Source organism: Helianthus annuus, chromosome 13, assembly GCF_002127325.2.
Source record: "Helianthus annuus cultivar XRQ/B chromosome 13, HanXRQr2.0-SUNRISE, whole genome shotgun sequence".
Classification (NCBI taxonomy): Eukaryota; Viridiplantae; Streptophyta; class Magnoliopsida; order Asterales; family Asteraceae; genus Helianthus; species Helianthus annuus.
In genome coordinates, this window is record NC_035445.2 from 86,430,529 (window position 1) to 86,502,617 (window position 72,089).

At 36.4% G+C, this 72,089-nt stretch overlaps 3 protein-coding genes and 1 pseudogene across 3 annotated transcripts; 1 reads left to right on the top strand and 3 right to left on the bottom strand.

Annotated features, from left to right (window-relative positions):
* Window positions 1-34,302: 34,302 nt before the first annotated feature.
* LOC110898470 lies at window positions 34,303-37,209 on the bottom strand. The gene is made up of 5 exons (XM_022145254.2): window positions 37,073-37,209; window positions 36,738-37,000; window positions 36,451-36,662; window positions 36,065-36,332; window positions 34,303-34,810 (listed from the first exon to the last, which is right to left on the bottom strand). Exons 1-5 carry the CDS (start codon window positions 37,155-37,157, stop codon window positions 34,499-34,501), a joined length of 1,140 nt encoding a protein of 379 aa, XP_022000946.1. The 5' UTR covers window positions 37,158-37,209; the 3' UTR covers window positions 34,303-34,498.
* Window positions 37,210-38,765: 1,556 nt separating this feature from the next.
* Window positions 38,766-41,359, bottom strand: LOC110898469 (probable purple acid phosphatase 20). Its single transcript, XM_022145253.2, has 4 exons — window positions 40,809-41,359; window positions 39,622-40,196; window positions 39,427-39,515; window positions 38,766-39,185 (listed from the first exon to the last, which is right to left on the bottom strand). Exons 1-4 carry the CDS (start codon window positions 41,251-41,253, stop codon window positions 39,011-39,013), a joined length of 1,284 nt encoding a protein of 427 aa, XP_022000945.1. The 5' UTR covers window positions 41,254-41,359; the 3' UTR covers window positions 38,766-39,010.
* Window positions 41,360-44,740: 3,381 nt separating this feature from the next.
* On the bottom strand, window positions 44,741-52,758 carry LOC110898468 (annotated as a pseudogene).
* Window positions 52,759-53,765: 1,007 nt separating this feature from the next.
* On the top strand, window positions 53,766-56,329 carry LOC110901198 (zinc finger MYM-type protein 1-like). The gene is made up of 4 exons (XM_022148041.1): window positions 53,766-54,208; window positions 54,302-54,576; window positions 54,645-55,543; window positions 55,607-56,329. The coding sequence occupies exons 1-4, from the start codon at window positions 53,766-53,768 to the stop codon at window positions 56,327-56,329; spliced, it is 2,340 nt and encodes a 779-aa protein (XP_022003733.1).
* The last annotated feature ends 15,760 nt before the right edge of the window (window positions 56,330-72,089 follow it).

Here is a 72,089-nt window from a genome sequence, read left to right on the forward strand (position 1 = left end):
TAATTTGTTGATCATGTACTTATGTATGTATGTGTCCTACACCATGATTATGAAATGTAAATGGTATCATTGGTATGGTCGACTAGGTTTAGATGAGTATATGATCATATGATAAAAGTATGTAAGTAAGATGGTTGACTTTCTGAAAGGCAACAATGTATGAATAGCATGACTAGGTCTTTGGATGCACTTACAAGGGTAGAGAGATCACGGGATACAAGTTAGATTATTTAATGTGCTATACATGATGGTGAATGAAATTAGCATGGATTAGAATAAGTAAAATTGCTAATGCGAGTCTTATGCATGCTAATAGTTATTTAACGAAAGTCAAGCAACCGTTTGGGTTGTAATTGAATGCTAGTGTTGATGAATATATGTAATAACAATGTTTTGAATATGATGGCATGAATGGGTAGGAGTTTTCACTAGCATGGACCAAAGAATGGAAGACTAACGGGTCAAGCAGAGGCGAGGAAGCAATCATGAACACTAACGCTTAAGGTAAGTGACTTCGACTCACTTCTTAGTATACATAAGAACCTTCTTGTTTATAAATGAGGGGAAGTCATGTATGGTATGAAATGATTGAAGGTATTAAGATAAGTATTGATCTAGATAGTCGAAGGTAGTTTATGGGACCAAACGGGTCGAATAAATAAGAATAAGTGAGGTAACGGTAATAAAATTGGTAATGATTAAGGACCTGGGGTAAGGATTCTAAGTCTAATATGTAAGGAATTGTTTTATGGATGTTTAGGAACAAGTTTCAAGTGAATCGGATGCAAAATGAGCAAGTTATGCGAATTTTAGTTTTAAAATGGGGCGGGCTGATTCTGGGCATCACCGTAGCTTACGGTGCCCACCGTAAGCTACGGTGGGAGCTGGGACCTTATTTCTGCCGTAAGGTAGTTAAAAGCTGTCGTAAGGGTTTTGGGGGCCACCGTAAGCTACGGTAGCCACCGTAGCTTACGGTGGGGGTCTGATGCAAATGTAAAGTTTATGAAATTCTTTGTTTTTCCTTCGATTTCGGACCCCGTGAACCCATTCCAAGCCTCGTTAAGTCTATATAATATTCCTCAACCCTTCCAAATGGCTTGGTGAGTAACGGGTGAGAATAGAACTCATTCTTAAGATCCGAAACATACCCGAAAGACATTCAAAAAGCGTTTAGGATGTGTGAGTAAGATCGGGAAGTGGGAGCGAGTATGCGGGGTAATGAACTAAGTATGTGGGTATGCATGTATAGACTTAACTTCATTCCAATACGCTTAAACTACTAAGTAATCATGAATAGGAGTGAGAATGCATATAAGTTGTTCGTGCATGTTTAATTACGCGAAGGGTTGTTATAACAACCCTCGGTAAAACCGACACCCTCATAATAATTTTGACACCCTAATATATCTTAAAATGTCTCAACATATCTTTATATGCATCCCATATATGAAAACCGAGCCCAAAATAGATTATAATATATAAAATAAATTAAAAACACTAAAAATTAAGCTGAGGCGGGCCGCTTAGGACCTCTCCTCAACTTAACGCGGGCCGCATTAAGGTGTAACCGGACTCCGCTGAAATCTTTAGTTCATGCGGGCCGCGTATGATTTCGTTTAAGTTGATGCGGGCCGCGAGTGCTTCAGAATGTGGCAAAGCCCGGTGCGGCCACGTGGCCCAATACCCGGCAAGCCTAATAGGTGACCCAGCCAAGCTACGCGTTGACCCAGCGTTGACGCGGGCCGCGTAAGCTTGGCCTGTACTTAACGCGGGCCGCGAAAAGGTGCGATTACAGCCCTATAAATAGAAGGCAACGGGCCTTCAGTCCGATCGTTCATTTCTTTCTTTCAATCTCAATTTCTATAGTGGCGTTATTATACCCGGGCATTATACCCCCTAATTAGCGAGGTTCTACTACGATGTAAGTATTATAACCCCTGGAGACGTATTAGATACGCTGCCCGATTGATCTAGGGTTCCGTAACGACTGTCGTGGTCCTGCCCGACGTAGTCGTTGGAATGCCGTCTCGGGGAGGGTATTACTAATGTTAAAATGAGTTATTATACTAACACACGTGCATTTGTGTAAATTATAGATATTGATGCGTGTGTAGTGTAATATATTTTTGATATATATTTAAGCCCTTTTTACACTTTTAGCCAAGTTTTAAATTTATAAAACACGATATTCACTAACACTAAACACACATATGGGCAAGTGCACCCATCGTGGACGTAGTATAGTGTTGGTAAGATACCGAGGTCGTCCAAGGACACAAGAGCTTTTAATACCGGTTTATCCTCAACGTCTAATCAAATCAAAAAGTTAGAAAAATGTTTTAAACTAAGAAAAATAAAAACTAACTAAATGCTGAAAATAAAAATAAAATAGATAGACAAGATGAATCACTTGGATCCGACATGTGTATTAGTATAACCTTTGATTATTTTTGCACTTTTGCACTTGTTTAAGAGATTATCTTAGTTATTGTAGTAGGCCCCTCTTTTGAAGGCGACGTTACCCTCAACCCAGTAGTTTGAGTCAGCAAGGATACAATCCTAAAGGGTTGGATTATTGAAAGATCATGAATTAAGTTATTAATGCAAATTGTGGTAGGCCCCGCTTTTGGCGGTGACGTTACCCTCGGCTAAGTAGTCTGAGTCAGCAGGGATACAGTCCTAAATAGCCGGGTTATAGTATTAATAGTAGTTAACTTATGAGGGGGTCAAAGAGTTTGGATCCCCGCCATCCAATACCTATGGGCATTGAAGGAGATCCTACTAAATTTGACCCAGGTCCCAAGCAGGACCTCTAAACGCTGAACAAGGGCAAGACCCTTACCAAACCGTTCCCTTAACCCCCGACCAGGTAGCCAACATACCTCCATATAGACCGTGGAGATATGAATGGTGAAAATCTTTTATTTTATATAGACAGTAAAATAATGCCAAGACACCACGGACAAACGATAAGGAAAGATCACGTTCAACATAAGTAACTAGTTATTAAAGTCATTAATACAAAACCAAATAAAAAGTGCAAAAGATTAAAAATAAAAAGTATTATACTAAACACTTGTCTTCACCAAGTGATGTAAGAGACTTAGGCAAACATGGCCTTGATTGTCAAGAACTCTTACGATCAATCTTGGATCCCGAGACGACTCACACACTCTACGATGGACAATGGATGATGGTGGTGGATGATGGTGTTATGGTGGTGGTGGGTGGTGGATGAGGTGTGAGAGAGGTGGTGTGCCAAGGGATGAGAGAGAATGAAGCCAAGCTCCTCTATTTATAGGCTGAACAGAAGGCTGGACACGGCCCCGTGTCTGCTGGACACGGCCCCGTGCCCGTCTGACACTCTCTCTCCTCATTAATTGTAATTGGGAATTACAATTAATGCGCCTGCTGTACTTTCACCAAGCCCCCGTGCCCGCTGGACACGGCCCCGTGGTGGGCAATGGAAGCTTCTACTGGTTTGTCTTTTCTGCTGCTTCCTGGGCACGCCCCCGTGTTCGCTGGACACGGGGCGTGTTCAGACTCTGTTTCTTCTCCTTTGCCTTGGGAGGTGCCGTTGAGGGTCCGGGCAGTCTACTTTTGTTCCTTTTCTTGTATTTATGCTAGAATTAGTTGTCTTTTTGCTTCTTTTGTGATTTTGAGCTCATTTAATCCTGAAAATGCAAAAGGAAGACAAAAACACTATTTTTCCAACATTAGTACTCAAAAAGGGTTAGTTTTATGCCTTAATTGATGTGATTTATATGTTGCATTTTACACACATCAAATACCCCCACACTTGAACTTTTGCTTGTCCTCAAGCAAAACTCTTTAAATGTGGCTTACACTCCCAAATGGAATAGGTAGAAGAGAAGTTTTTTAGCTTGTCCTAGAGTGTCGGGAATCCAAGGTCTTTGTAAGTTTTATTTTTATTTATTTACAATCCTATTCGTTATGATTTATTTTGAACGTTTCATAAGATAAATTACTTGTTTGGGCATAGCATGCCTTATTAAAATTCCATTTATATACAAGTTCACATACCTCACGGGAGATCACTCAACACTCGGCCGAAGGTGTATATTTTAGTGAATCACTCGAGAGCGGCATGGAACTTACGCCTTCCATAGGCTTGCCAAGCAATCAATCCTCCTCCTTTTTAACTTTTTACCTTTGTAAATATCAAGAGGACTTTTGGGGTGAAGGGTTAGGCTTGGGTTAAAGGTGGGTGGTTGGTTAGTGGTTAGTAAAAAAAGGGCGAAAATCGTAACAAGCGTCGGTTTTCGTGAAGTACCTTGTTTCTAGTGACTTTTTTATTTTGAAGTATTTCTCCAAACAAGCTTTTTTATAGCTTTTGTTTGTTTTTGACTTCATCATCATTTTTTTTTCATCGTCACATAAAAAGGTGAGTTTACGAAAAAGCGAGCTTGTTACTAAAATAAATGGTGAAAAAAAATAAAAAGGTTTTTGGTGGGTAAAAAGGGTTTTGGGGTAATGAAATGAAAGGTTTAGGCTCAAAGGGGCTATCTAGGGGGATTTTGGGTAGGTAAAAAAATGAAAAATAATGGTTTTGAAAGAAAAATGGTTAGTCCTAATGCCTCCATCATTTACTTACTTGGGTTTAAGTTGGTAAGGACCGGGAATGTATCGTCGTGGCAAGTTCTAGATTTGTAAGAACCGAGCGGCTATTCACACAAGAAACGAAAAATGAGCATTTAATCTAAATATGTGTATTTTTATGCTCAATAAAGGCTCAAAACTCACTTTTGTGGGAATGGGTTTTTAATGTGACCAAGTATATATAATCGAATTTTTAACTAGACTTGTTATACCGTTTCATAATTTTCTTATGTTGGTTCTTTTTATCACGACGCTATCGGTTGTAAACTTGTAAAAATATAACCTTTTTAGAACTTGTTATTCCCAACTTAAACTTAGACAAGTATATAAAAAAATGAAAAATTTTTTGAAAAAATTTGGGGTGTTTAGCGGTTCCAATAGAGTTTTGTGTAAGGCTTGTGTTTAGGATTTTGCAAAATTTCAAGGTTTTAGCATCCCCCCCACACTTAAATTACACATTGTCCTCAATGTGTCCAAAAATAAAGTTTTTGGTTGATTAGAATGTGTAAAAGTGGGTTAAAAAACAAAGATTTATGTTACTGGCATCCTGGACACGGCCCCGTGTTGACCGGGCACGGCCCGTGGTCAACTGCCAGTAACAAAAATTACAGAATTGAAACAGAAGCCTGGACACGGGGGCGTGTCCGCTGAACACGTCCCGTGTCCAGTTACCTGAACTGGGTGATTTTCTGCAGGGGGCTCAGCACGGGGCCGTGTTGGTTGGGCACGACCCGTGTTGAGCCTTCTGTGATGGAGATTTTTGTCGGGTTGCCCTGTTCTTCGTGCATGGTTCCATTTTTCTCGTTCCCTTTTTCATCCATTACCATCATGAGTGTGTTTTATTCTCAAAACAACCATCAATCTTAAAAACCATCATAACATTGCTAATAGAGAGACATTACATTAAGTTAGCTAAATAACTAAGGGATACATGAGGTTATCATAAGGGTTTTACTTATTTAGGAAAATTTCGGGAATAGCTTCCCGATGTAGTAACACTCTCTAGCCGATGACTCCTCAGTTGTTACTCAAAGCCATTCTTCTATCTCCCTTGGGAGGTAGAAGGTAGCTTCATTCTCTTCCGTGTCTCGAGGAGGAACGCTCACCGGGACTCCTTGCACCACCCTTGGTTGAGGTACTTGGTGCATGGCGTGCCATTCGGCTGGAATGATGACCTCGGGTACTACATTCCACGCCCTTTGGGTTATCACTGGAACCAAAGGCGGGGAAGCGAGAAGGTTTAACCTTTGGTGCAGGAGGTTTACTTCTCGCAGGCAGCCCTCCAAACCTACCGTCAGATGATTAATACGGTCCACCAATGCTTCTTCTACCCCCGTCATTTCGTCTATGGCTTCCCTCAAAGCGTAAACGTAGTTTACTAGGGAATCCTCCGCCGTGGACGATCTCCTTCCATTTCGGTTATTTCTTGAAGATGTTCCGCTGTTTCTGCTGGCCATTTTCTGCGAAATAAGCCGAAGATAACTAAACTTTTGCAAAACAGTACCTCGAACACGGCCCCGTGCTCAGTGAGCACGGCCACGTGTTCAGCTGTCTGCAGGATTTTTGTCTAACGATTCCAGGTTTTTAAATTATTTTAATACACTTTTATTGCGTTTTAAGCTCAAATAATTTAAAACAAAGTTATAGAACTAACTTTAGACAAGAATCCGTAGCAAAAACTCCTACAAACCTTTCATAGAAGGTTGGAATCATGGGTTTCCAAGCTTCCATGGAGGTAAGGTTTGAAAAAAATTTTGAAAGAAGGAGAAATGAACAAAAGTGGAAAAGACAAGATGGTCCTTAGGAACCTTCTTTTAGCACTTACCTAGGATGGTATATGTGAAGATCCCAGGAATCTCTGCTTGGTGAAGTGGTCAAAAATGAGCAGGATTCAGGCTGCATTTAAAGAAAACGACAGCACACTGGTCACGGCCCCGTGTCCGCTGGACACGGCCCCGTGTGCAGAGAAAATCCTGACACATTTTGTCCGTATTCTGACAGAATCAGCAGAGAATCTTCTGAGTGGACACGGGGGCGTGTTGACCGGGCACGACCCCGTGTTGGCAGGCTGTTTTATGGAGTTTTGTCTCTACTAAGGAGTTAATTTATATCGGGTGGCTCTTGACTTGTTGGAACAACCCCAAAGTGCCTAAGATACCTTAATTGTCCTATACTAAGGCGAGAACGCAAGAGGTTGTCGGTGAGGGTAATTCCTATTTTCATTCTAGGTGGACAAGTCCAACCCTTTCCCGGGCTCTCGTTAAAGAAGGTGTATGCCGAATCGCTCAGGTCTATGTATGCATCGAACGAAGTCGATGGGGAGTCCTTCACGGCACAATCGGCACAGGGACGACTATCGTCCGCGTCTTTTCTAGGTAAGAAGGTATTTTCGGGAGCAACGAGGTTGTTGGAATGCGGTTCCAACATTTCCTCATGGTCATCATCTTGGGATGGATCTAAAAAATCTTTCCTAAGTTCTTTTGACCAATTGAGAAGTAGTTCTTCTAGTTGAAATAACTCGTCAAGGAGCATTTCACCTAGAATATCTGGCTGGGCGCATTCGAGTGAGAAATAGTGCTTATTTTTACTTTCGCCCCTCTTAAGGTTACAAGGAATTGGTGGGTCTATATAGTGGGGCCTATAAGTGAGGAAAAAACATTTTAGTTCCTCATGTTCGCCTCCACATATTCGACACCACAAACCATAAGAGTGCCGAAAGTAAAAAGAATTACTATCACTCATGTTTGTGTCAGAAATTACCAACCGCCGGGATCTAACGGTTCTGTTTTCAGCAACTGAATCTTGGGCACGGGGGCGTGTTGAGTGGACACGGCCCCGTGTTCAGCCTACTGTCTGACTTAAAACAGGATTGCCAGTTCCAATGATTGAGCACGGGGCGTGTTCAGCGGGCACGGCCCCGTGTTGAGCTTTGCAGAAGCTAAAAAACTAAGAAAAAATCCTAAAAAATTAAAGAAAAATAAAAATATGATTAGGCCGCTGATTCCTAACTTTCTTAAAATCCTTGTGTCCCCGGCAGCGGCGCCAAAAACTTGATGCGTGTGTAGTGTAATATATTTTTGATATATATTTAAGCCATTTTTACACTTTTAGCCAAGTTTTAAATTTATAAAACACGATATTCACTAACACTAAACACACATATGGGCAAGTGCACCCATCGTGGACGTAGTATAGTGTTGGTAAGATACCGAGGTCGTCCAAGGACACAAGAGCTTTTAATACCGGTTTATCCTCAACGTCTAATCAAATAAAAAAGTTAGAAAAATGTTTTAAACTAAGAAAAATAAAAACTAACTAAATGCTGAAAATAAAAATAAAATAGATAGACAAGATGAATCACTTGGATCCGACATGTGTATTAGTATAACCTTTGATTATTTTTGCACTTTTGCACTTGTTTAAGAGATTATCTTAGTTATTGTAGTAGGCCCCTCTTTTGAAGGCGACGTTACCCTCAACCCAGTAGTTTGAGTCAGCAAGGATACAATCCTAAAGGGTCGGATTATTAAAAGATAATGAATTAAGTTATTAATGCAAATTGTGGTAGGCCCCGCTTTTGGCGGTGACGTTACCCTCGGCTAAGTAGTCTGAGTCAGCAGGGATACAGTCCTAAATAGCCGGGTTATAGTATTAATAGTAGTTAACTTATGAGGGGGTCAAAGAGTTTGGATCCCCGCCATCCAATACCTATGGGCATTGAAGGAGATCCTACTAAATTTGACCCAGGTCCCAAGCAGGACCTCTAAACGCTGAACAAGGGCAAGACCCTTACCAAACCGTTCCCTTAACCCCCGACCAGGTAGCCAACATACCTCCATATAGACCGTGGAGATATGAATGGTGAAAATCTTTTATTTTATATAGACAGTAAAATAATGCCAAGACACCACGGACAAACGATAAGGAAAGATCACGTTCAACATAAGTAACTAGTTATTAAAGTCATTAATACAAAACCAAATAAAAAGTGCAAAAGATTAAAAATAAAAAGTATTATACTAAACACTTGTCTTCACCAAGTGATGTAAGAGACTTAGGCAAACATGGCCTTGATTGTCAAGAACTCTTACGATCAATCTTGGATCCCGAGACGACTCACACACTCTACGATGGACAATGGAAGATGGTGGCGGATGATGGTGTTATGGTGGTGGTGGGTGGTGGATGAGGTGTGAGAGAGGTGGTGTGCCAAGGGATGAGAGAGAATGAAGCCAAGCTCCTCTATTTATAGGCTGAACAGAAGGCTGGACACGGCCCCGTGTCCGCTGGACACGGCCCCGTGCCCGTCTGAAACTCTCTCTCCTCATTAATTGTAATTGCGAATTACAATTAATGCGCCTGCTGTACTTTCACCACGCCCCCGTGCCCGCTGGACACGGCCCCGTGGTGGGCAATGGAAGCTTCTACTGGTTTGTCTTTTCTGCTGCTTCCTGGGCACGCCCCCGTGTTCGCTGGACACGGGGCGTGTTCAGACTCTGTTTCTTCTCCTTTGCCTTGGGAGGTGCCTTTGAGGGTCCGGGCAGTCTACTTTTGTTCCTTTTCTTGTATTTATGCTAGTATTAGTTGTCTTTTTGCTTCTTTTGTGATTTTGAGCTCATTTAATCCTGAAAATGCAAAAGGAAGACAAAAACACTATTTTTCCAACATTAGTACTCAAAAAGGGTTAGTTTTATGCCTTAATTGATGTGATTTATATGTTGCATTTTACACACATCAGATATTCACCAGGAAACCCGAAAGAATAACCTAAAACAGCAATGTGAGTTGATCCACTTTTTGTTAACTTTTTTTACAAAACCTTACATACTTTTCCATGAGAATAACAGTTATTGAGTATTTGTAAGAATACAATTATCGTGGGTATGTTGGGGTTTTGTATACAAAATTTGTTACCACCTGGTTAAGGAGTAACATTTCCACAAGTCAGGTCTGACAGTACCGACGGGTGATAATTGATATAACTTGGAAACAAATGTAATTGCGGGATCGCCCTCAATACTGTTCACTGTGAAATAATTTTAAAATTGATTAAACTGGGATTCACTCACCAGTATTTCCCACTGACAAAATGTTTTTAAAACGCGTTTCAGGTAACAAAATGTGAAAGCCAAATAGAAGCCAGCTGGACAGCACTGAAGGTTTGGAAAAGTGGCAATAAAGTTACTTAAGAATAAAATAGATGTTTTATTCAATAAATAGGATTTATTCCTATGAAATGTGTGTATTGAAAACTTGGGTTTTACCCATGTGTTTAATGGTATAAAACATGGTGGTTTACTCCGATTAAATATTTCCTAACTACGGTCCTGATGAAAATTTCCGCTGCTAAATTGGATAAATAACTATGATACCACCGAAACTGGCTCACGGCCGCCCGTTCCCGGGAACTAGGGATCGGGGGTTGTGACAGAAGGTGGTATTAGAGCCATGCCACTGATTCAGCCACAGGACTGTTCTGCTGACATCAAAATTCAAAGTGTTAGGAAATAAATTACAGAAATACGTGCATAATTGTATTTTCTTGCTATGTGTTATCTGACTATTTGTTAGTTTACAGTATGAGCGACCAAGGACCCTCTGACGCGTATCGTCAATTGTCTGGTTCGCCTAGAAGCGAAGGCACCTCCTCTTCTCAGCCTGCCCTCTCAGGGTACTCTGCTGATACGGAAGAAGGAATCTTTGTGTTTAAGGCTCAATCTGAAGAGCCAATTCCTCAGAAAAAGAGGGGATGGTTCAGTAGAGGAGCACACGAGCGTAGGAAACGAATGAAAAAGTTGCAGGAATAGCGAGTGTTAGCCGCAGCAAAAAGAGAGACTGATGCCTATAATCAGGATATGCTCAATAGGGGTATAGCGAATATCCATATTTTAGCAACCACTGCTGCTGACCCAAACCTGGAACACATGCTAGCACCCCAACCACAACCACAAAATCCTGACCAACCCATGGAAGTAGAAAACCCTGGAAATCAAATAGAAATGCCTGATTACAACCCGGAGGAGATACCTAGGGTACCTGCACCAAATCCCCTAGACCCAAACAACTACGACCCCTGGTGGGACGATGTTAGGGACTACGTGCAACAAAACCCAATACAGGAAAATGTGCCAATGCCCAACTTAGGAACCTACCTAGGGTTAGATCCTCAAGATCCCTACAACATTAGTGATGTATATGTTAGGGAGATTTTAGAGAATCCCTACCCATACCAGGCCCCTATGCCTCCATATCAGGAACCCGCACCCCAGATTCCAAACCCAGTCCTAGAACCTGCACCCCCAATGAATGCAGAAAATGTCCAAGAACTTAGGACCTTCGGTGAGGAAATTTTAGAAAGCAGTGAGAGAATGCGACAGGTGGGAGAACGCCTCGTATGGAAATACGACGAGCGTAATATGGATTTTTGGATGAATCCATATCAGTGAATGTGATGGCAGGAACGGTAGTAGTAATAATAATATAATATAATATAATAATATATGTGTGTATGTGTTAGAAAAAAAACACTACGGATGCCTACTATTAGTATTGTAGCTTTATATTTCAGTCGGTATTGTAATTTAAATTTCAGTACTGGTGTGTAATGATGCATACTATATAAATAGAGTAAAAGTCGCAATGCTCGACGCTTTTGACCAAAAAGTGTTTGTCATGTGATTGGCTATATTCAAATATTATTTGTGATATTAATATTTGGTAAATGTTTAAAATTCAGATGGCTGATGAGGGAAATCAAGATAATCTGAATAACGATAACCAGAGTAACATTAACGTGGTTAATGAGAATCCGGACAACAATAACAATGGAAACCAAATGGATAATAGTGTCATTCAACACATAGTGGCACAAGGAATTATAGATGCGATGCCATTTATTATTCAAACAGTTCAAGAAGCGAATAATAAAAGTAAGCATAGCAGTAAGCGACCAAGTGAACTGGAACACAGTGTAAACAATGGACCCGTACTTCAAGCGCCCATTCCCAAAAGAAGAAGAACCATGCCATATGGTTGTTCTTACAAAGAATTCTGGTCCTGTAAACCAATAGAATTCTCGGGCAATGAAGGACCCATTGCAGCCCTACGCTGGATAGAGAAAACTGAGGCTGTTCTGAAAATAAGCAAGTGTGCTGAAGAAGATAAGATAATGTTTGCTTCAAATCTGTTCAAAAACGCAGCCTTAGAATGGTGGAACACTATCCTCCAGTCAAGAGGAAGTGATAGAATTTATAGCATGGAATGGGAGGAGTTCAAAAATAAGGTAGAAAGGAAATTCTGTCCTCCCAATGAAAAGGAACAGATAGCAAATAAGTTTCTGAATCTTAGAATGGCCGGGGTAGACAGTAAGGGTTACACTACCACATTCTTTGAATATGCTAGGATAGTACCGACCCTTGCATCACCTGAACCAGTGTTAATCTCCCGTTATATCTGGGGATTAATTGGAGAAATTAAACATGTAGTCAAGGCAGCTAGACCCCAAACTATAGAAGAAGCTGTAGAACTAGCCAATACCTTGACTGATGAACTAGTGCGAACTAGAGAAGAAGACCAGAGGAGAAACCTAACCCAAAGGCTTACTCAAGAATTCCGTTCAGGGAATTTTAACCGTAGGAATATAGGTTCTACCTCTACACCATACTGCAGAAACTGCAAGAAGAAGCATTCTGGAAAATGCTCTATTTACTGCAATTACTGTAAGGCACCAGGACACAAGGAAGAAAATTGCAGGAGAAAAACCAGTAATGGAATGTGCTACAACTGTGGAGAAAAAGGTCATATTAAGACAAACTGTCCAAAATTGGCTCCATCTGCAAACAACAAGAATCCTAAAAATGCTAGAGCATTCGTTCTAACTGCAGACGAAGCTAGGATGATTCCGGAAGTTATTGCTGGTACGTTTTTAGTTAATGATATTTTTGCTAAAATATTATTTGACTCTGGTGCAAACCAAAGTTTTATTAATACTTCGTTTTGCAAACTCCTAAATCAATCATTAACTAAACTACCACAAGAATGTCTAGTAGAAACCGCAAATGGAGAAACCGTTAGGATTTCTGAAATCTTGCAAGGAGCAAGAATAGAAATTTTTAATCAAAAATTTATTACAAACCTTTACCCAATGAATCTGGTAGGATTCGATGTCGTGCTAGGAATGGATTGGTTAATAGCCAATAAAGCCAATATCTTATGTGATCAAAAGTCAACTCAGGTAAAATCACCAAGAGGTGAAAAGATCACAATTAAAGGAGATAGACCATCTAGATCCACTAAATTCATCTCTGTGATGAAAACTGCGAGTTATATAAGGAAAGGATCTATAGTGTATTTGATTTCTATAATCACTAACACTAAAGGAAAAGAATTAAAAGATATTCCAGTAGTGTCTCAGTTTTCAGATGTCTTTCCAGAAGAATTGCCAGGACTACCGCCAGACAGGGAAGTTGAATTCAGAATTCACCTGCTACCAGGGACAGCACTAATTGCCAAAGCACCTTACCGTTTGTCACCTGCGGAAATGCAAGAACTGAAGAAACAACTAGACGAATTATTGGAGAAAGGATTCATACAGCCAAGCTCATCGCCATGGGGAGCGCCGATTTTATTTGTTAAAAAGAAGGACGGATCAATGCGTATGTGCATTGACTACCGTGAATTAAACAAAGTCACGATTAAGAATCGGTATCCATTATCGAGGATCGATGATTTGTTTGATCAACTTCAAGGAGCTCGATTTTGCTCTAAAATTGATTTAAGATCAGGATATCATCAATTAAAGGTACAGGAAGAGGATATTCCTAAAACCGCATTCAGAACAAGGTATGGTCATTATGAATTTACTGTCATGCCATTTGGTTTAACCAATGCCCCAGCCGCATTCATGGACATGATGAACCGAATATGTAAACCATATTTGGATAAATTCATAATTGTCTTCATAGATGATATTCTAATTTACTCTAAAAGTAAAGAGGAGCATGCAAAGCACTTGCACTTACTTTTAAGTTTATTGAGAAAGGAAAAGCTTTATGCTAAATTTTCAAAGTGTGAATTTTGGTTAGAACAGGTACAATTTCTCGGACATTTAGTTAATCATGAAGGAATTCATGTAGATCCAACAAAAATCGAGGCAATTACCAGATGGAAAACCCCTGAGTCACCAACCGAGGTTAGAAGTTTCTTAGGATTGGCCGGTTATTATAGAAGATTTATTCGAGATTTTTCTAGAATAGCCATTCCTTTAACTAAGTTAACCTGTAAATCTGTTAAGTTTGAATGGGGACCAAAACAAGAAGAAGCTTTTAGAATCCTTAAGCAAAGATTAACCCATACGCCCATATTAGCGTTACCGGAAGGAACTGAAGACTTTGTAGTCTTTTGTGACGCTTCTAAGTTAGGTTATGGATGTGTATTAATGCAACGTCAAAAGGTTATAGCCTACGCCTCTAGACAGCTTAAAAGTCATGAAGAGAATTATTCAACCCATGATTTGGAATTAGGAGCTATAATTTTCGCCCTTAAGATTTGGAGACATTATCTTTATGGTAGTAAGTTTACCATATTCACAGATCATAAGAGCTTAAGGTATGTTTTTGGGCAAAAAGAGTTGAATACGAGACAAAGACGCTGGATGGAATTACTTAGTGATTATGATTGTGATATCCAGTATCACGCAGGAAAAGCAAATGTAGTGGCAGATGCTTTAAGTCGAAAGTATCATGAAAAGCCAAAAAGGGTACGTTCTCTTAAATTAAATCTACAAATAGATTTAAATGATCAGATTAGAAAAGCACAAGCATCAGTAATCAAGGAGGATACTGAAAAATTAAAAGGAATGATTAAGGAGTTAAAACAGGGAACAGATGGAATTTGGAGGTTCCATAAAAAGAGAATGTGGATACCTAAATTAGGAAATTTACGCCACCGTATATTAGAAGAAGCCCATAAATCTAAATATACGATGCATCCAGGAAATGATAAAATGTACCAGGATTTAAGGAAAAATTTCTGGTGGATAGGAATGAAAAAGGACATAGCAGCTTATGTTTCTAAATGTTTAACTTGCTCACAAGTTAAAGCTGAACATCAGAAACCCTCAGGTTTGTTACAATAATTAGAAATGCCAGTTTGGAAATGGGAATTGATAACAATGGATTTTGTTACCAAATTACCCAAAACGAGAAAAGGTAATGATACAATCTGGGTGATTGTAGATAGGCTAACCAAGTCAGCTCATTTCCTACCAATGAAGGAAACCTTTAGTATGGAACAATTAGCCAAATTATATGTAAATGAAATTGTTTCATTACATGGAATTCCTTTATCAATTGTTTCTGATAGGGATAGTCGTTTTACTTCTCATTTTTGGTCAAGTTTCCAAAAAGCAATGGGAACCAAGTTGAACTTAAGCACAGCTTATCATCCTCAAACAGACGGGCAAAGCGAAAGAACAATCCAGACGATGGAAGACATGCTTAGAGCTTGTGTAACTGATTTCGGAGGTAATTGGGACGAACACTTACCTTTAATAGAATTTTCTTATAATAACAGTTATCACACAAGTATCAATGCTGCACCATTCGAAGCACTTTATGGACGAAAGTGCAGAACCCCAGTCTGTTGGGCAGAAATTGGGGAAAAACAACTATCTGGACCCGAGATAGTACAAGAAACAACTGATAAAATCATTCAAGTCAAGGAACAACTGAAAGCAGCACGTGATCGACAAAAGAGCTACGCTGATAACAGACGCAAACCATTAGAATTTCAAGTAGGAGATAAAGTATTGTTAAAAGTCTCTCCTTGGAAAGGAGTGGTAAGATTCATCAAAAGAGGAAAGTTAAGTCCCAGGTATATTGGACCTTTTAAGATTATTAAAAGAATAGGACCTGTAGCCTATCAGCTACAACTGCCAGAGGAAATGGCAGGAATACATGATGTATTTAATGTATCTAATCTCAAAAAGTGTCTAGCCGATGAATCACTCTTAGTACCTCTTAAAGATATAGAAGTAAATGAACAACTCAATTTTGTAGAGAGACCTCTACAGATTGAAGATAGGAAAATTAAGAATCTCAAGCATAAGAGATTAGTTCTGGTCAAAGTGAAATGGGACTCCAAAAGAGGACCTGAGTACACATGGGAGCTTGAATCAGAAATGCAAAAGAAATATCCACACTTGTTCCAGTAGATCTCGAGGACGAGCTCTAAAACAAGGTGGGGAGGATATAACAACCCTCGGTAAAACCGACACCCTCATAATAATTTTGACACCCTAATATATCTTAAAATGTCTCAACATATCTTTATATGCATCCCATATAAGAAAACCGAGCCTAAAATAGATTATAATATATAAAATAAATTAAAAACACTAAAAATTAAGCTGAGGCGGGTCGCTTAGGACCTCACCTCAACTTAACGCGGGCCGCATTAAGGTGTAACCGGACTCCGCTGAAATCTTTAGTTCATGCCGGCCGCGTATGATTTCGTTTAAGTTGATGCGGGTCGCGAGTGTTTCAGAATGTGGCAAAGCCCGGTGCGGCCACGTGGCCCAACACCCGGCAAGCCTACTAGGTGACCCAGCCAAGCTACGCGTTGACCCAGCGTTGACGCGGGCCGCGTAAGCTTGGCCTGTACTTAACGCAGGCCACGAGAAGGTGCGATTACAGCCCTATAAATAGAAGGCAAAGGGCCTTCAGTCCGATCGTTCATTTCTTTCTTTCAATCTCAATTTCTGTAGTGGCGTTATTATACCCGGGCATTATACCCCCTAATTAGAGAGGTTCTGCTATGATGTAAGTATTATAACCCTTGGAGACGTATTAGATACGCTGCCCGATTGATCGAGGGTTCCGTAACGGCTGTCGTGGTCCTGCCCGACGTAGTCGTTGGAATGCCGTCTCGGGGAGGGTATTACTAATGTTAAAATAGGTTATTATACTAACACACGTGCATTTGTGTAAATTATAGATATTCACCATGAAACCCGAAAGAATAACCTAAAACAACAATGTGAGTTGATCCACTTTTTGTTAACTGTTTTTACAAAACCTTACATACTTTTCCATGCGAATAACAGTTATTGAGTATTTGTAAGAATACAATTATCGTGGGTATGTTGGGGTTTTGTATACAAAATTTGTTACCACCTGGTTAAGGAGTAACATTTCCACAAGTCAGGTCTAACAGTACCGACGGGTGATAATTGATATAACTTGGAAACAAATGTAATTGCGGGATCGCCCTCAATACTGTTCACTGTGAAATAATTTTAAACTTGATTAAACTGGGATTCACTCACCAGTATTTCCCACTGACAAAATGTTTTTAAAACGTGTTTCAGGTAACAAAATGTGAAAGCCAAATAGAAGCCAGCTGAACAGCACTGAAGGTTTGGAAAAGTGGCAATAAAGTTACTTAAGAATAAAATAGATGTTTTATTCAATAAATAGGATTTATTCCTATGAAATGTGTGTATTGAAAACTTGGGTTTTACCCATGTGTTTAATGGTATAAAACATGGTGGTTTACTCTGATTAAATATTTCCTAACTACGGTCCTGGTGAAAATTTCCGCTGCTAAATTGGATAAATAACTATGATACCACCGAAACTGGCTCACGGCCGCCCGTTCCCGGGAACTAGGGATCGGGGGTTGTGACAGTTGTAATGAAGATACGACTGTAACTCGTGGGGAATTAGGTAAGTGGTATGTACGAGATTGTATGTATGTATGAACGTATTTACGTATTATGTATGTATATGTACGTGTGAGTGAGGGTATGCACGTGTGTAGTTATGAATCGTTTTGTATAGGCATGTAAGTATGTGGTTATGTATGCAGGTAGGTATATATGTAGGTAGGGCTGTTTATAAAGCTCACGGCTCGGAGCTCGCTCGAAGCTCGCTCGGATTTAGCTCGGAAAAAGCTCGCTCGATTTGGCTCGGTTTAAAAGTGAGCCGAGCCGGCTCGGCTCGGTTAGAAAGTGAGCCTAGCTCGGCTTGGCTCGTAACGAGCCGAGCTGGCTCGGTTCGGCTCGCTTTGTAGCTCGGCTCGGTTTAGCTCGAATTATTTTACTTATAATAAGTTTTAATTTTTTATACATTATAATATATTACAAAAAAACTGATTATTATTTACATGTATATAGGTTTGTAATTTGATATTCATGGCATATTTGAAGATAGATTACCATACTAACGAACTAATATTGTATTTTATTGAAATTAAAACTTATTTTGCGTTGTTAAACTTGATTTTGGTTTGAATTGTATTAGGTTGAACTTATTTTGAATATATTCTTTTAAATTATTGAATAATATTTTAGCCTATTAAATTTTAAGATGTATATATTAGTTTTTTTTTATAAAATCGAGCCAAACCAAGCCGAGCCGAGCTAGCTCGGTTTAAAACCAAGCCGAGCCCGAGCATAGATTTTCAGCTCGGTTTCAAATCCGAGCCGAGCCGAGCCAGCTCGGTTTATAATCGAGCCGAGCCCGAGCTTGGCCTGGCTCGGCTCGGCTCGGCTCATGAACAGCCCTATATGTAGGTATCGGTGTATGTATATACGCAAGTAGCTATGTATGAGCGTAAGCATTATGTATTAAAGTATGAAGGTACATACGCGTGTAGGTAGGAACGTATATATGTGGGTGCAAGTATGTATGTGTAACTGCATGCCAGTAGGTAAGTACGTATGCTCGTATGTTTTCAATATGATTGAGTATTGATGCTAATAACAGTGTACCTTGAGAATGAGGAATAATGCAGGTACAATGTTGAAGTCTCACCAGGGAGTGGATACTCAGACAGAAATGCCTAAATGCAAAGGAATAACGGAATGGAATGTAAAAGTGTATGAATCTCGTTACGTTCATAATGTGTACTAACGTTTGAATTTATATGGTAAGTGTAGGTTGTACAAGTCACGGAGGATCATCGAGGAGTGGAGATCGAAGACCGAGTGACAAGTTCGATTGTACGGGAATGTTTGAATAACTAATTTAGTAAACATAGTTTATGTTTCTATTTCGTAAATGAGTTCGGTTGATGTATTCATTATAAATGTGTCACCTTAAAATGAACTTCAAGTAAGTTAAGACGTTCATAATGAAAGAAATTTTATGGTACGTATTTCCGCTGCGTCTTTTCGGTTAAAACGTGTTAGGGCGTTACAAGTTGGTATCAGAGCCCTGGTTTGAGCGAAATCAAGTGTGAGGAGGCAAATACTTGAACTCAAACATGTGCGCTCTTGTGACCAGAAACCCGTACAATCCAAGACTCGATCAAGATCTAAAGGTGGAAGCGAATGTAAGTGTGTACTTAATTATGTATTTGAAAACTAACTGTATGTCATGTGTACGGTAAGCATAGTTGCTTGGAGAGGATGATTCGTGAATGCGGTCTAGGACCGACACCAAGGCATGTAATAAGACAAATTGACCCAGGTACGTAAATTTAACACGTGAGTGCATGTAATGGTAAAAGCTATTAAGTGAACGAAATTTTAAATGCAGAATAATGATGGAACAGTAATGAAGTTTTGAAATGTTACACGTGCCGAAACCTAATTCTTCGGACATAAGGCGATGATTACATGAAGGCACGAAACTAGTATGTGGATTGCGTACCTGGCCAGTACGCAAGAAATATATGACGTTCGTGAGACCGTGATAATTATTGCAGGTATGTCCGAAAGGATTGAGTATTTGGCGGACGTGTGGGTGAGAATTATAAGACTCTTAAGAAAATTTAAGCAACTCATATAAATGGAACGAATGAATGATGTGTTTGAATCCGCGAGACGGATTCAAACATAGAAGTAATGGTATGTACGGATGATATGTTTGAATCTGCGAGACGGATTCGAAGCATAGAAGGAATGAGAAAGTATGAATGATATGTTTGAATCCGCAAGACGGATTCAAAACATAAAAGGAATGGAAGGTGGAATGTAAAGCCCGAATTCGTAAGTAAATACGGACCGAAGAGGTAAAAAATTCTTAAGGCAAATATTAACCAAAATATGTTTTTCTTATGAGAGCTTATAGCTCGGCTAGGAAGAGATGTGACAGAACTGGGTAATGGTTAAGTGCAGGTCAGAATGTAATTACGATTGAAATTTTGAAAAGTCAACCAAAGTAAATTGATAGATATTTAAACAAGTAATAGCAAGATAGCATAAGGTAGTTGACTTGTCAAGTAGATAAAACAGATAAAAGCTGATGCAGTAGCAAGAAACTTTAGGCGAAAGAAATAAGCTCTAAAATAAGTTATGCGCTAGACATATCATTAATTAGCTCTTGGGAGTCGGGATGAATGACATCTACAACTTAGACAAATGATTTAAGTAGGGGCGGAATCGGGTAAAAATCTTGCAAATTAATAATAACATGTGGAAATGAAGTCTTTGCAAGTATGCAAGAATGGAAAGGAAAGTTATGAATGAATACTCTAATACGTCTATGATTAGTAAGAAGTACCGGTTTGACTTTAAAGAGTCAAACTGCAAAAGTTGACTAATAAGTTAGAGATCTGAGAAAGAATGGTTATGTATTGAACCGTCATGAGTGGGTCAACCAACAGAAGAGACATGTTAGATAATGGTCATGTATTGACCTGTTTAAACAGGTTGAACGTACTAATGTTTTGAAAAAAGGAATCGAGAAAGAATTAATATATAAATAAGGAGATACAATAAACATTATCTCTGAACAAAGTTGAACGTAACTGTGGAAATTATGATAGATTATACAAGACAGTAAGTATCGTTGGAAATACTAACTTAATGCTAGGCTTGTTGGCCATGTTCATTTGAACAAGACATTGTTGAAAGAACGCATTTAAGTGGAAGCTTAACAAAGGAACAAATACAATCAACCCAGGTATCACATGACTCACAATGAGTATTGGGTCAATTCGGGTCGGGTCGTAGGCAGTTGGATTATGCAATGGAAATAAGGTTAGTGAAACGTTTAGCTTGTGATTATAAGTAAGAATTGGTATATCGAATGTTTATGGTATGCGTATGATGATACACCGACCTTTTTATGAATGTGAATGTAAGTAGAAGGAACGTTAGTAATGGGATGATAGGGTTTGCTCGTGGTGAACAGAATGAAGTAATGTATGTGATATAATAATAATAAAATGAAATAAATCATAAAAAGTGAAAGTGACACTAATAAGAGCTCTGGATAAGTTTCTGACCTTTCATGTGTTTGTGAAGGTAAAGTTTGCTTAATAGAAAGATAAGAGTAGGAACGAGAAAGGTTTCGGGGACGAAACCTTCTTTAAGGGGGGTAGACTTGTAACACCCCAAAATGGCTAAATTGCACTTTTCGTCCTTTATGTTTCAGGGTTTCTGCAGGCGCTGTCCTTTAAGTTTAAAAATTACACTCTATGTCATTTATGTTTGCAACCTATAACGGGCGGTGTCCTTTCTCATAAACTCAGTTAACTTTTTTAACGTTAAACCCCCAAACATGCAACTTTATAAAACTCCAAAATAGCAGGGACCATATGTGTAACATTGTAAATTAATAATACTCTCTCCCTCTTTTCTGCAACTCTCATCTACCACCAACAATCACCAACACCCACCCTCTGATCTAGCACTATATTCAACAGATCTAACACCTAAGAATGAAAGAGCAGATCATAACTTGGAATTAAGCGAATTAAGCCCAAACATCCCCCGATTTACAACCTTCAATTCAATGAAATCACTTGCTTTATAACCTTCTTATCACCACACAACTTCATCAACGTACAACAAATTCTCCAAATCTTCATCCGTATAATCACACTTACATTCATGGCGATCCGATTCAACCTTTCGTACTCCGACTACATCGCCGGAACCCTAGTTTCCGCCACCAGAAAATCCACTACCTTCACCACGCTCGCGCGTGACTTTTTCGGCGCTTCCGTTTCTGCAAGGTTTAAAGTGGCTTCCGTGTAATGAGATTAATAGTAGTAATCAGAGTGTTGGAGAGAGTTGTGGTGGTGTTAGTGGACGATCGGTTGTTGTTGAGAGGAACGGGTGGATTTCGAGAGTGTTGAGTGGTTTATCTGATGATGCTAAGGCAGCTGGTTTTTGTGGAAGTATGGGGAAGAGGAAGCTTGGAGAAGAAGAAGATAAAGAGAAGAATGGACAGGAATGGACAGAGGTTGCAGGTTAAAGAATTTTACAATGTTACACATATGGTCCCTCCTGTTTTGGAGTTTTACAAAGTTACACGTTTGGGGTTTTAACGTTAAAAAAGTTAACTGTGTTTATGAGAAAGGACACCGCCTGTTATAGGTTGCAAACATAAAGGACATAGAGTGTCATTTTTAAACTTAAAGGACAGCGCCTGCAGAAACCCTGAAAGATAAAGGACGAAAAGTGCAATTTAGCCCCCCAAAATCCGAATGTTTATAATCGTTAAATGTTCTCGTATGGTAAATCAAGAAATGAATGACTAGGTTATTTAACCAAGTTAACAAAATGGCAAAAACAATTAAAGGAATGAAAGTTATGCCCATTTATAATTAATGACAACTTGAGGGGCTAAAGTGGGTTAAATTGAAAGTTGAATTAATAAAAAAAAATGTCACTCACAAACACACACACGATCGTGTGTTCTAGAGTGAGCAAGAGCTCTCATGAAGCCAAAACCCTAACTTCATCTAATCCATCAAATTGGAAGGGTAAACGAAGCTCAAATTCATAACCGAACACGAATTTGTGATCACCTATATGAGGGGATCATAAGGTATGTCTTAAATTCTAGTTTGGTGATTATCCACGAAGTGGGATATGTTGTAAATTGGGAATTGGAATGAAATTGAGCATGAGGATATGTTAGAATCACAATATAGAACATGGGTTATGCATTATTTAGGTTAATTTGATGTTTAGAGGTGAAACCCATTAGTTATGGTGAGAATGATGAGTTGAATCATCATCCATGTCTAATTCTTGTTGCATGTTGATTGTACTATGTGGGTATGATGAATTCTTGTTAAATGAATTGAAAGAAATATGGTGTTGATATCCTTGATGTTATGTATGAATGATAAATACTAATTAGTAAGAGGATTGGATGAACTATGCATGAGATTAGAAGAATATGCATAAATTAGTTGTACATTGTGCATTAAAAGGTGTACGCACACCAAGTGTTTGATGAAATGCCTAGTATAAGCTAGCATGTGAAATTAAACGTTAAATAATGGATGAACATGTGTAGAGTTTGATAATAACATGATTGATGATAATTAAACATGAGAAGATATATTGAAGAAGGATTTAGTAAGATGGGATAGTTGATGGTATGATTTGGGTTGAATTATGCATTAGGAGTTGCACTCTATGCTTGAATGATGAGGTGCATATCATGTGTTGGACTGGTAACTAAATGGTGATTTTGGATATGGATATGCACTAAATGGTTAGTTTGTGGACTTACTAGTAAAGAACAATGTCGAGATTATGTCAAATTTCTAGCTTTGAATATGGTTATCAACTATAGAATCATGAATATGTTAGTATGTGTTGAATTGACGATACGTGTACATATATGTAATTTGTTGATCATGTACTTATGTATGTGTGTGTCCTACACCATGATTATGAAATGTAAATGGTATCATTGGTATGGTCGACTAGGTTTAGATGAGTATATGATCATATGATAAAAGTATGTAAGTAAGATGGTTGACTTTCTGAAAGTCAACAATGTATGAATAGCACGACTAGGTCTTTGGATGCACTTACAAGGGTAGAGAGATCACGGGATACAAGTTAGGTTATTTAATGTGCTATACATGATGGTGAATGAAATTAGCATGGATTAGAATAAGTAAAATTGCTAATGCGAGTCTTATGCATGCTAATAGTTATTTAACGAAAGTCAAGCAACCGTTTGGGTTGTAATTGAATGCTAGTGTTGATGAATATATGTAATAACAATGTTTTGAATATGATGGCATGAATGGGTAGGAGTTTTCACTAGCATGGACCAAAGAATGGAAGACTAACGGGTCAAGCAGAGGCGAGGAAGCAATCATGAACACTAACGCTTAAGGTAAGTGACTCCGACTCACTTCTTAGTATACATAAGAACATTCTTGTTTATAAATGAGGGGAAGTCATGTATGGTATGAAATGATTGAAGGTATTAAGATAAGTATTGATCTAGATAGTCGAAGGTAGTTTATGGGACCAAACGGGTCGAATAAATAAGAATAAGTGAGGTAACGGTAATAAAATTGGTAATGATTATGGACCCGGGGTAAGGATTCTAAGTCTAATATGTAAGGAATTGTTTTATGGATGTTTAGGAACAAGTTTCAAGTGAATCGGATGCAAAACGAGCAAGTTATGCGAATTTTAGTTTTAAAATGGGGGGGGGGCTGATTCTGGGCATCACTGTAGCTTACGGTGCCCACCGTAAGCTACGGTGGGAGCTGGGACCTTATTTCTGCCGTAAGGCAGTTAAAAGCTGCCGTAAGAGTTTTGGGGGCCACCGTAGCTTACGATGGGGGTCTGATGCAAATGTAAAGTTTATGAAATTCTTTGTTTTTCCTTCGATTTCGGACCCCGTGAACCCATTCCAAGCCTCGTTAAGTCTATATAATGTTCCTCAACCCTTCCAAATGGCTTGGTGAGTAACGGGTGAGAACGGAACTCATTCTTCAGATCCGAATCATACCCGAAAGACATTAAAAAAGCGTTTAGGATGTGTGAGTAAGATCGGGAAGTGGGAGCGAGTATGCGGGGTAATGAACTAAGTATGTGGGTATGCATGTATAGACTTAACTTCATTCCAATACGCTTAAACTACTAAGTAATCATGAATAGGAGTGAGAATGCATATAAGTTGTTCGTGCATGTTTAATTACGCGAAGGGTTGTAATGAAGATACGACTGTAACTCGTGGGGAATTAGGTAAGTGGTATGTACGAGATTGTATGTATGTATGAACGTATTTACGTATTATGTATGTATATGTACGTGTGAGTGAGGGTATGCACGTGTGTAGTTATGAATCGTTTTGTGTATGCATGTAAGTATGTGGTTATGTATGCAGGTAGGTATATATGTAGGTATCGGTGTATGTATATACGCCACGTAGCTATGTATGAGCGTAAGCATTATGTATTAAAGTATGAAGGTACATACGCGTGTAGGTAGGAACGTATATATGTGGGTGCAAGTATGTATGTGTAACTGCATGCCAGTAGGTAAGTACGTATGCTCGTATGTTTTCAATATGATTGAGTATTGATGCTAATAACAGTGTACCTTGAGAATGAGGAATAATGCAGGTACAATGTTGAAGTCTCACCAGGGAGTGGATACTCAGACAGAAATGCCTAAATGCAAAGAAATAACGGAATGGAATGTAAAAGTGTATGAATCTCGTTACGTTCATAATGTGTACTAACGTTTGAATTTGTATGGTAAGTGTAGGCTGTACAAGTCACGGAGGATCATCGAGGAGTGGAGATCGAAGACCGAGTCATAAGTTAGATTGTACGGGAATGTTTAAATAACTAATTTAGTAAACATAGTTATGTTTCTATTTCGTAAATGAGTTCGGTTGATGTATTCATTATAAATGTGTCACCTTAAAATGAACTTCAAGTAAGTTAAGACGTTCATAATGAAAGAAATTTTATGGTACGCATTTCCGCTGCGTCTTTTCGGTTAAAACGTGTTAGGGCGTTACAGATTTGCTTTAGAAACAAAGCCAACATTAGGAGTTTTAGAAACACTATTGGACTCCCTATGTGACTCTTCTCTTGAAATAATTGAAAAAGCAGTTTTCACAGTAGGCAAAGGATCTCTGGTTAACAAGTTGGTTCTAACAGGTTGATAAACATCATCCAAGCCCGTTAGGAATTGCATAAGTTTTATTAAGTGACTGAATTCATTAAACTTAGTAGCAGCATTGCAGGTACAAGAAGGTAACCGAAGCATGGCATCAAATTGTTTCCACATGGTATTAATTCTATGATAATAATCAGAAACACTGGATCCATTTTGCCTAACAGAATTGATCTTTTGATACAAACCAAATACCACAGAACCATCAACTTTATCATACGTTTCTTTCCATACTTCAGAAGCAAGTTGAGAATAAAATTGACCAACATATAATTCATCAAAAATAGAATTTAGAATCCAAGTTAGCACAATTGAATTACATCTATTCCACTGTCCAGCTAGAACATCATCAGTTTTTTATTTTTGACAAGTACCATCAACAAATCCTAATTTATTTTTTGCCATCAAAGCAAGTTTCATAGCATTTGACCAAACTATATAATTCTCAGTTCCTTTTAATTTGATATTAACAATGGTGAGACCACTAGAATCACTAGCATGTAAATACAGAGGGTCACTAGCATCCAACTTGCTTATCAAAGTAGAAGATTCAGTTTTATCACCCATATCAAACAAAAGTTAAAGACACAAAAAAACAGGATAACAAGAAGCAAGCAGAACTCACCACCAATTTAAACAAGAGCCAATACGAACAAGAAAAGGGGCGAAACTACACCAGTGTTCCAGATCGTTGGTTCGTCACTCAAATGGTGCCAACGCAGGTCTTAGTGTAGAAGCCAACTACCTTAAAAAAACAAAGATAATAATAAAGGACAGATCTCACCGAGAGGTTTTCCCAAGTTAGGGTTCTCCAAAATTAAACTCACAGTTGTAACCTTCACTTAGGGTTACAAACTATGAGGCAAAGAAACCAGCGAGATGCTCCAAGCTTTGAACGAAGACTTCCTTGATCTGGATCTGAATTTCGAACACCAGAAAACCCTAGACCAAAAGCTCAAGATGAATCGATTAACAAGGGTTGTTAATCAACCTTCAATAGCAGCGGAAGAACACCAAGAACACTCGATTCAACCTTTGAGCTCTGATACCATGTCAGAAACTCAAGATCGAACAAGGATTTTATGATACTTTCGATAAAATACGAACAGTGCCAATACACAAATGATTCAGTCAGCAAGATCGACTGAAATAAAACACAGAAGTATTATGAAGGAGATGATGTCAAACAAGAACTCTCGATCTCACAGAATACATATGAAATCAAAGAAAGTGCAGACGCCGATATGGGTAGTTGAGAAGGATCGAGACAGTCTGCTTCATCTACCAGACAAGCGAAAATATATATAAGTCAGGCTGCGCTTGATCTTTAACACCAGCCCAATTGCCAGCTACCACCAGCCCAATGCCAGCTAATTCCAGCCCAAAAGACAGCAACGGTCAACTTGAAAATACAGCCCAAACCTCGCATAAAAGGAAACAACAAACGAGAAAATAAGAATGAGGATTCATTAATAAAGGGAATGAATAAAGTATTAAAAATGAAGATACGTTAATATCTTTAACAATGTTATTATGTACAATGTCTTTATTATATCCTCATGATCTCTGATTTATGCATGTATACCAATAACTTTAAGTTTTTACCGTTCTGAAGCTCAGTTGTTCATTCGATCATGGTTTGGAACTGTAACAGTTGCTTATTAGATTCTGAGAACTTGATATTGTAGCAAATTGTTGTTCAATTTGGTATGGGTTTCTCTGGAAGTGGTGGTCTGCCGGTTATGACGGGGTGAAGTGGTGGCGGCAGTCTAATGACGGGGTGAGGTGGTGGCGGTAGTTGGGATTTGAGGGTGGTGGTGATTGAGATTTAGGTGTGGTGGTGGTGGTGCTTTGGTCTGAATATGGGTGCAGCCACAAACAAGAAAGAGAGAAAAGAGGTGGATTGGGGTGGGTAAAAGTGAGTCCCATTATTATTAGATAATTAATATTATTTTTATTAACATTTTATTAGTAAGGGCAATCTTGTCATTTCACACCCACTTAACACAAAAAACTAACCTCCATCCGCTTCAGAGACCATCCGGGAACGAAATTACAAAAGTTGGGGACTATAACTGTAATTTTAGAAAGTTATGGACTAAAAGTGAAAAAAGGGCAAACCACAGAGACTATCTGGGCATTTAACTCTTGTTTTAATTAATCCATTTTGGGCCAATCACGTATTTTAGTTTTTTTTTCTTTTTATTTCTTTTCAAAATGAACTAACTATATATCGTTGTTTAATAAATTAATTGGAAAAAAAATCGTTGTTTAATAAAATGTGTTATGTAAAACTACTGGTATTTTTACACGGGTTTTACATTGAGTATATTAAAAAGTGTGGTTTGATGTCTTTTGTCATTTAATGAACTTTCATTTAAGCCCTTATAATTTACTTAGTTTATTTTTTCTTTCACTAAGTTATGTTATGTCCCCATCACCAACACAAAGGCTTACCACATGTATGTCACTCCCTCTCTTCTTTACGAAAACGAATGTGTCACATCCTCCATGTAGCCTGCAGGAGCCTAGGTCGTAGATAGTCTTAAGTATATCTTTTGGGTGTGCCTATTAGCACACTAAAGTGCCTATTGGCACACCAAACCCTAGCAAAATTAGGGTTTATCTACGCAGCGTATTGGTCAATACGCAGCGTATAGGGTTAACCCTCTACGCTACGTATTGACCAATACGCTGCGTAGATAAACCATGGATCTCAGTGCCTGATAACCAATCATTGCACAGAAAACAAGGGTCATATACGCTGCGTATAGGTCTATACGCAGCGTATATAAACCATTAGATTTTTTTTTGGTCATTTTGGTAGGTTTGAGGGATCATTTTTTCACAAAGTTTAAATACGCTGCGTATTGACCTCTAAGCAGCGTATATAAAGGTCTGAAAATGTCTTTTATACCCTTGTGTTGAGGCTATACGAAGCCAAATACAAGGGTAGTTGTGTCATTTTTGTCTCATACGCTGCGTAGGGACCTCTAAGGAGCGTATATAAAGCTCCATTTTTGTATTTTTTTATTGTGTATTCCTTTGTTTATTTATAAAAAAAAAAGAAAAATATTTATAAAAAAACAATATTATTGGTAAATAAAACAAATATAAATTATAAAAATAAAAATAATATAAATATTATGAATTATAAAAATTAAAAAAGAAAATTATTTATAAAAAACAATATTATTGGTAAATAATACAAATATATTGTTTTGTTATCGTTTAAATTAAATTATCGTATTCCTTTGTTTATTTATAAAAAAAAGAAAATTATTTATAAAAAAACAATATTATTCGTAAATATACAAATATATTATATTGTTATCGTTTAAATTAAATTATCTTATCGTATTGCATCGTATCGTATCGTATCGTATTGCATCAAATCGTATCGTATAGTGTATAGTCTCGTATAGAGGCCTATACGGGCGTTATTGTATAGTATAGTATCGTATCGTATAGTGTAGTATAAGTCTCGTATAGGTTTCCTATAGGTCTTGTATATGCATATAGGATTAGACGGGACCTAAACCACACCTATACGATACGATATCACACTTATAGGCTTATACGAGGTTAATACGTGACCTAAACCACACCTATACGATACGATATCACACTTATAGGCTTATACGAGGTCAATACGTGACCTAAACTACACCTATACGATACGATATCACACTTATAGGCTTATACGAGGTCAATACGTGACCTTTACAACCCCTATACGATACGATATCACATTATAGGCTTATACGAGGTCAAAACGTGACCTATACGACGCTATACGATACGATACGATACGATATCATACTTATAGGCTTATACGAAGTCAATACGTGACCTATACTACGTTATACGATACGATATCACACTTATAGGCTTATAAGACGTCAATACGTGACCTATACTACACCTATACGACACGATATCTCACTTATAGGCTTATACGAGGTCAATACGTGACCTAAACCACACCTATACGATACGATATCACACTTATAGGCTTATACGAGGTGAATACGGGACCTAATATTTGTATTATTTTTAATTCATATAATTCATAATATTTGTATTATTTTTAATAATATTGTTTTTTATAAATAAACATGGAAATACCCCAAAATACACACAATTAATTTACTTATTTTTATAAATAAACAAATGAATACACAATAAAAAATACAAAAATGGAGCTTTATATACGCTCCTTAGAGTTCCCTACGCAGCGTATGAGACAAAAATGACACAACTACCCTTGTATTTGGCTTCGTATAGCCTCAACACAAGGGTATAAAAGATATTTTCAGCCCTTTATATACACTCCTTAGAGGTCTTTACGCAACGTATATATACAATAAGGGTTAAAAAGATAATTTAACCACATGTTTGGGGTTAAAAATAAAAACTACCCTTTATATACGCTGCGTATAGACCTATACGCAGCGTATATAAAGGTTTGAAAATGTCTTTTATACCCTTGTGTTGAGGCTATACGAAGCCAAATACAAGGGTAGTTGTGTCATTTTTGTCTCATACGCTGCGTATGGACCTCTAAGGAGCGTATATAAAGCTCCATTTTTGTATTTTTTATTGTGTATTCCTTTGTTTATTTATAAAAAAAATTATTTATAAAAAACAATATTATTGGTAAATAATACAAATATAAATTATAAAAATAAAAAATAATATAAATATTATGAATTATAAAAATTAAAAAAGAAAATTATGTATAAAAAAACAATATTATTGGTAAATAATACAAATATATTGTTTTGTTATCGTTTAAATTAAATTATCGTATTCCTTTGTTTATTTATAAAAAAAAAAGAAAATTATTTATAAAAAAAATATATTATTCGTAAATAATACAAATATATTATATTGTTATCGTTTAAATTAAATTATCTTATCGTATTGCATCGTATCGTATCGTATTGCATCATATCGTATCGTATAGTGTATAGTATATAAGTCTCGTATAGAGGCCTATACGGGTGTTATTGTATAGTATAGTATCGTATCGTATTGTGTAGTATAAGTCTCGTATAGGTTTCCTATAGGTCTTGTATATGCATATAGGATTAGACGGGACCTAAACCACACCTATATGATACGATATCACACTTATAGGCTTATACAAGGTTAATACGTGACATAAACCACACCTATACGATACGATATCACACTTATAGGCTTATACGAGGTCAATACGTGACCTATACGACGCTATACGATACGATATCACACTTATAGGCTTATACAAGGTCAATACGTGACCTATACTACGTTATACGATACGATATCACACTTATAGGCTTATATGAGGTCAATACGTGACCTATACTACACCGATACGATACGATATCACACTTATAGGCTTATACGAGGTCAATACGTGACCTATACGACGCTATACGATACGATATCACACTTATAGGCTTATACGAGGTCAATACTTGACCTATACTACGTTATACGATACGATATCACACTTATAGGCTTATACGAGGTCAATACGTGACCTATACTACTCCTATACGATACGATATCACACTTATAGGCTTATACGAGGTCAATACGTGACCTATACGATGCTATACGATACGATATCACACTTATAGGCTTATACGAGGTCAATACGTGACCTATACTACGTTATACGACACGATATCACACTTATAGGCTTATACGAGGTCAATACGTGACCTATACTACACCTATACGATACAATATCACACTTATAGGCTGATACGAGGTCAATACATGACCTATACGACTCTATACGATACGATATCACACTTATATGCTTATACGAAGTCAATACGTGACATATACTACGTTATACGATACAATATCACACTTATAGGCTTATACGACGTCAATACGTGACCTATACTACACCTATACGACACGATATCTCACTTATAGGCTTATACGAGGTCAATACGGGACCTAAACCACACCTATACGATACGATATCACACTTATAGGCTTATACGAGGTCAATACGGGACCTAATATTTGTATTATTTTTAATTCTTATAATTCATAATATTTGTATTATTTTTAATAATATTGTTTTTTTATAAATAAACATGGAAATGCCCCAAAATACACACAATTAATTTACTTTTTTTTTATAAATAAACAAAGGAATACACAATAAAAAATACAAAAATGGAGCTTTATATACGCTCCTTAGAGGTCCCTACGCAGCGTGTGAGACAAAATGACACAACTACCCTTGTATTTGGCTTCGTATAGCCTCAACACAAGGGTATAAAAGACATTTTCAGACCTTTATATACGCTCCTTAGAGGTCTATACGCAACGTATTTAAACTTTATGAAAAAATGATCCCTCAAACCTACCAAAATGACTCAAAAAAATCTAATGGTTTATATACGCTGCGTATAGACCTATACACAGCGTATATAACCCTTGTTTTCTGTGCAATGATTGCTGATAAGGCTCTGAAATCCATGGTTTATATACGCTGAGTATAGCTCTATACGCAGCGTATAGAGGTAACCCTATACGCTGCGTATAGGTCAATACGCAGCGTAGGTAAACCCTAAGTGTGCAGATAGGCAAACTGGGTGTGTAGATAGTTAGGGTCTATCTTTTTGAGTTTGAGATCATGTATCCAATTTTTAGCAAAAATAATGCTAAGCAATTTTTTTGGATGAAAATGTTCTAAATTAATATCCAGATATATCACCGATATATCAGTGATATATCGGTTATGGGTCCTCTGCCGAAATATAGGTGCAAAATATCGGTACCGATAATATCGACGATATTGACCGATATATAACTATTTTTCCCGATATCGATATCGGCACCTTTCTTTTTATTTCCATCATTCTTCTTTCTACTTATTGCTACTATTAGTATTTTAAGTCTTAATTGTTAGTTGTTAGTGTTAAATGTTAGTTTTTAAGTCGTAGTCACTTCCTACTTGCTACAATTGTTAGTGTTTTGCAAGTTACAAAAGGTTAATTTGTTAATGTTAAGAGAGTATACTGAATTGTTAGTGTTAAATTGCTATATATGTATAATTTAGCGTGATATTAAAATTATCAATATCCCACCTATATCCCACCACGACAACCGATATATGATATTTTACCGCATTAACTGATTAGAAATCAAGTATGAATGACAAATTTTAGGACATTCTAGTGACTGTGTACAGGGGGTGTAGCTTCTATAGGGCGGGAGGGGGCGGGCGACCCCCCGAACTTTTCGCTTATTAGTGGAGATATATAGTTTTCGTATAGAATTTTTTAAGTATATATGTTTTCAACCCCTCGGTCTTATAGAAATTTTTGGGTATATACGTTTTCGACCCCCTGGTCGGAAATCTCAAGCTTCGCCCTCACTATGTATACTTGAGGGTTTGATATGAAAGCATAATTTTGTGAACCCGAAGCAATACTAGTTATGTCAATATGATGATCAAAACTTAGATCAACATGAGGAGAGTTTATCTCGTGAACAATTAGAGCAACTTTTCAGGTGAATAATCATCAGCAGTTCAACCACTCTTTTGCAACTTCTTTTTCAGATTCATTTTCCTTTCAAATGTTAAGAACCTACCACGAAGTTGACTAAGTGTCATTTGGTTAAACTCCACTAAATTTATGATAATAACAAGAGATTTAATTTACATGTTTCCTTCTCAATTACTCCTGCTTCTTCAACATCTATAGTTGTAGGCTTATGACGTCCATACATGATGGATATACAATAGGCGGTATCATTGCATGGTAGAAAGTGTTTCATTTTGCGTTTCCAGATTGTAAATTCATTTCAAACCAGAATTGGAGGTTTAGTTGATGATAATAATTTTACATGTACATCTTCTTTACCTTAGACATTGAACATTTTCTTAAAATAGTAAGTTTATTTTTAATACATCAGGTTAAGAAGCTGTATACATGTATGTATTGAAAGTATTTTAGTGTGACATCGACCGTTTTACGACTTGACCAATTCTCTTTTTAGCTAACCTTTTCTATTTGACCCTTTGAAGCAAGACATAATCTGGATCAACCCACTTGTATGTAAATGGGTGATGAATTTGCCACTGCTGATAATAATTTTACGACACGTCTTGTAGGGTCTTGTGTATTTCCACCATGCGAGACATGTTATTATACTTTATCATGGACCACAGTGTTGGTGTAACCGAATTCCTGAAAGCCACATGACCATCAGATCATGCCGAAAGGATGTTCGGCATTTGCACATAACTCAGAAAAGTAAATGTCCTTTGTTAGATCATAGCACATATGAATGAGTTATTTGGGTTATTGTTCTTCTCAAACGGTACGTCCCGCTTGCGGTAGATGCATATAATGTATATATGTGTGGGCCCTTGGGGGGCATAAGTGAAAGTGCACTAATTTTAACGTTATTTTACTAATTTCGTGAAAATAACGTTAAAAAGCGAGGGATGGATAATCATGCATCATATGATGGCGTTGATAGACGAAATACAATGGGGTACATGCGCTAATCGGCTTTTGTCCCAATTGCTGAGTGTTATGTGCCTTATGTCCAAGGCTTGATGCAAAGCTACTACCGAGCCGGGGGTCTCACTGGAAGCAGCCTCTCTATTGCTTTCTAGGAAAATACCTACATTACTTAGTGGCATCAAAGTAATTTTCATATATTTTAGAAGCATTCTGTATTCTTTTGAATATGTACAGTTTGATTATAGATAAGAAACATTATGAAGGAAAATACCTATCTTCATGTAGTAGCATCAAACTATGTTTACTAACCCAAATAACTCATTCGTGTTGTGTCAAAAAGCCACATCCTTTAACTACACCAGAATCAGAATATGATAGGCTCTACTATAATAACATCCATTTTTCATATATGTAATAATGTCCATACCATTCTAGCAACAAGTAAAGACCAAATTTATTAACTAACCATAAAGCTTTAAGGTTAATTCTGATCCTCAAGAAGTGTTTTAAGAATATCATCAGTCACCCCATCAGCATGAGGCACGGCGTGTCCCGCGCCGGGGACCTCATGATATTTGACCCATTTGAGTTGTGCGGCAATATATCGTTGCAATATCACAGGCACGAGCTGATCCTCATCCCCATTCCATAAATGAACCGCTCCGTCTTTTTCTGGAAATGGGTTTTCAAGATCCATTGGATCGAATTCCCACTTCCCGAATACAATGTTCATGTCTCGGTGGAGTGACTCGAATTCGCCTTGTTGTTTTGGATATGTCCACATTTTTTGTAACTGTAACACAACAAAAACAGTTTTACATAAGTGTGTTGTATAAATTTTAGAAGTTTGATTATATCATAAATTTAGTTAAAACTTAAAACTATATCACCTCCATATAATTTATGCTACAATATTATATTTTCTTGAATTCTATGACATGGTATATAAATACCTCAAATCTTATTGGCAAAGTTGTTAAATTTTATTAGGGCTAATTACTAAAACAGGTTGTGTACATTGGTTAGTGGGTCGAAACTTCAGACGAATACAAAAGTCGTCACACATGAACCCAAAGACGATATGCATTTTCGCTGGATGACATGAACACCGGCCCGTGTGACCCCAAAAAATATTTTTTTACCTTTTTTATATTAATACTTTAGACTTACAACTATACAACAAAGTATAAAATAATATTTAAGTATAAAACTTGATGGCAAATTTTTTTTTAACTCTGAGAAATATGAACTTAAACATGACTGTAGATTCAACTTGAAATCTACCCATATCTATGTAGACTAAATTCAAACCTGTATATACTGTCACCAAGGCCGACCCTAAGAATTCATGTACCATGTTCGAGCTTGAAAAAACGTGTCCTTAGGCCTTAACGAAATTGGGTATTGGGCTCATTAAAGGCTTAAACCTAATGGCAATAGGCTAATAACTAATCTAAACCATAAAAATAGTTTTGTAAGTGGGCCAATGTTGGTGTTTTATGAGTATACCATATTAATTTATTTATTTTTACATTTACGTATCAGATTTTTTTAAAATAACGTGTCTTTCGAAGTATCGGATCCTGACCGGTAGTCCTCCTCGCCCAACTAATGGCCGGCCATGACTATCACTAAAAACGACATGGAAAGTGAAATTTACCAAATGTCTCTTTCTAGAAGCAACCAAAATAATTTAGGTGGGTACTTTAAATTAAAACAGACATCATCATTATGATAAATACACATGACAGGAAATATATCAAAATTAAAAAGGAATAAAAGAAGACTAAAGAAGGTCAACAGTCGTTGTACCAAATTGAATAAGAAATTATATTTTAATCTTCCACAAGTATATGAGAGTCATATTTTTGCTTTATTTTCAATAACTGAATTTGCATATATTATCAAACCAATTGACTAAAGAAAAACAAACATGAGATGATCCAAGAAATTAGACATAAACTCATATGAAAATATTAAGAATATGTTTAATGATAAAAGATTATTTGAAGAGTTAAGAAAGCTAAGTGATAAAGAAAACTAGTACCTCAAGTGGATCAGTTTCTTTAAACATCTTGGTAAAAACTTGTTTATCTGATGGCGATAACGTAGCAGGATGCCCACTGATTACAGCAAAGCTAGGAAACCATGTTTGAGTGTTCCACCAGTAGGTCAACCACGGTAGGTAGTGAGCAACCCGCAAAGCCCATTGATCTCGTTTAAGTTGTTGTGAATACACTTCGTTGGTTAAGTTTGAAGGTAGGTTTGGCCACCAGAAATTAATCGCCGGAGATATAAGAACCGCTCCCGCAAGCCTACAGTTATAATATTAGTATATACATAAAAAAAAAAAAAAATCTAGCAGTGGAATAGAGGAAACGTTTGCCCTCATCCCACCATCTCACATCCCTACAAATTTACAAATTTACTTACCTGTGAGGGATATACTTAAGACAAGACCATATGACTTGTCCACCCATAGAGTATCCAGCCACATAGAACTTGGGTCCAAGGTTTAGTTGATCCGCGAGCTCCTCGATATCAAGCGCCAAGCTCTTCACAGTTCGCTTAGGGTCCGGGTCGCTCTCGCCATAGCCAGGTCGGTCTAGTGCAACAAAGTATGCCCCGAGTTCTTTAACAAGCGCCTACATATATGACCATTAGTCAGAGAGTTTATAATTTTCGGAAATGAAGTAAAGGAAGGAAGAATCCATATATACCGGTGAGGCTAGGGTGGTAAAAGGATGATAGTGCTTGCTACCGCCGAATCCATGAACAAATATTATCTTAGATTTGGCTGTTTCTTTTGGAACACCAGATTCTTCATAGGCTAAATGTCGGCCATCGCGAAGCTTAATCCTTGGGGAAGTGATAGCAAGTCCATCTGGTGATCCCAGAGGTCTGGGAGGTGGAGGACGAGTTGCCTGATAAGCCCATGCTGAGAACCCCACGAAGATCACGACTAGTATTTTCTTCAAGATACCTATAATAAAAAAAAAGATTTGTGATTAAGATTTATGACTAAGAAAAATGAATTTTAGCAAGTGAAGCTCACTAGAGGAAGTGGGTTTGGGTTCTGAAGTTTGGGACATTGTGGGATTGAAAAACAAAATGTGGGTTGAGTGAACTTTATTCGCCATAGAGATGATTGTGACATTCACTTAAAAATGGTGGGTGGTGGGTATCTTTTAGACTAGTTGAGTTTTCTTAATATGCAAATTCTAATAATTCATTTCTCTTATTATTATTATTTTAAATTACTAGTTGGCTTTTTTTTAATACTCAAATTCTAATAATTATGTCCTAACTAAATTGTATATTTTTTAATATTAGGTAAATAAATACAACAAACTATAACTAACTCCTATAAAATATATATAACTTGTTATATTAAGGATTTGGTTTACAAAAAATACCCTTCTCTATAGCAACTTATCTATTGATACTTCTATACTTACTATATAACAAAAGAAAACTCTTAGGAGATAGGTGTCATTAATTAGAGTCATCTACTTTTTGGTTTTTCTGCATTTCTCTCATATTTAATTATAAATACTTATTTTTTTAATTAAAGATAATTATTATATCATTAACCTAATGAATTTAATATGAAATTAATTATTAAGTTTTTTAAATAAACTTATACTTTTTAAAGTTCAAAATTATATTAGTTAAAATATTTAAAAACGAAGAATAATGATGATAATTGTTTCTATGAGTTATTTCTATAAATTTTAAAATATTTATTGCGGTTGAATGGTAACAATTATAAAGATACAATATGTCAAATAATAAAAAAAAGAAGTAGATGGTATTAAAAAATCAAAGTTAATGCCCACATGAAAGAAATAATGTTTAAAAAATAATTTAACAAAATTTTAACTGTCAGTACGTAAATGTTCATTCTTTTAAACATATATTTTGATGACTATTTTATATTAACAAACTTAACAAAATATATAGATGTTATGTCAACGTTCATTCTTTTAAACATATATTATCTGTTTGAATGAAGTGACAACTGCTGAACAAGTGAACGGAATCATGTTTTGAAATATTGGTTTGATTCGAAATTTGTTTGGACTTATGTAAAGCTTAAATGAATTTTGTTTGAATGAAGTAGTTGTTGGAAATTTAAAATTCAATTTGACAAAATGCAGGCCGTTAGAATAAAATTATATAAACACTAAACAGGCCAAACCAATTAGAATTAGAATTATAGAAAACAGACCCATGACAATTATGTATGATTAGTCCATACCATTTAAGCAAATCCATCATGACCCAATGAAGATCCACACGATAAACTCCAGAGTCGAGACCAACCCAACCATTAGTGGTCTGGTCTTCAAGTTTATATTTCTAGTACATTTGATTTCGTTCCAGGACGGCCCGGTTTCGACCCGAGGCACAGTCACTATAATATTTTAGGGTGTATAGGGCACTCCGAAATAAACCAAAAATACCCAAATGAATTTACCAACGAGGGAGTGCCACCTCATTGACTATCCCAACATCTCTCTGCTCGGGTTCACAAACCGTATTTTTTACTAAAACGACGTACCCTCAAGATTTACCCAATTTGCCCCCTTCACCCTATATCTCTCAAGGGATTTTTCGTGTCACAATGATCGATTTATTTTAGCAAAAATAACCATCATAACTTTCTTATAAATACATGTAGAAAATTTAAGAATAATACAAATTCATTCACTTATTATTTGTCTTATAACACCTTGGCTCACGAGTTGTGAATGATTCGCCCAATTATTTGGTTTACCTTGAGCTACATATTTATTCTTTACAATATGTTCAAATATTCAAGAAAGTATTTCTTCCCATAAAGCTTAGAATAATGACTTCTAAAAAGTCATATAAATTTGTTCGGTTTATTTGGACTAGAGGCATGTTGCACAAAACTTATAGATATATGTACCCCTCGTAATTTGTTTGTCATACTTTCGCAAGCGAAATCACAATCTTGGTCTAGACTCTAGACTACACATGAGGAGTCTGAAGCCAGGCTCGTGAACCATGTGGAGTCCGGTTGGGCGTTATCATTTCTATGCCATGTCCACTCAGCGTGACTCGCATTCACCACCCGCAAATGTCCATGCCCAAAACTCGCCTCCCTGAACACTGATATATTCGGTTGTGGATCTTTATACCTAAGAATAAACAAGTTAACAAACCTTACACTTTGTAGACAGAATAATATGTTAATAATCATAGTTTTTGTTACTTTGTAGCATATATTTTGTAAATATGATTGGTTAAACGTACCCCTTTATGCTAAACGTACCCCTAGTGAATAAGGTATACATGTAACAAGTTTAGTAGGGGGAGGTGGTACATTCAGTAAAAATAACAAGGGAAGGGGTGCGTTTAGCACAACCCATAACTACGTACCTTGTAGCCAGACCTTCACGGTTGCCTCCATCTCCGATTGTGATATGCACTGGACCACACTTATTGGCATCTTTTTTGTACACGCGTGTCTACCAAAACCAAAAACCGTAAAAGGGAAACCGTTAAAATTTGTCTCGATAGTCCAATTTGCAATACGACTCTTTGTTGATTTTTATGATGATGAAACAAACTTACAAAGCGTTCGTATGCATGAACATGACCAGCAAATACTATGTCAACACGAGCATTATAAAGCAAATCTTCCATTGCATCCCTCATATGAGTGCTTTCTTTCTCTCCTTGATGGGCCTTATTCGAATTGTACCATGGAGCATGAACAAGAGCGAACAACCAAGGGGTCCGGTTCCTATCAACATTCTTTAGATCAGACTCGAGCCATTTGTATTGGCTGGAGTCTGTTCCAAAGTCTGTGTAGGACCCTAGCATAATCACATGGACACCCGCAACTTCAAACGAATAGAACAAATTAGAATTGGAACCACTCTCTTCAAAAGGCATGTGCCATCTTGCATTGTATGCGGTAAACCTCTCACTATGGATTAGTGGGATTCTTTCGACCTCGTGGTTACCTTGAGAAACCATCCATGGTCGTTGGCTCGCCAAAGGCTCGATCAAGCGACCAAATGAGTCCCATGATGGTTGGTAAAAATCCGCGTATGATAGGTCTCCAGGGAGTAGCAACACATCATAACCGGTTTCCCCAATGTGTTGGAGGGTTGATTTAGTCCATTCAGTTTGTCCTAGATCTCCTGATATCCAAAATTATTCATATGTAACAACTAACAAGTATTTTTAAAAAAACTATATCAAAATGACCATCTTCATCAATGAGTTTTAACAAAATAGTAGTGACTTCTAAATTTTACATGTTTCTTAGCGCAACAAATTTCCATCTAATGTCTTCCTCATGTGCGAGGGTGTGCCACGTGGAAGCTGGTTGGCTTAAACAATTTCTTAATATTAAAAAAAAGTCAAATAATATTTTTTTTTAAAAGTCAAGACTATTTTGTCAAACTCATTCGTCAAGATGGTCATCGTGACCAATGAGTTTGACAAAATAGTCTTGACTTTTAAAAAAAAATATTATTTGAATTTTTTTTGAATATTAAGAAATTGTTTAAGCCAACCAGCTTCCACGTGGCACACCCTCGCACATGAGGAAGAAATTGTTTAAGTCAAATTTTCCAATAAACCAGAGCTTAACACATGTTACTGCTTGATGTAACAGATTTCCTTGGTGTGCGGGGAACTTCTGGTTGGCTTAAATAGTTTCTTAATTAAGAAAACTCATGATATTCTAAAGAAAAACGTGAATGCTATTTTGTCAAACTCATTGGTTAAAACGGAGAGATTTATAGTACCCGAAACAGCGAAATCAATCGGAAACTGCGCCGGAGGGGTTCGAAAACTAAGCTCGGGGCTTTCGTCAAGGCCACATTTGTAATAATAAGTTGTACTCGGCTCCAACGGACCAATGACCACATCATGTATTTGACCCGACTTGTACAAAATGTACCTATAAGAAGAACTAGTCCCAGCAGCCCAAGCTTCATAGTTCTCAGGAGATTTACCGTACCTAACCATCGACGGAGTCATATCGTCCGTTATCCACGATATCCTCATCTTCGCATCACCGGCTAACGATATGTGCACTTGTTGTGAAGCCTTTTCGCTATGATCATCCGCTAGTGATACAAAAAGAGACCTGCCTACGGGTGGCCGAACATAGTCACCCGCAGCCGCGAGTCCGGCGGTGATGATGAGCATTGATAACACATGATATGGTGATTTTAGGATGACCAACATGGTTGAGTTTGAGGTTTGAGAGGGGGTTTTTGTTATGGGCTTATGGGATGGTGATGGAAGAGAAACTGTTTTGTATTAATTTAGATGTAAATGCAAATAAGTAACAGGAGTTATATGGTGGGGACATTGGATGCAAATTTAGTATTATATAACTTTGATGAAAGTCAAAGGTTGGGTCATTTATGTTTGGAAGGTAAAAAAACACGCATAGGTTACTTGGTTAACTTTTTTTTTTTTTGAACAGCCAACAAAATATTATTAAAACTTACTAGCAAGCTGCTAGACACCAAATTTACAATACATCAAAAGAAAACCACCGAATAAACGAAAAAACAACACCGATTACATTGTTACACTAAAATTCCTCCATTCATTCCAAGTCCAATGAGTCGAGCGCGAGCGATTTTTAATCCAGTAATAAGCCATTGATTTAGCCTCTTCAACAACCCTCGTAATGTTAGGAGTCGCTTCACCGAACAGGACTTCGTTCCGCATCCTCCAAATGCACCAGATTACCACCTGAGTAATAGCATTATAAACCATCTTTTTTCTCTTGGATCCACTAACCGAATTCCCTGCCTCCAATATATCCTTTAGGCTGAATGCAATAGTGGGCGGAGCTTTGCACCATTGTGATATGATCAACCAAACCGATTGAGTAAACTGGCAAGACACGAAAAGATGATCACTAGTTTCTGCGTAATCACCACAGAGCAAGCAACGGGTATCCGTAATGTTAATACCACGTACTTCCAATGCGACACGGGTTGGTAATTTCTCCGATAAGGCACGCCACGGCACTATCCCAACTTTCTTCGGAACAAATCTATTCCAAAAGAATAGATACTCAGGGACCGATCTAGACGCTGAAGCAGTAATGCTCTTAATGCTAGCAACCGAGAAAATCTCCGACTTGTCGGTTGCTAATGGTACAAGTTATATTGTAACGTGTTTTTTTTTTTTTTTTTTTTTTTTTTTTTTTTTTTTTGATAAAGATTATCCTTAAATAGGACAAGTGAATGATAAGAAAACTATTTTGAGCATCTGATTGATGTGATGGAAAAGACATAATAGAAAAAAGATCTAAACTTTTTATAAAAATAAAATTGCAAAACATCTAGAAAAGTAAATGAATCAAACGTTCAACGAACAGTTCGTACAACGTTCCGTGGGAAGTTCGCTTACGTTTGTTCATTTAATTAAGGAACGAACATGAAACAAAAAGTTTTGTTCGGTTAGGTACGAACAAACACGAACAGATGTCTTTTTCATTCAGTTACATTCGTGAGCGTTCGGTAATATGTTCGTGAACATTGTTCATGTTTGTTTGTTTATGTTGTTCATTAAAGATTTTTTAGCATTTATTAATTTTATGTGAACTTTTAATATATTCTTTAACTCTTATTTATCTCATTACCCAAACAAATAAAATAGGAAACCGACGCTGTTTATGCATCGCTCCATTTTCCTTCTCATTATTCACATCGAAAAATATCATCGACTTTCATTCAACGATTAGGGCTTCAAGGTCTAGCGTCACTCCCTCTCATCATCCACCTCTAGTCACTGTCGTCTTCGCTGATTTTATTTGTATCCGTTTGTGTTCGTAAACACGTTCTTTTCCTTAATGAACGAACACGAATATAAAACCTCGTTCGGTAAGTGTTCATGAACTGTTCATGAACATATTATATCCTTAACGAACAATTAACAACTAGTTATCTCGACTGCCACATTCTGTTGGACTAAAATCTCCTACACCAAGCAAATACTTTGTTGCGCTAAGAAAGGATCTATTGCGCCATGTTAATTGATCCGCTGTGCAATGGGATCTAATATGCTGTGCACCATTTTGAATTTGCTGAGCCAAGGTGACAGAATCAGAATGTGTTGCGCCATATTGATTTTTTTTTTTTTTTTGATTTAGATTGAAATATATTGCGTCAAATGACACATATCGCGCCCCAGTTCAGTGATAATATTAAAAAGTCCATTGCTATTACATTAATTATCTTGTTCAATATGAATACTTTGATACATTTTCGAAAATGTAAGCATAAGGTTAAAAATTGATTCACAACTATTTAATCCTTTCTTATTTAAATATATATAAAGTTAAAACTCTTATTTTTAAGAAACTTATTTGAAAAAGAAACCTTCGCACGTAATTGGACGGTAGATTTTTTTTTTTTTTTTTTTTTTTTGAACGGCAACTGGACGGTAGATGAATCACGTAATGCAAGGGGGCCACGTGGTGATGGTCTGTCACGGCTATGTAAAGTATTCAGTTAAGATGAAGGTCATTAATTCATTGTTTGGAATTATAATTTTTTTTTTTTTTTGAAAAGTGTTTGGAATTATAACTTTTCTGTTTTATAGTATTTCGGCATTATGTCACATATGTAGTTATTTTGCTTTTTTGGACTCCAAAAGGCGATGGTTATCTAAAATTCAATTCCTATTTCTTTACTCAAAAGTTATGTTTAATATAACGTGTGCGGATAACGCATACAAAGTTGTTTCAAAACGGCCCACACAACTTGCCGTACCAGATGGTGCACGATAAGCTCGTTAGGCGTTATTATCCAGGGAGTTTTTAGGAGCTCACAAGAACCCTCTTGATTTGGAAAAAAAAAAAAAAAAAAAAAAAAAAAAAAAAAAAAAAAAAAAACTAGTGAAAGCTTGTATGATTTGAAAAAAAAAATAGTGATAATTAGTGAATGTCCGCCGAAAGAAATCCCCTGGAAAAATTTTCTAAATCCGCCACTGAGGGTTAACAACTGTTAACGGGTTATCATAAACAAGACCGTATCCAGTCATATCATGTGTATATTTCTAGGCTAGGAGTTGGCTACAAAGTCCAAAATTACTAAAAATGTAAAAAGTCATAAAACATCATAATATCAACCATAAAACACATCCAAAACACACAAATAACATAATAAAGATTACTAAACACCATATTTGTGGGTTTTGTATTGTGTTTTGAATGATAATTTAGGTACATCCTTTAATTATTAGGATAATGCTATTTTTTTATTTGTTACTGTTCAAATAGTTGGAGAATTAATATATAGGATAATGCTCGGATTATCCAATGATTATCATGTTGTGTTTTATATTGATTATCATGTTGTGTTTTATAGGCATAGTTTAAAATGGTGTGTTTGGAGTTTTTTATGGACTGTTGGGTTTGAATGTAGTGTTTTAATAATATTCACTCTGTTATTTATGGGTTTTAAGTGTGTTGTAGGGCTAAATTTAAGGTGTTTTATAACTTCGTACACTTTATAAGAGATTTAGAGTTGGTAGCCGAACCCTGCCCTATATTTCTATATTTAACAACCGTATCATCTATTTATATTTCTAAAATAATCAAAGCAGCATAAATGCATCATTTAATTTTTGAATATGATTACAATAATAATAATCTAAAACTCTTTAAATAAAGAAATTTAATCGTGTTTAAACGTTTGAATAAAATGACTTGCGTAAGTGACTAGAAATCTTATTGCAATTTCTAACATAACATTTTGATTTCAAATTTTACAGACCTAAAACACCGACCCATCTAAACAAAACCACACCCGAAGGTCCCAAGAGACAGGGACGAGACAAGCGGCTACATCAAACGACAAAATAACAACAAATTGGCCAACGAAATAAACAAGAGACAACACTAGTAGTAAATCCGGTTCAAAGAAGACCGGAGAGTTAAATACACAGCACGCCATCCAGCTTGTGATGGGTGCACCGAGTCCCAGAAGAACCTGGACTCGGGTTGATTACAAACCGTATATAACTTGTTCCCGTTTTCATCCAAACTTCCACAGAAAGCACCACTGCTTGTGGCTTTCACAACAAGGCCTCAATGGAGTATCAAACTTTACGCTCCCTGGATACCAAAAATTTACATAAATCACATGTGGGAATTATGAAGAAGAACTTGACTTCTGAAAAGAGGTGCACAAAGCCCAACCCAAAAAGGTTCATTCCTAGTAAAGTTGTTTAAGCCCAATTTTAAAAAGAGTCTGGTTCTATATGGGCTAACTTTAGGCCTTTAGCCCGGTATTTCCAGATGGGCCTCTTCCTTTTTTTAAACTTTATTAAAGATAAATTTGTTTAAATCAAAATAAAATAATATAAATTAAGTTAAAATAAAATAAAGAGTAAACTGCGGAAATGGTCCCTGAGGTTTGGTCACTTTTGTCACTTTAGTCCAAAACTCAAATCTTTTGAATCTGGGCCCCTGTGGTTTCAATTTTATTGCTATTTTCATCCAAAATCAAAATCTAGTCAGATTTTTTAGTTACCATCCAGTTTTTTTTTGTGTTTTTCTTCCCTTTTAATGAAGGGCAAAATGGTATTTTAACGTTTTATTATAACAAATTGAGAAAATCTAACCATTTTGCCCCTAATTAAAAGGGAGGAAAAAGACAAGAAAAATTGGATGTTAGCTAAAAAATCTGACTAGATTTTGATTTTGGATGAAAATAGCAATAAAATTGAAACCACAGGGACCTAGATTCAAAAGGTTTTGAATTTTTAGTAATCATATCTATCCCATTTAATAAATGGGTTGTGTTTGGTTTAACCTGTTAAACTCGTTTAATTAAATGCGTCATTCTCAAGTTAACCTTGTCCATACATATAGATGTATAGTGGAGAGTTCAAATGAGAAGAAATATTTTGTAAGAAGAAATTTCAACCAATAAGAATGTTTTATTTTACTTCATTTAATATAAGTATTTAATGTTACTATAAAGGTACATTGGTAAATCTACATAGATCATTAATTTGTAATCTTCCTTTTTAATAGCTAATTACATTAAATTTTATGTAACTTATCTTCAAAATATATACTTTTTCAAAAAAATAAAATAAAATAATTTAAAGTGTATGATAAATTACGAGGTGTATAGGATAAACTACGAGTTGTGTAGGATAAATTTCAATGTGTAGGATAAATTTTAAAATATGTAGGATAAATTTTGATGTGTGTAGTCAAAAAAAGTTAGTCTGGAGGATAACAGTTTTTATGACTAATTAATTAGTCAAAGATGATAATAAATGAGATAAGTGAAAAACTATTTAATGTTTTACAAAATTACCCTTTGTTCTTTTTCTTCTCAATTAAATTTTCTTCTCAAATGAACCTTCCCCTAGATGTATAATTAGACAAGTTGACAAGGCAACCCATTTACGACCCGTTTAACTTATTTATCACAACCCCCAAGCCGTATACTACTTTATTACAACTTGTTTAACTCGTTTAGCTAAACGGGTTAAACGGGTCATGTCATGATTACACGATTTTAGATATGTCTGAAGTAGGGTTAATGTCTTTGACATGAATCAACCAATGGTTCGTGTTGGGGTCAATAATTCAACGAGTCCACCTTATCTAGTCCTAAAGAGTGGACATTCAAGCTTATATTTGGGCTTTTTCCCGGGACCAGACTTCTTTATCAAATAGTAGTATCAATACACTACTTTTCAAGTTCAACCGGGCCTACAAGGGTTGGGGGTTTTGGGCCGGGCCAAGGACCATTTGTGCATCATAAACAAATGAAGAATACTATCAAGTAAGAGAGTATTGAATACCTGTAAAATCTCCTTTGTTTTTCAACACAGTGTTGAAAGTGGTAAAAAGATCAAGGGTGAGAAAGCTAGAACCTCTGGTGCTATTGTTGAGTCCTGTCACAACCTGCTGCAGCAACTGGTTGTGAAAACTGGATGCGGAATTCCGGGACTCGTTGCATTGTTGGTACGACGAAAAGATTGTTTCTCTCGGGAGGCATCCTATCGGCTGTAGGGTACTCACCAACACCCTCGGTACACCCATATCATGAATTCGCTTGATGTTTATGCCGATTTGATTCACAACTTGCGAAATGAATGAAGACAGACCCTACATAAACAGTTATTTTCAATAACATAAATTTTGCAATTCACCCAACAAATTAAGTCACCTTGATCATAGATTTGAAACTTAAGTGAACAATAATAAAAAAAATTTAACAACAGTGCGAATCTGTTATTGGAAAACTTCGGTCATTTATCTTATATTTAATATTTTAGACGTAACACTATAAACTAATTATTTATTTGGAATATTTAACCTATTAGTAACCAAGTTTCTTTACTTTTCTACTAAGACCATGGGGTATGGTAGGGCTTGGGTTGGGGCATTTGTTGACACGTGGAATGGTGGGGCTTGGGTTGGGGGCATGAGTTTGGTTTGGCCATTGAGAGCCCGCCATGTCACCTTACTAGCCTACTAGCCCGCCCCACGCCCGGCTTCAAACCCACGCCAATGGGGCCACGCCCCAACCCAAGCCCCCGGGGTGGTGGCTTGGGCGTTTTCAGCCAACCCACGCCCCAACCCAAGCCCCATACCCCATGGCCTAAAGTGTCTGAAACCTAGATAAAGAAGATGGTTGTTATATTAAAAGAAACAGTAAAATGTCATTTTCGTCTCTGAGTTTTTGGTCAGTTTTGCGACTTTCGTCTAAAGATTTTTTTTTTTTACTAATGCCAATATCATTCGTCTAAAGATTTGATTTTCCGTATGTGGATTCAAAAGGTTTAAAATCTTGTCATTTTCATCCGGCTCGTTAACTTCATCTATTTTTCTCCTTTAAGTAAGAGGTATTTCTGTCTTTTTGTTAACTTAAAGGGTAATTCTGTCCTCTTCACCGGTATTTGGTCTTTTTGCGTAAAGGGAAAAAGACCGAATCGTCTTTTTAAGTTAGCAAAAAAAAGACGGAAATGTCTCTGACTTAACAGAGAAAAATGGGTAGAGTTAATGAGCCAGATGAAAATAGCAAGATTTCAAACCTTTTTGACGAAATTCGTAAAACTGGCAAACCTCAGGGACTAAAATGGCATTTTACTCTAAAAGAAATTTATTAAAAAGAGCTCAAATAACAATTTTGACTTTAGGTATGGTTAGTCAAGTCAAAAGTTCTGAAACAACATTAATTAAATTGTAGCATGAGCCACATTAATGCATATAAATGAAAATATCAAAACCAAAGCTGACAGTTTCAAAAAAGAAATAAAAATTTAGTACTATATGCAATGAAGAACCTGTTCCGAGCCACCGGATGAGGTGTAGGCCCCATAGTCATTTCCAGAGATAGTAACAAGAGCCAAAGATGAACCCAAATCCCTTTTTGTGTAGACGTTTGCTTTAACCAGCCCTTGAAGATAACCAATCTGGGTGCTCATGTTTGGCTGCAAATTACCTGTGTCAAACACCCCGGTCCCACCATATGCAAAGTTTACTCCATGTTGCATCCTGTTCTGACCGTATTTTCTCCATTGATATGGCAATGGTGACTTTATTCCCATAAACTTGGCTGCAAACATATAATTAGATTAGAGGTTTCAATTTAGACGTGATTTATATTTGAGAACCGTGTTGAAAAATGAGAACGACGTTTTAGCTCGCGAAACATGGTGTATTCAGTGTTAAATGCAAGTAAACACACGTAATTCACTAGTGAATACGTTATATGAACGTGGTGTAATTTTTTAAATTTAAGTAAAAACACATTGTATTCACCGGTCAGTAAATATATTATTAGAAACAATAATGTATTTAACACTGAACGGTAAAATACTAGTAAACACCAATAAATACATCACATCAGCACATATATATTGTATTGAATAGTGAATCAATTCTAATGTGACTAGTCAACATATATATATATATATATATATATTGAACGGCCAACAGAATCAATCCCGAGCACTCTCGCGGCACCCACTGGACAAACGGAGTACTCCGAGAGTAACCCGAGTCCACCACCAATTCCGGGGAAAACCCGGTAACCCACCCACCCGTAGGCACAACTGTGAAATTACTGGTAAAACCCGTTTGGCTCAAGGATCCAACCCAAGTTTCCCTGGGTCTCCTATCATTGCCCACCAGTACCTCACTTTGCACCAAGTGGGAGTTGAACATGCATCTCTCAAGAGAAATGCAAGCTCTCCACCACTTGATCTAGAGATCATTGGTCGTGTCAACATATGTTGATGTAGCATTTTTGTAATCAATATACGTGTCAACATATATTGATTACAAAAATGCTACATCAACATATGTGCATATAGTGTATTGCATAGTGAATTAATTCTAATGTGACGTGTCAACATATAAATTACGAAAAATGCTACCTCATAAAATGATATTTATGAAGCGAATTCGCGATTGCCTCAACACTTGCTTGGTTTGGAATCATGACTTTACGTTTTCGGGTCAAAGTATTAACCGAGTTATATTTGTATGTTATACTTGTTTTGTGGTCGGTGAAAATTTTACAAATCACACCCAATCAATACTCTGCTAAAAAAAAATTTCGAATGATTTTCAAAACTATATGATTCTCTTATCATATATATTAAGGGGATTATGAATTTTGGATTAATAATAATAATAATATTAATATTATTATTATTATTATTATTATTATTATTATTATTATTATTATTATTTAATAGTGGAAGACAGTAGGGACAATTTAAGGCTGGCACAGGGGCATTATGGCACTAAAATTTTGATATATACTCACAAAAGCAAGCTTTTGTGCTTTCTCTTTTACTTTTTTTTATGGGTAATGTCACCACACAAAGGTAAAGTTAGTCTAATCCTCACATGCATTCATTAGTTGTACTCTATGCATTATACATTTGTATACTTCTTTAATGAATAGCTATTTTATTCATATAAAAGCTATTTGAGTTATAGCCTTTATGACTTGTTCGAATAAGTTCTTACATTTTAGTCAGTCAAGTTTAAATAAATGTATATATTATTATTATAAGTTTTTGGTGAGTATTCGTATTCCATGATCAAAATATGATAAATCATGTGAAAAGGCATAAATGACCCTACAACTAACTATATATAAAATATATCAGATTGTCTACTGAGAGAAGGAAAGAAAAAAGTGCACATGTGAGAAAGTCAAGTGTTATTTGTGGTTAAAATATAAGTTGAAGGGGTAAAATTGTAAACCATCAAAAGTGTATACCTTTGGATGCATGACATGAGATAACATAATAAAAGAGTAAAAGATAAAGATAAAAGATGATCTTTAATCATAAGTATTTTTCAGTCAAAATATTTAATATCTTTAGTGTTTTGAAAACCGAATTAGAATGATTTAATTGTGTATTGTTAACAATACGATCGATGTTTATCTCTTCCCTCTAACGCCAACTGATTAGTAGAGGGTAAACGAGCCGAGCCTGAGCTTTAATTCTAAATTATATATATAACATAAGTGAAGCTCGGCCTTAGGCTAGTTTACTGAACAAGCCTATTATTAGGCTCAACTCTGGCTCAAGCTTGAATTTTTCTAGTTTTTATTCGAACTAATCTCGAGTAGTTTGATTCGTTTACACTCCTTGTGTTTACCGTTAAACTTTTGATTTTCAGAACACTAGACATGTCACACAAAACTAAAAGTGTAAAAAGTCATTGACTCTTGACTGATGATATATTGAAATTAATGAAAAGGGGAAAGAAAAAGAAAAGCGAAAAGCATAAACATAAACATAAAGTGGGTTAGTAATGATATTAGCCTATTCCCACCTTTACATGTACTTGGAGAAGGGGTATAATATCACATCATTCTTTTAAAAACAACAAAATCCATTTTTCTATATTTATAAAAAATTATTTGAAAAGTATCATATAATATATCACCATTAGACCATGTGTAGTGGTAATGTCTCTACCCTTGGGCGTTTTGCGTCATGTGACAGCCTAGTCAGTAATGAGCCATTAATAGGGCGTTTTCTAACTTGGGTGTAGTGGAAATCTGGGCATTATGTTAAAAGATGTGTAATAAAAGTAAATAAAAAGAAAACCCTCAAAAAATCTTATTGGACAAACAAAAGGAAGATTAATGGTGATTGGCCAAAACCAATGAAGCAAGGCGTGGAAAAAAGCACGCCAAAAGCAAATTTCTTGGAAAAAACTCCCCCAGGGTGGTATTTGGGCGTGGTGGGGCATTTTTTAGGGGGAAAACGCCCAAAAAACCCCACTACGGATGGTGTGAGAAAGATATATATTGCAAGAGCTATGGTGATTATATTTTAAAATTATATATATGTTCGGTCAACTTTTTATAATCCTCTTTGATAATTGATGAATTAATTGTTTGCATCATATACAATTTTTAAAAGACATGTTTGATTGCTTGCTTCTCATGTCAAATATATGTATCATGTATAGTGTAGATTAATATTGTGTAACATACATGATATATTTTGCTAGGATAAAAATTCAGGGTTTAATAAAGACGTGCCAAAATTGGAAACAATTTTATCATATATTTGTCAAAAGTTAAACAAGACAAATGAAAAGACACAATTTGTGCTACACAAAAATAGTAATATCCAAAGAGTTATACATACCAACTAAATACATCAGAGACATTATGTGGTTTTTTGCTTTTAGCTAGATTTCACATACGGTACCACAGTTCAGAACTTTTAAAAATACAGTACCATACCAGTACCAACATAACATACGGTACGATATTCAGTTTTGGATTTAGCTATATTTCAACATGGTATGATAATATGATATTTAATTTTAATTTTAGCTATATTTTAATATTGTACTATGTGGTATATGATACCATTTAAATATGCTACCAATTTCATCCCTCATAAACTTGTATCTCCTTTTTTAAAATACCGAAACTAAAATCCATCAAAATAGAATTTAGAGTTAACTTCTGCTTCGTGTGATTTAGTCACCGGTTTTGCCCCAATCATTTAAGAACGGTCATTTTTCTCCTTAATGTTTCGATGTTGTCGCCAGTTTGCTCTTCGGCTCTAACTCCATCCATATTGGATTTTAACTGAAACGGTATTTTTGTAATTTAAAGTTAACATACAAGATGAAGTACACTTATGTTATACTTGAAATTACCAAAATACCCTTCCAATTAACATACAATATGGATGGAGTTAGAGTCGAAAAGCAAAACAGCGAAAAGATCAAAACATCAAGGAGGAAAATAGCCATTTTTAAATATTGAAAACGGAAATTAACTCTAGAATTTAATTCTCCTTCCAAGTTCCAACCTACAACACTTATTTATTAATGATAAACAAAATTATATATTAATTAAAAAGACACGTGGAGAATGTTTCGAAATATAATCATGCAGAGTAGGGTACTGAGTCGGTTAGTGTAGAAAACATACCGAGAAAATCGGTGAGCACGCGACCATCGGAGTATCTTCCGGCAGGCTTTCCGGGAAACGTGACACCGTACGGCGTCTTCCACGAGCTCGCCAACGACTTGGGGTTGTTTCCGGTATCCGAATAGGAGTCTCCGAACACAAAAAGCTTTGTGGGTCGGATTCCGTTCGCACACACCGTATCACCGGCGATGGTGAAGAGGAAAAGCAGGACGAAGGTGTAGGAGGAGAGTTCCATTAATTAGATTATTTTAGAGAGAGAAATGTAAATCGAAACAGAATCTGAGTGGGTGTTATATAATATGCACGATGAGATGTATTTTACAATGTGCCCCCTTCATGTTTTAAGGAAATACATCTGTTCACTTTAAGATATGTTCTTTTTTTAGAATGGGGACTTTCTTGCATTAGCGTCAGTATTTCCTAAATTTGAGAGTCATGTTGCCCCTAGGCCGGCCTATATTGTCTTAACCGGGGCTCACGTTGGCTTTAGAGTTTGGCTTGAGTGTCGACCGCCCAGGGCCGTTCCTACGTTTTTAGAGGCCCTAAGCGAACTAAGAAGTGGAGGCCCTTTTGCAAGATTATCCTTTAAATATATTTAGTAACAAAAGCCTTCTCATTTACCCGGGGTTGGGACCGACAATTATAAACTAAAAAAGTTTATAGCAGGCGAAGTTAAAAATTTTATTCAGAGCCGGCCCTTAATAGGGGCGGGGAGAACAACCGAACAGGGCCCGTGATTTCGTAGGGCCCGTAATTTTTAAAAAAAATCCGATATTATATATGTAAAAAAAGTTTTTTAATAGGGTATAACCAAAAAAATATTAACATAGGCCCACTTAAAAAAAATCCTATTGTTTAAACCATTTAGCCCATTAGGTTAGTGAGCCCAATACCCAAATATTATCTAAAAACTAATTAAAAAACATAAAGTGGTGGCGGCAATCATCATTGATTCAGAAAAAGAAACGTGACGGAACAGATACCGATCGGCTTAGCTTATACAGGTGGGTTTTTGACTTTTGTGGTATGCTAGAATTTTATTTGATTATTCATTTATTTGATTCCAGATGCTATGCTTTGGATTGAAATTGTATTGTAATAATTTTAATATGTGAATGTTTAAATCAGTTTCAGGAATAATTAACATGCATTATAATCTAATCTTAATGGCTCCTAATTTTAATATGTGAATGTTTAATATGTGAATGTTTAATTGTAATAATTTCAGTTCAATTCATTTATGTTGTTGTCGAACATTATTTAGGCGTTAATGACTTAATGGCTCCTAAACAACCATCCGGATGGCAAAAACGTCAAAAGAGGAAACGACAAGATGAATTAGTGAAGTCACAAAAGGGTGCTATGCAAAAATTTTTGACGCCTATTCCGCCTATTGTTGATGTGGAAAAACCACAAGAGCATGTTGAAGTAGAACGGGAACACGATGAAGTAGAACAAGAGCAAGATCGTGTGGAAGTAGAAGACGAAGAACATGTTGAAAAGCAACAAGAACAAGAACATGTTGAAGAGCAACAACAAGAAGAGCATGTTGATTATATATTTGATCCAAGAAGGTGGGAAGGACTAAATGCGGATGAGATTAAACTATTGGTCGCGAAAGGTCCTAAAAGAGATACTAGTATTGAATTTGGTCCATATGATAAATTTAATAGACGATTTTCATCCACTATTTATACAAGAACATTATCAAACTTGGAGAAGTGTGATAGAGAATGGCTAGTATATTCGAAAGAGCTAGATAAGATGTTTTGTTTTTGTTGCAAAGTGTTTAGAAATGGGGCGCCAAAAGGTAGATTGGGAGGTGTAGGTTTTGATGATTGGCACCATGCTACCGGTAGAGTGAGAGAACATGAAGTTTCTTTAGATCATCTCATAAATATGAAAAAGTGGTTTGATTTGCGTAAAAGATTGAAATCGGACAACACAATTGATAAATTTCAATATGAGCAATTCAAGAAGGAAGCAGATTATTGGAAACAAGTCCTTTTTAGAATCATTGCGCTAATCAAATTTCTTGCTAAGCATAATTTAGCATTTCGTGGAAATAAAGAAAAGTTGTATGAAAAAGGTAATTGAAATTGTTTAGTTTTAGTTCCATTTATTCTTACTTAATTTTTTGTTGATTGTATTTAACAGGTAATGGAAATTTCTTGGGTCTAGTTGAGATGTTGGAAGAGTTTGATCCGGTTATCAAAGAGCATGTTCGGCGGATCACTAGTGACGATATTCATGTGCATTATCTTGGACACAAGATCCAAAATGAGATAATACTTATGCTTGCTGATGAAATTAAAAAAGAACTTATTAAGAACATAAAAGAAGCAAAGTACTACTCAATCATACTGGATTGTACCCCCGATTCTAGTCACAAAGAACAGATGACTATAATAGTGAGGTATGTAAAGTTCTCATCTAATTCTGTTATTGTTGAGGAGTCATTTTTGGGGTTTTTAAATGCTAATGATACCACTGGGAAGGGACTATTTGATGTAACTTATGCGGAGTTACAAAATCTTGGTCTTGAAATTGATGACATGCGTGGCCAAGGATATGACAATGGGGCAAATATGAAAGGCTCACATCAAGGAGTCCAAACGAGATTTTTAAAAGAAAATCCAAGAGCATTTTACACTCCTTGTGGTAGCCATTCACTTAACCTTACATTATGTGATATGGCTTATAGTTGTGTTAAAGGAAAGAGTTTTTTTGGACACATCCAACGGATTTATACTATTTTTGCAAATTCTATCAATCGTTGGCAAATTTTAAAAGATAATGTGAAAAACTGGAGTCTAAAGTCATTGTCTCAAACTCGTTGGGAAAGTCGTTTTGAGAGTGTTAAGGCAATCAAATTGCAACTTGATGATGTGCGGGAAGCTTTGCTTGAAGTTGGAGAGACAGATAGTGATGCTGCAATTGCAGAGGAAGCATTAGCTTTAGCAGAAAATCAACTTAGTGGATTTGATTTTTTGGTATCAATTGTTATTTGGTATGAAGTGTTAAACCGGGTGAATATTGTGAGCAAAAAATTACAAGCAAAGGATATGCATCTTGAAATTGCTATTCAAGAAATAAACAATTTGATTGAGTACTTTAAGGATTATAGAGAAACCGGTTTTCTTAAAGCGATTGAAGAAGCTACGGAGATTGCTAGTGATATGGAAATTGATCCCATATTTAAAGAAAAACGTAAGATTAAAAGGAAAAAAAGAAAAGATGAGACTTCTAGTAGCGAAGAAGTTGCATTTACAGTAGAAGAAAATTTCAGAGTAAACTTTTTCTTATATATTGTAGATCAAGCTATTGCTTCTTTAGAGAAAAGATTTGAACAATTTAAATGGTACGAGGGTTTATTTGGTTTTTTGTTTCCACGTACGTTGAGGATTATTAAAGATGAAGATCTTAAGTCGTCTTGTCATCGTCTTGAAAATGCACTCAGGTTTAAAGAAAAATCGGATATTGATGGCGAGGCACTTTATACAGAGCTTAATTTATTTCGTGACTCACTAACCAATAAATTTAGCAGTCCTGTAGATGTTTTGGAGTATATGAAAGAAGACGGTTATTCCCCAGAAGCATGCATTGCATATAGAATATTGTTGACTATTCCAGTCACTGTGGCATCTGCAGAAAGAAGTTTTTCGAAGTTGAAGTTATTGAAATCTTACCTACGATCTTCAATGTCCCAAGAAAGACTTAGTGGGTTGGCGATGATTGCTATCGAGAACGAAGTCTTAGATGATATAAACTGTGAAGAGTTGATTCACCAATTTGCTATCAAGAATGCAAGAGGGCTTCACGAATCATTGGTTAGCTATTAGCTTATTAGTTTTTACGGCATGTCATTCATTCGAGTACTATATTTTGTATTTTGTTAATTGCATTGTTTATCGAATGCTATATTTTTGTCAACCGTTCAAAGTTGTATGAAAAAACTAGCTTAAATTTTTTATTTAGTTAAAACCTAAGGGCATGTTTTTCGAGCTCGAACAGGGTACATGAATTCTCAGGGCCGGCCCTGATTTTATTGTATGCAAGTCCGTTATGGTAACATGCAGATAGAGGGGTCACTATATGGTTACACATATAATGACCATTTTATGCAGAATCCAGACTCTTTTTCAGTTTTTTTCGTTCTATTTTCGATTTTTATTTGGCACGAAAATTATTAAGATTAACTTATATAGCATTTAATATATTTATAAAGTAGATGGTTTTCTTAACCAAATAAATCTGATTATCTAAAACATAAATCAAATCAAAGTTAGTTAAGAATTTCTTATTGAATAAAGTTAAGTAGACAATATGCTTCTATGTACTTTGAGAAGGAGAACTAACAAAAACATGGATCAAAATGTTATCAAATTTTATTAGTAGAATCAAATTAATAAATCAAAGAGCATCTGGGAACTTGTATTCTAGGTTTACTACAAAAAATAAATAAATAAATAAACTGGGTGAAAAAGGGTGGCTTGAGGGGATCGAACCTGGCTTTCCTTGACAGCCCTATAGTTGTTTTACCACCATACCACACTCATGTTAGTAGTAAACCATTTCTTAGTATATTTAATATAAAAACTTTATTTATATATACATTTATAAAAAAACGAAAATTGGAGGCCCTAATTTTTGGTGGCCCTAGGCCCGAGCCATACCTAGTTATACTAATGGGCCGGCCCTGCGACCGCCACTTGACAGCCGTTGTGCCACCACAAGAGCTGAACATTCTCTGGCGTAACACACGGTGAGACGAAAATTCGAATGAGCTCAGGAAAGAATCTGGCACCCCTATCCATCATTGCCTGATACAAGCAGATACTGAACTTGGGTCTCCGTAGGAGAACCCAAGCCTCCCTATCATAGGCCACAAGCAGTGGATATCTATGATGTCAAAAAGCGTTAGGCGCACTTAAGGCGCAAAGGTCTCGTCTGGAGCCTAGGCGCAAAAAAGCGAGGGCTTTTTAAGTAAGGCGACGTAGTAAAAAAAAATAAAAGAAATTATATATAATAGGCATAAAATTAATGGTTTTACACTATTATAAGAATATAATGTAAAAAATCATAATATCCGTTTAGAATATGTACAACAATAATTAATGTTTGTAAAAGTATCTAAGCATTTATAAGAGCATTCCCATCCAGTCCATCATATGTAGTGTGTGGGGTTTTTAAAATGTAAAGAGTATAAAAAGTGGTTGTGAGTGGAGGAGAGAGAAAATATTACTGTTCATCTGTATATTTGGGGGGACACTGTTCACCCACTATAATTTTTTAATATATATTTAAAGTGGTTGTGAGTGGAAGAGAGAGAAAAATGTAATATATATATTGAAAAGGAGAGAGAAAAAGTATTTGTTTTTAGTGGAAATATATTGATATAGGAGTTGTTTTTTAATGAAATGTATGTATATTTTTATTGGATTGGATGTGAATGCTCTAACAAACTAAAACAATAAAGTGAAAAACAATTTAAGATCTTTAGTTGGGCCACCCATCTATCCTATAAAATAGTTTAGTTATTTGAAACAAATGCTGGCTCAATACCATCTGCACATAATTTACAAAAAGAAGTCTATCAATTTTATTGTATTAGGGTTTCCTATCAAAAAGAGCATCCGACACCAGTCCACCACATTGTTGGTCGGTCACAATGCTCTAGAGTTTAACCAGGAAGTCTTCAAGAAGTTGCTAAACCAGGTTCCTAACTATCTACCCTCTCTAAATTAACGTTTTAGGTCGTCCCTTCTTGTTTAAGGCTGTTTTTTCGGTTTAGGGTCGTTTTTTTACGCATGCGCCCAGCTCCAGGCGATCACCTAAGTGCGTTTTTTGAAAAAAGACACAGATTTGCGCCTAACTCTCCACCATATGGTTTAGTTGCGCCTGAACGCCTAGGCGCGCGTAGCTCGGTTTTCACAACATAGGTGGATATTACTTTAAGATGTACTTTTCACAATTATTAGTTACTCGTTATTTATGAATTTTATTGGTTGCATGTAAGGTATAGACACGAAGTATTGACATTTGACTATGAAAAGATATGTGTGCAATAATTCAACGCGTCACACTCTTATCCAACATCATATTTTTGTCTAGTGAATGCCAAAAAGGCTTTTTAAAGGAAGTTTGATGTTGTTTATATCTCAATTAAGACGGTTTTTTCATGGATGAATGAACTTAGGATGATTTCTTTCAATGAACTTTATTTAAGTGATCTGTAACGGGCTCGTCATGTGTGTTAATCACCTTGCTTCGTACATGACTTGGAATACTTCTTAGACCGTGTTTTGCTTTCACGTATGGGTGTGGAGGTAGTGTCATGTCAACACTGTGAGCACCGAACACTGTCCCTCACGAGCGATAAAGGGGCATTGCCCTTCTAGCTGTGGAGATTATCATGGGTGTTAGGGGCGAAGGGCGATCTTGTATAATTTTTTGAAAACTTAATATATAAAGCAATTATTTATCTCCACTCACTATTTCTTTTATAAGTTTTTTATCACACACCCAATCACATTATACATTACCATAACATACCCAGATGAAAGATGAAACCAACTCATGTAAACGAGACATCTACGTGGCAGCACCTTTTTATCACCTTTCACCCCACAACACAGTCTTATGAGCATGGTTTATCAGCTTTTACTTGCTCTACTACAAGGTTTTGTTGTTCAAATACCTACTCATTAGGTTGGAGGTAGCCATCCTTGTCAAAAAAAAAAAAAAAAATAGCATATTTTTTAGGAAATCGTCCCCATAAAATAAATTTTAGGTCCGGTGGATGATATTGTCAAGAATGGCAATATTTAGGCTCACATGATGTTCATCACCTGGGATGTGATTGGATGGTTCATTATGTTTAGGCAAACATATGTCTCATGTATATACCAAATCTAATATAGAATGCAAATATTAATTAATCAATCAATATACATTCCATTACATTTATGGCAATTTTAAACAAACTTGAGTTGAAAGGTTAGTCCTCTGTCTCGTTCACTCACAATTAAAATCCAAATTTTGACGTGCAAAATACAAAAAATAACGTACAATTTCATTACAATTCATTGTTTTTGTCCCCTTTTACATTTTTAGTAATAGTTTCTTATTGCTACTAGTTTTATAAGTTAATGCATCCTAAAACTTCGACTCGACAGTGATGTTACTTAATATTTTTTAGAAAACTAATATAAGAGTTTTGGTTTACCACATTATTTAAATTATATGTTGTTATCAATAAGAAGTTTTGGTATTACTTCAAACAATTATATTCAAACATTAATCATTTATTAATGTGGCTTTAAAAAGAAAAGAAAATGAATCAAGAGACGAGAAGAAAGGAGTCAACTCATCATATTTTTTTTATTTAATAAAGTCCAAGTTATTTTTAAAAAGTTGAACTTCCTACGTGTTGATAATGAGAAAAACTTTAAAATGATCTCCCATCAATAAGGAATTTTACACACATCTCAGTTTTATCACATCTTAAATAAAAGTAATAGTCTCATAAATCTAATAATACTATAATGGATGGGTATCTTACTGTATGAAGATTGGAGATTGATATTATACTTCTTTGAGAAAATAATAGTGACGTTGATGACTATAGAAAACTGTATTTCCTCATAGAAACACGACAACTTAAATGATTTTGCTTTCTGTCATGTGGCTTATTGTCATTAACAAATATTTCACTTAATTTATATAGTTTTAGATAGGGGTGTGCATGGGTTGATTTGGGTCGGTTTTGACCTAAAATCATAACCATAATCGCGATGTCGATTAATGGATAACCATAACTATAACCGATCGGTTATGGTTATTCGGTTTTGATAGTTTTAGCGGGTCGGTTATAGGTGGTTAACCGTGCATTAAGCTTAGCTAAAAATAGCTTAATTTTTTTAACATGAAATAAATGTTATCGCATATTTGTATATATTAGTATATTACATAGTATAAAAATACATATAATCTATAATATAATACCAATTATTATCGAATATTGAAATAAAGTGATATGATACATTCCATAAATTCAAATAAACATCCAACAAAAACCACAAAACGATATGAAAAACCTATAAATACTAAAAATCTTCAATAAACAACATTAAATATTAAAATATGGTGAAATGTCCTAAATCCTACAAAAATTTATTACATGTCGGTTCGGTTCGATTATGGTGGGTATGAAAAAAAATGATAACCATAACCGACCCGCTACTTTCGGTTTTCAAAAAAACCATTAACCGACCCACCAGTTTTTTATTTGGTTCGGTTTTGTCGGTTAATTCAATTATGGTTCGTTTAATTCGGTTTTTTGCACACCCCCTAGTTTTAGATACACCATTCTAATGCTTTATACGAAAAGTTATAGTCGCGCAATTAAATCATACACTAGACCATATAATTTTAGACGCACTCTAATATAGTTAGGCACTGGCGGCTTTGATGGTGTGCAGGGAGGACCTCCGCACAATGCCTATGATTTCGATGGGCACACGATTTAAAAAAAATCCGATATATATTTATTGTCGCAACCCCGACCCCTACCCCGGGAGCGGGAGCCGTGAGACAGCAGTCGATGGTATCGGTGTTTGTTAATTTGGCAGCGGAATTAAAACATCAAGATCGTAGTTAGGAAATAAATTTCAGAGTTTCAAAACACCAAACTTTTATATTAAACAAATGGGATAAACCCATATTTCATTCATAATATTTTTATAGGGATAAACACTAGTTGCTGAAAACATAAACTTTTATTTAGGTAACTTTATAGCCACGTTCTTTAAGCATTCAATGCTCCATAGCTGGTTTCTTATAGCTTCACATTAAGTTACCTGAAACGCATTTTAAAAACATTTTATCAGCAAGAAATACTGGCGAGTACATTCCAGTTTACAAAAATAAGCTTTCATAACTTTACAGTATTGAGAGCGATTACGATGTTTATATCTACCCAATTACTCGTTCGGTACTTGTCACTCGACGGATCTGTGACTATGGTCATATCACACATTGGATGCCCATGCCCAATTATGAAGCTTATCATGTACTGTATACAAACCCTATAATACTGGCAACAATTGTAGAATACAAAGACTCAATCACTGTAACTATAATTGATAAACATTTAGGGTTTTGCAAAGCATTTGAAATAATGGCTCACAATGAGAAAAGAGAATGGACTCACATTGTAGACTTAGGTATTCTACGGGCTTCCTGGTAATATTTCTTGATTATTTTCCTGAGTTTCTATTAAAAACATACAATGCACACGTGTTAGTAAAATAACCCAGGTCACTTTAGCCATACAACACGAGAAAGAACCCCAACGAACTTAGTCAGGCAGAGCCTCGACATGCATTGGTGGGTCCTAAATCAATCGGGCATGTTTGTCAGTTTCATCCAAAACAACTTTTTGTACCATATTACCCTTCACTTTTGAGACTTTTTGCCATTTTCATCCAAACGTCTAACTTTTTTGCCAAAATCATCCTTGAGTTTTGGGATTTTTTGCCATTTTCATCCAAATTTCTGATAGAAAAAACAAAGCAAATTAGATGTTTGGATGAAAATGGCAAAAAGTCTCAAAAGTGAAGGACAATATGGTACAAAAAGTTGTTTTTGATGAAACCGACAAACATGCCTAAACCTTAGGGACAATTTTGACAATTTACTCTTTTATTTTTATATAGTAATATCATACTCATATTAAAGATAAAAAAACGTTCGTTACTATGGTGAATTTTTTTTTAAAACACAAATGTCGTATGAAAAATTGTGGATGTTTTAAATTTGATGGGGGGAATTGGCATGTGTCTTGCATGTGGAGAGAGAAAGTCAATATATATATATATATATATATATATATATATATATATATATATATATATGATTCCTTTTAGACCATGGGTAGTCATTGGGGTGAATAATGCCCCACCCAAGGGCGTTTTGCGCCACTTGTAATCCTAATCATCAAAGGGGCGTTATTCACAAAAGGGCGTAGTGGTGATAACCCCCAATAATGCCCCGTCAATCATTACACAATCATTAATTTTTTTTAATTAAAACTAAATATATTTCATTAAATAAAAAACATTACATTCTAAAAAAACGGAATTAATAAAAAACCGAAACAAATAAAAAAGCTGAAACAAAAAAAAACAAAACAAATAAATTAAAAAAAACGAAACAAAGCTAGAGTCCGTATTTTTGACGGATTTGTTCCTGATGCATTTGGGCTAGGATCAACGCGTCGCCTGTGAGATGGTCAATGGGTTTAGACAAAAATTCGATATCTTTTTCCATTTGTCTCGATTCTTGTATCGCGACAAACTTTTTGTTTTCGGTGTTTCTTTCCTCGATACTTTGTAAACGCCTATGACCGAGATCTCGAACGTCCCCGGCACCGTTTCTATCTCCGGAGACGATTGCGAACCGCCCATGTTTTGATAAGGTTGAGGAACTTGAAGGAATTGTTGGGAACCGGCCGATGCTAATATTTGAGCGTATGCGAATACGCTAGGATCCATGTCTTGTAGGTTGAAGCTCGGTTGGGATTGCGTGGTGTTCAACCGATACGCATTGGGTTACCAGGTCTCGAAGGCACACCAAATGGAGGTCGGAAGGGATTCATGATTGTGGGTGAAAAGTGGAGAAGTTTTTAAAAAATTATAGAGAAGAGGTGAAAGTTTTATAAAAATGGAAGAGTAAAATGCACAGATAGTCCCTGTGGTTTTGTAATAACACTCATAGTCCCCAACTTTTGAAAATTACACCGGTGCTCCCTGTGGTTTGACAGTTTGTTACTCGGATAGTCCCTGGAGTGGATGTCCGTTAGTTTTCTCAGTTAAATCTATGTAAAATGACAAAATTACCCCTTACTTATTAAAACAAAGTTTAGACATTAAAAGAAATCCAGTAATAAGTAGTTGTGGGACCCACCAAAACATCATCTTCAACCTCACCCTTTCTTCTCTATCTAGCACCACCCTTAACCCCACTACCCAAGTCACCGGAAAAACGAGTTCGTCAGCCATCATCAAACCCTAGTTCATCACCTCTAAAATCGATGGGGGTTAGTTTTCTTCGTTAAGTCAGATCTGCCACCCTTCGCATCACGTTCAGCTCCACCCAACCACATACTGAACCTGCAAATCAGACTTCCATCGGTGTGCAACCTGCAAATCACAGAGGACCACACCCCCCCGCCCATCGAAGATAAAATGTCGCTTCATAGAAATCCTCCATCGAAGATCTCTTTCCCGGAGAACTTGCAAACCTGTAGCGAAGAAATTTATAAAAAAAAAATTACCTGTTTTAAGATGAATCTGCAACAGGGTTAAGATCAATCGGCGTGAATATGTAAAGGGGATCGGAAAACGATAAGAACAAAACATAAAATTATGCAAAAAATATTGATAATATTATGCGGATAGAAATTTGTTTCATGGTTGTGCCTATCGATGTTAGATCTGATCCCAAAAATCTCTCTTCGGAGAGAATAAGATTGATTGGATTCAAAAAAATATCATTATCCCAATGTATAAATTGCCCCTTTTCTGTCTATGAAGTTGCAAAAAGTTATAAAAGCTTGCAACTTGCGGCAGTTTGTGATGGTGGAGGGAGCTTCATCTTGAAATTTGTTTCAAACTATGTGTACAATCGGTGGTAGAGGGTGGTGGGGTTGGTGAAGGTGACAGGGTGAGGTGGATGGGGTGGTTGATTTGGGGATGGGTGGTTGATGGTGGAGGCGGGTATGGGTTTAGGAGGCGGAGCGTGTAGTGGTGGAAGGGATGGGGATGGCGTTGGTAGGGAGTGGTGATGGCGGCAGTGGAGGTGATGGTGGTGGTGGTTTTTAGTGAGAGAGAGAGTAGAAAGAGAGAGATATAAGTGTGTGTATATACATATATGTTTTATTTATTTAATACTTGATTATTTTATTTTATTTTATATTAAGGGTATTATAGTCATTTCACACCAACTTAACTGAGAAAACTAACCCTCATCCACTCCAGGAACCATCCGAGTAACAAACTGTGAAACCACAGGGAGCACCGATGTAATTTCCAAAAATTGGGGACTATATGTGTTACTTTACAAAACTACAGGGACTATCCGGGCATTTTACTCAAAATGGAATAAAAAGTGGGGGAATATATAGTGTTTAAAGTTGAAAAAAATATTTAATGTATTTACCGTTGTCAAACGGTCAAAAATCTCAATCAAATCAAAATTTCAGACGGGCAACATCGTTGTAAATCCAACGCCAAACACAAAAATTTCAAAAATAACGCCCACGGGGGCCGAAGACGGGCGTGTTTTGGGCGTTTTTGGCGTAAAAAACGCCCCAAATTGAACGACTACTGGTGGTCTTATGCTCTTCTATTGTTTTCTTTTTCCTAAAATTAATCTCAACCCTCCAAATCTAAAATCAGTGGATTAGAATCCTTCTTACCATTCTTATTTATGTTGTCACTTGTATTTGATCTTAATCCTGGGAAATAACATAACAACATAATGAGAAAACATAAATGAAATTTTGGATAGAGTTAACTGCCATTTTGGTCGCTGTGGTTTGGCCAGTTTTGCCACTTTAGTCCAAATTTCAAACTTTTTACATCCAGGGCCCTGTGGTTTGGTTTTTGTTGCCATTTTGGTCCAAATTTCAAATTTGACCAGATTCTCCTACTTAAACCCTTCTATTTTGTCTTTACTCTCAGGGGCATTTTGGGCATTTTAAAAATTATTATATTTAATTGTATATATTTAATACCTAAAACAATTATATATAATATATACACCCACACATACAGAACTCTCTCTCTCTCATCTTTCTCACTCTGCTCTCTCTCTCTGTCTCAACTACCACCACCACACCACCACCACCACCACCACCCCCACCACCACCACCACCACCACCAATTCTGCTCTCTCTCTGAACTACCACCACCACACCACCCCCACCACCGTATCATCACCACCACCACCACCGTACCTACCACCACCACCTCCTCCACCGTCTCTCTCTTTTTCTCTCTCTCTCCTCCTGCCGCCACAAACCCCCACCCCCACCACCGCATCATCCCCACCACCACCATCTTTCTGCATCATCCCCACGAAATCAGGTTAGATCTCTTTCTAAACACACTCACCACCACCACAACCACCACTAGCACCACCACAATCCCCATCTTCCACCGTAAACCAATCAAACCCACTAGCCTTATCGTTCGGTGCAAACACCGTCAATCCAATCAAAGCTCCAGATTCAATCGATTGATTATCAGCATCCTCCGTGGAAGCTTGTTGACCTTTGACCGACTTAAAGCACGGTTATCTTCTTCAACAACAAAAAACCCTAACCCATATTTCCCATCCGCACAAAAGGTCAAAACCCATTAGCTTTGGATCAAACATCAGCACTCTCTCTCTCTCTCTCTCTCTCAAGAACACCACTGGTTGAAAGGGGCGATCCCTGTCTCCTCCATGCGGTTCCCAGCAAGCTGGATCGTTTGCCTTCACAGGCCCAGTGACCACAAAAGATTTAGGTATGAGTGCTTTCATTTCATTTTTTTCTTGATATTTTGTCTGCATACACGGGTGTCTTTGAAAGTAATTATGGTGGGTTTTGGTTGTATTGCTTCTGTCGTTGGAAATTTATAATAATTAGAATGTTTGGGTGTTTAGAAAATACATGGTTTTTAAGGATTTATTTTGATAGAATGAAAGATTTTGTGATGGTGGTGAGACTTTGGTAATAAGACAGGGGATTGAGGGTAGAAAGATAACCTTTTATAGTGAAATTTGCAGAGATTGATGAGGGATTTGTGAGTGAGTGAAGAACTGTGGTTGAGAGAGAAAAGGGAAGAAGATGAGGGGCCACCTATTTTGGTTTTATTACCTGAAATGGATGGGAGGTGGTTGATGAATGGTGATATTGGGTTTGTAGTGGCCGGATAAGGGTGGTGGTGGTGGTGGTGGCTGGGATACGGTGGTGGTGGTGGCGAGGGTTGATTGAAGAGAGAGATGGAAGAGGTGGGGAATAGTTGAAGGAAGAAGATGAGCTGGGCAAATCAACTGGTTATTTATCTTCAAAGATTATTTTGGACCAAAATGACTAAAATGCCCCTAAGGGTAAACACAAAATAGCAGGGTCATTAGTGGGAAATCTGACCTGATTTGAGATTTGGACTAAAATGGCAACAAAATGCAAACCACAGGGACTTAGATGTAATAAGTTTGAGATTTGGACTAAAGTGGCAAAACTGGCCAAACCACAAGGACCAAAATGGCAGTTTACTCTTTTGGATAAGTGTCTAGTTCGCCCTAACTTGATTTCTTGAGCGTCATTATACATTTCCTACAACATGTATTAAACTATTTGTCAACACAAATGGTCAGTGAGATTTGAGATTTGTCATTTTAGTCCCTGAGATTTGACCTAAAATGTCACTTTAGTCCAAATAGTTTTTTTCTACCATTTTAGTCCCTGACCTTTTGTCATTTTTTTTAGCATTTTCATCCACCACCACCCATCCCATCACAACCTTCTATCATCGCCATCACCTGCCTGCACCGTCACCACCCACCCACCTCACCACCGGCCACTTTCCGCCACCTACGTCATCAACCAACACCCCCGCCATTTTCTTCACTGTAAACCGGCACACCACCATCCATATACAATCACACATGCAAAAAAATGTGGTTTGACCAAAATGTCCTTAAGTTAACTGACTTTTTTGAAAAAAGTTAGTGTGTTGGATGAAAATGACAAAAAATAACAACAGACAGGGACTAAAATGGCAGAAAAAAAACTATTTGGACTAAAGTGACATTTTTGGTTAAACCTCATGACTTAAAATGACAATTTACTTTTTTTTATCTGCGTCAGCTTGTTACAAAATACAAACTTTTATAGATCCAATCTATCTATCTACTCTCACACACACAATGTTGATTATAATTTATACCTAATTTCAATGTGCTAAAGAGAAAAACGTGAATTCAAGGACCAAGATGTTAGAAAAACAAGTCACTAATGTGAAATCCAAAGCTAAAAAGTGTTGGACGAAAACTGCATATTGTATATTAGTTAAAGGGTTGTTACACGCCCAAAATTAAAATGCATTGGGATTGGGTCCTTTAAGCAGGGACGTCTCTGGGCCCGGCAAACCTGTGCCGACGCCCGAGGCCCAAAATTTCAAAGGGCCCGAAAAGTCTTTATAAGCTTGTATATATTTATTAAATTATATATTTAGTATATTCATCCGTTTGTTATGCAAAAAAAAAATATACATATATATATATATATATATATATTGGTGGTGTAGTAGCAAAAACTATGTCAAATAATGTAAATGTCTCAAGTTCGAGTATTTGCTCCATCAATATGTTTTTATTTTTGGAATTCATTTTCTCTTAACCATAATATTGGGCCCAATTCTTTTCGTCGCCCGAGGCCTAAATTTTTTTAAGAGTTTTCGGGGACGGCTCTGACTTTAAGACTTTTAGTTTTAGTTCCAATGGCTAAGATCAATAGGAGCACCTCATTGACCCCAATTGTTTAAACTGCCGTCCAAATATGAAACCATTTTCCTCATCTCAACTAAAAAAACAACTTTGACGACTTTTTTTGTTTTCATGTGAAAAGAAGCACTACAAAATGGATGGTTTGAATTGAATGTAAACAAGATGTGATAGTGATTTGGTCCAATGAAAGATATAGATTAAAATTTACGTTTTAGAACTAATAATTTTTAATTAACACGTTTCATAAAAAAAAGTTGACTTTTATATTTAAAATCAACATTCTAAAAAAGCCTACTTTGACATCATTGTTTCCAAACGCAGCAGCTTAGAAATGTACATTCATTGACGTAGTTTTGTTGGCATTTTTTGAATTACTTACAACATGTTAAAGAAATAAATAAATACAAGTATATAAGTTTTTTTACCAACATTATGTAAAATATTGCATAAATAACAAAATCTGTTAGGTGCATTTTTAGGCATGTTTTATCATATTTTTAACACATATTTCCATTGCATATTAGGCATTTAAATCATAGATATTGCATAATTTTGAAATACACACATTTTTGTGGAACGGTTTTAATGATTTTGTAGGCGCGGAGTGATTGCGGGCAATAACTGAAAGGTCGAGTAGATTATGAGCTTTGAAAGATGATGAAGAAGTTTATATTAAAGAGAAATCGAATTACAAAATGATTGAAAAAAAAAAGGAACTCTATTGTACATTGAAGTGAATATGGTGATGACTTATGTGAAAGGAAAATTAGATGGACCATGAGTTGGGCTCTATAAATAGAAAGGTCTTGGTGGGTTGTAATTAGTTAATATGGGCTGAACCAAACAAGTCCACTTGGGCTACCAAGAAGAAAAAAGAAACGAAAACACAAAGGAAGGGGAGTTTGGCAAGTGGAGATAATATAACATCATCTTGACGGCTGGAACGAAGATCGCAAGAAGGCATTTTATCTTTTGTGATTTCTAGAACAACAAAAACTTGTTTTGAGTTTGTTTTCGTAAGTTTAAGTTTTGGATGTTTTGTTTCATTTTAGTATTGATTGTTCTGGCCATCATGTTCAGCTAGAACCGTATAGTTTTAACACTGGGGTTTATGTTCTTTGTTACGGTTCATAAACTTATGTGAAACGAGCATGTTTGATCCGATTATTTTAGTGGTTTGTTTGTGTGATTTTTGTTTTTTTTACCACGGATTATTCCGAAAAAATATTAGATTGTTAGTAAACTTGATCAATTTGTTAATTTTTCTAGTAAAGTTCAATCAATTTTTTAGAACTCTAATAAAGTTTTAATTTTTGACATTAGGAACAAAATAATATTTTGAGTTTGTCTATAAACCCAAACTATTATAGAATCATATAATGTAGATAAACATTCCGAACGACGTGTGTTTTTGAATATAATCGATACTTTTATCACGCAACCCGCACACTAAGATCTAAATGGTGTGAGCTTAGAGTAATGGGTTGGCTGTAACCGACGAAATGCGTTTGGTTGGACATTAGATGGAGTGGATGTCCGAACTGCGTGACATCTAGTATTGATACAAACTATAATTTAAAAAGGATCATTGACATTTTATATAATTTTCGTTTTTCATAACTTCTAAGTTTAAATCAAAACCCCCTTCAAATAAAAACAAGTGTATTTGTGTTTAAAACGTTTTGGTATAATCTAGTTAATCCGTATCCCGAGGACATGAATCCTACTTCCACTTATATTAGTAGGCTTCTTTATTATTTTATTTGTTGACAGCCCGACAAAAACATATACTAATATAAAATAAGATGATGAAGATAAGGAGGAAGAAATAGAAGTGCAAGCTACTCGTGGAAGATAGGGCAAAAAACAAGCAAACACCGCCGGGGGGGGGGGGGGGTGTTAAAATTGGATGGAAGATAAAGAGGTAGCCTTGGTTAAGTCGTTCGTACATATTTCCAAGGACAAAAAAGTCGGAAATCAACAATCAAAGGACAACTTTGGAAACGAGTTATCGTACATTTTGAAAAACTACTCGGTGGATGAGCCTGAAAAACTACGAATTTAGATAAAAATAAGTGTACTCAATGCGTGTTATGCACAAAGGTATATTATTAATCCTATATTTTTTTTAATTGTATTAGTTTGTTACATTTTTATTGATAAAATGTAAAATATATGCACTTTATTTTTTTAACCATAATATTAATCTGAGGCGGTTAATGTACAATAATCCTTAACATACGAGCGTACGCTGTGAAATTACGCACGTTGTAAAACTCAAAACCCTAATCACGCATGTTGAAAAGACATAATCACACATGTTGAAAACTATAACATGCTTCATTACATAATTATAACATGCATCATTACGTAAGTATAACATGCATGATTATGGTTTTTCAATATGCGTGATTAGGGTTTTGAATTTTACAACGTGTGTAATTTCACAGCGTACGCTCGTACGTTAAGCAATATTGTATTTTACACTTTCACATATTAATCCTATATTTTCTAATGGGTTAATGGATTTAAACATCCTCAACTATGGCCATTTGGCCGATGGCACTCTCAACTTTGACTTTGGCTCACACCACTCCCAATTAACACTTGGGTTGTTGTGTCACCCCGTCGTTAAATAAACACTAACTGGGTTAGTTCTTTTTGCTGACATGGCCAATATTTGCTGACATGGCATGATGATGGATCCAAATTTGCTGACGTGGCATGCTGATGGATCCAAAAATCTATAAAATGGGAGTAACAAGACTCGAACCCGAGTCTGTATAAACAAGAACCCATTAAATGGGCACCGGCCAATTGAGCTAACTATGATTTGATGATGTATTGTATTATGTGATATACATATATCCTGAAACGTTATAAAATTTCTTATAAATACCCACACACAGATTCAACAACCCATTTATCATCATCATCCCCATTTATCATCATCATCCCCAACACAGATTCAGCATCCCGATTCTAACAACCCAAACCCCTCTGCTCACTCGATTCTGACCGGCGACCGGAGTGACTCCGGCGTCCCTCCCACTCCGGCGGACGCACAAACACCCCCAAATACCTCAACCCCTCTCGATCTCCCTCCCCTGAAGAACCGGCGGCACACCGGCGAAGTTTTTGCGACGACCAGAAGCACCAGCGGCGGTAATTAAGATGAAGACGACGGCATAGATTGTAGATGAGGTGAGGGTGGTTGATAGTAGCCGGCGACGGCTGTGGAGTCCGGCGACGGCCAGAAGCACCGACGATGGTGGTGTTCATGGTTTCCGACAAACTTTCTTTAGTTGATATTTGGTTATTACTTTTGAGTGAATTTTGTTGTTTAACTACTCTTTGGATTTGTTGTTCAAGTTGTTGAATTTTGTGATTCAAGTTTCTTCTCTCGGTCAATTGTTATTCACGTTGTGATTCAAGTTTCATCTCTCGGTTAATTGTTGAATTTTGTTATTCAAGTTTCCGGCTAGAAGCACCGGCGACGGCCAGAAGCACCGGTGACATGGGTAATGTTTTTTTAATTTTCTTTTGTTTTATTTTTTTTTAATGATGATCATGGGTAATGTTCCACATCAGATCATGTATGACACGTCATACATGCCACATCAGCTTAAATTGCCACATATGCTCATTTTACTAACCTGGTTAGAGAATATTTAACGAGGGTGTGCCATGACAATCGATGTGTTAAGTTGGGAGTGGTGTGAGCCAAAGTCAAAGTTGAGAGTGCCATCGGCCAAATGGCCATAGTTGAGGGTGTTTAAATCCATTAACCCTTTTCTAATATATTAGCTTCGCATTTGGCCAAATTGATCGAATGAGGTGACTATTATCAAAGATACCCTAAGCGAATACGCAAAACTCTACATGAAGAAATAGTTTTCTCAATTGGTGTCATGGGAGATTGCGAGGACTCATTCCAAATGGATTCCCTTTCCGTTGATGGTTCTTGATAGTCCAACGGATACCTGTGGTCGTTCTCAAGAAACAATCAAAAACATCCGAGTCGAGAAATTTCACAACCTTAAT

Coding starts and splice junctions, on each gene's coding strand:
- LOC110898470 (XM_022145254.2), bottom strand. CDS start 37,157: ATGGCGAATAAAGTTCACTCAACCCACATTTTGTTTTTCAATCCCACA. Junction 37,001..37,072: donor ACCCAAACCCACTTCCTCTA/GTGAGCTTCACT, acceptor TTTTTATTATAG/GTATCTTGAAGAAAATACTA. Junction 34,811..36,064: donor AAGAAACTGATCCACTTGAG/GTACTAGTTTTC, acceptor GTTGTGTTACAG/TTACAAAAAATGTGGACATA.
- LOC110898469 (XM_022145253.2), bottom strand. CDS start 41,253: ATGTTGGTCATCCTAAAATCACCATATCATGTGTTATCAATGCTCATC. Junction 39,516..39,621: donor TTCATGCATACGAACGCTTT/GTAAGTTTGTTT, acceptor TGGTTTTGGTAG/ACACGCGTGTACAAAAAAGA. Junction 39,186..39,426: donor CGTGAAGGTCTGGCTACAAG/GTACGTAGTTAT, acceptor GTTTATTCTTAG/GTATAAAGATCCACAACCGA.
- LOC110901198 (XM_022148041.1), top strand. CDS start 53,766: ATGGCTCCTAAACAACCATCCGGATGGCAAAAACGTCAAAAGAGGAAA. Junction 54,209..54,301: donor ACATTATCAAACTTGGAGAA/GTGTGATAGAGA, acceptor GCCAAAAGGTAG/ATTGGGAGGTGTAGGTTTTG. Junction 55,544..55,606: donor TTGTGAGCAAAAAATTACAA/GCAAAGGATATG, acceptor GAGTACTTTAAG/GATTATAGAGAAACCGGTTT.